The following is a 65,362-nucleotide window of genomic DNA, read 5'->3' as shown; positions in this document are numbered from 1 at the left end:
CTGACCTGCTCAGGCCTCTTGCTATCTGTTTCACTGTTGAAACCCCATCTTCCTTCCTGAAACCCTCATGCCGCCCCAAGGACAGGGCCTTCTGGAAACCCTGCCTGGTGGTCAGCACCTTCCTCTTGGAAGCCCCTTGGCCTCTGGCCCCAACCAGGTGCTGTCCCCCAAGCCAGTATGCTCAGTGTGCACCTGACCTCCAAGGACACTGTCCACGGATGGGGAGGACAGGATGGTGTCCCTCCCATCTCTCCCTTCTGTTCATAGGCACCAACGGGTAAACTGAGTCCTGTTGGGTGAGGCTGCCCTCCCCCGTGTGAGTTTATGAAGGGATGGTCACCCCATTTCCTTCCTCCCTGTCCCCGCCGCTGACAGATAACCCTCCCACCTGACCTATCCCTCACCTCGTCCGGTGACCTTGGCCCTGGAGGGCTGAAAGATGGCAGCCCCTTCACTGCCTTCTGGGTCACCTGGGAAGCCTTCCGGAGAAGGCGAACTTGGGCCGTGGTTTCTAGGGCTCCAGCACCCTGATCCAGGCCCCTGAGGCCTCCTACGCATCTGAGAATCTGTCCCTGCAGTCCCAGGACCAGGCAGGGTGCCCAGGGCCCTGGGGCAGCTCTGGGAGGGCCCCAGCCAGGGAGCCGCCACCACCCGCCTGGCAGCCGGGACAGGAGCAAGTCAGAAGGTGCTAATTGACGTTTAGCTCTAAGCCAGCACCTCAATCACATCTCCCTCTCACTCCCTTTTTTATTTGAGTCTCTGGAGCACACAGTAAACAGTCATTTGCCTCTCGGGGCCCTGCAAATTGGTGTTTATGGTGTGAGGACCAGGACTCGTCCACCCAAACACGCCGGCTGGGGGGAGGCCCTAGGAGGGCAGGGACAGGGCGGGCCCACTCTGGGGGTGACTTCCTCCCCCCTACTTTGAAGGAGGATGCTGCCCATCCAAGCGGGGGACTGGCACTGCGTCCTTCCAGCTGGATTCTTGGCTGCCTGGAGCTGGCTGATACATGGCACATTGCAGGTAACCTTGGGGGGCTTCTAGGAGTAGGTGAGACTTCCACAACAGAGAGGTACCTCCAAAGAGGAGCTCTGAAGTCTTGCCCTGACCCTCCAGCTTCCCAGAGCACCCCTGCTTCCAACCCCAGTTCCTGTCCTCTCCCAGGCCAGGCCTCTCCCAACCCTTCAGCCTCCTCCAAGTGCTGAAGACAAAGTCAGGACTGTGGACACTCAGACACACCACCCCCCTCAGCCCAGCAGCCATCTGCCCCATGGAAGACAGGAACGTGAGACGGCCCGAGCCTTCGTGCAAGAGGGTGAGTTTGGGAGGGATTCGAGGTTTGGGAGACAAGTGCACTTGCCCTCTTGCCTGACCCTCGGCGGAGAGCTGGACACAGAGAGGTAGGCAAGCCTATGCACAACCCCCAGCACATCTGAGCCCCCTCCCTCGCCCACGGTCCACGGGGTTCCTGCTAGACACACCCCTGCCAGCCCATGCCCTGCAGTGAGGCAAGGTAGGAAGCCGGACTGGTAACCCCATACCCCCCCCTGCCTGGGCGGGGGGGGGGGGGCTTGAAATTCCCAGGTCTGGACCAGAACCTCAGGAGCTAAGGACATGTGCCAGGCAGCCTTCCTGCTCACACAGCCCAGAGCCAGCACCTCCTCTGCTCTAGAACATTCCATAGCTCCCCAGTGCTGCAGTCTGATCTAGAACATTCCATAGCTCCTACAGCTGCTGCAGTCTGATCCCCACCCCACCCCGGAGCTGAAGTAGGTCCTCTGACCCACAGTGGAGAAACTGACGCCAGGCAGGGCTGACACCAGGGGCCCTCAGCAGAGTCCTAAGGAAAGCTGAGCCCTTAAATCGTGACCTTGGGTCCCACCTGCAGTGTCCCCTCCCACCCCCCCAACCTCCACCAAGCCTTTCTTCAGCCTTGCCTCCACCACTCCAGCACAGACACCCTTCCTGGCTCCAAGGGCCCAGTTCTCTGCTAACCTCAAGACCCAGCTCCCAACAGATGCCCCCTCCCCAGCCCCAGCCCCAGGCAGGCCAGGGCCCAAATGAACCACAGTACTGACCTCGGGACTTGCAGAGGGACACCCCCTTATCTGGGGACCGGCAGAGCATGGCCTCAGCGTGAGCTGGCCCTGCTGTGATGCTGGGGGTCTCCGGTGCATATACCCACCGGGGAACAGCCCTGTGGCTCCTCCATAAGCCTCCCTAGAAGGTGGCTTGAGGAAGGATGCCCGAGTCTCAGAAGGACAGCTGCGTTGCAAATAGAGAAACAGGCCTTGTCCCAGCCCCTCAGAGGTAACAGCAAAGTAAGGACAGGTCCGCGCACTGGGTCTCTCCTGCCCCAGGAGGCCACCAGGGAGGGGCCGTGTCCAGGGCTCCTGAGGTCCAAGGTCAGGGGTCGGTCTCAGGTAGGATGAAGGGTCAGACTACGTCCTCCAGTGTGGGGACGGGGAAGCCCACCCAGGCTCCCGGACACCCCTGCACAGGCTGCAACAGGTGCCTGACCAGCACCTGAGCCCCTCAGCTCCAAGTCCCCCACCTGGCAGAGTGCTGGGCACCTGCTGGGCCCACAGCCCCTCGTTCTGCCAGCACTTGCTTGGCAGCTGGCCCTGGAGGGGTGCGGGGGTTAGGAAACTGATGGGGCTTGGGCCCAGCAAGCAGCTTGGACTGGCGGGGCATGTGGCCTTCACTAGCACACAGCTCAGCCCTCCAGGGCCTTCACGTCCTCTCTGAGCCATGGGGGTGCAGTCCAGCAGCAGACAACTGGGAGGGTAACAGGTGTGGTGGGGAGCTGCAGGTGCCATGCCCACAGGAACGAGGCAGGTGGGGGCACTGTGAAGCAGAGCACCACAGGTGAGGCTGCACAGAGTGTAGGTGGGAGGCCTCAGGCTGGGACACAGGCTCAGGAGGCTCTGACCTGCTCTCTTTCTCTCCCTCTCCACGGCCTGTCACAGCTGGGTAGAAAGAGCTGAGATGTGTTCCTAAGTCTGGGGCAAGCGGCTCCCCTGGCCTGACCCTCAGCTGTGAGCCGAGCCCAGCCCAGGCCCACTGGTGAGGTGGAGATGGGACATGCTGACTTCCTGTGTCCCCTCCCATGGGGGTCTGGGGTCCCTGAGCAGACCCACGGGTTAAGGGGAGTGGGGCCGAGCCTGGGCTCGGGAAACCCAGCAGGACCTCCCCAGGGCTCCCTCGGCAGCTGTCTGGCTGCAGCTGTGCTTTCCGCCTCCAGGTCTGGTCCACGGTTAGTGCTTCCTTCTGGATTTTTCTCACCAGTCAAGGAGGGGCAATTTCTCTCCAACCATAAGCAATACCAGGCCTCCTAACAGAGCCCAGATGCCTGCTCGGGCTCCTCCAAGACCCAACCCAGCGCCACTGGGGCCTCCAGGCCTGGACCCGGCATGTTGCCTGGGGGCCCAGGCTCTGGGCATGCAGGCAGGCGGCCATCCTGCGGGCAGCAGCATGATACTCTGACCTTCTGTCCTCCTGTCAGTGGCCAAACAAGGCCAGGTTTGTCATGGACTGGACCTCCCTCAGCCCCCAGTACAGCCTCCCTCTCTGTAGCCAGGCCTTGGAAGTCTTGGTTCCCAGATGCCAATGTCACCGTCTGTCTTCTCACCTGGCAGGCCTCAGAGGCCCCCGGTATCCCTGCGCCTGGCACCCTTCGTGGACACCCAGTCCCCTGAACACACCTGGGGAGCAAGAGCCCTCAGACTCCCCCCACCTCCCCATGGAGACCCCATGTTCGGGGGCACAGCTGGGCCGGCAGGGGAGGGTTGGGGCTGCAGAGGATAGAGTCAGTCCTGGAGTCAGAAGCAGCATCTGACCCCGGGCTGGGGTCGGCCAGGGTCCCCACCAGCCCTACCCTCTTGCTGAGGCCGGAAACTCAGGGTCTCAGGGTTTCTTGGGGGGGGGTGAGCTGTAAGGAGGCAAACCCAGGGGCCCGGGTGGGGCAACAGGCTGCATGGGAGTGGGGAGGAGGGGTGGATGTGATGGCGGAGGTGGGGGGCGGGGGGCGGGGGTGCCTTTTAGGGGTCCAGGTCGGGTGTGCGCCCCGGCCCGCACTGCAGTTGATGCCAGGACACCACGATGCCTTCAGCTGGGGTGCCTTCAGCTGGGATGCCTTCAGCTGGGCTTTTTAATTAACCTCGGCCGCTCCGAAGGGGCCCAATTAAGTGGAGAATGTGGTGGCAGAGTGGGGTCAGGCAGAGGGGCGGGTTTTAATTAAAGTGTGGAGAGTTCCCAGGCGGAACAGGCGGCAGTGGTTGGGGCAAGAGCGCCCCCACCTGACCACCGCCGGGATGGGGCTGCGGGATCAGGCTGGAGGGGCCGGGGTCCTTCTGCAGCCACGCCCAGGGAGGCCTGCCTGCCTTCTGGCCAGCCACCCCGAGGGCCTGAGGCCCTGTCTACTGTGTGTGGCCCCTCTCGGAGCCTGCTGGCTGCCCCTGAAACCCGCCCGGCTCCTGGGTCCTCTGCCCTGGGGCAGCAAACAAGCACTCAGCAAGCATCTATAGCATGTCCACTGCAAAGGCCCTGCCTGTCAGTGGGGGACAAAAAGTAAAACAAATAAATGCATCCAGTGTGTCCTGTGCAAGGGAAGAGAGCAGAGCTGGGGGCAGACAGAGGCAGGAGGGGATGAGCACAGCCCCACGAGGGAGGGAGGGAGATCTCCTGAGGGTGGGCAGCCCGTGCAAAGGCCCTGGGGCAGGATCCTGGGCAGAGTCAAGGAGCTCTGGGGGCCGAAGTGTGGAGGCCTGTACACTGGAATGAGCTGGGGGGTGTCAGGTGACAAGAGAGTCACGGGCACAGGGAGGGAGAGGCTGTCAGCTTTACCTGGGGCTTCGGACAGGGCCCTGACCCCCGTGACCCCCCATTCTACTTGTGGTCTCTGCGCCCTGGCTTTGCAGGAGGGGCAGCACAAGAGACATGTGGGTCCCTGAGAGAGTTCATGCATCCCGACAGGTGCTCCTGAGGCTGCTGCCCCACCCCCCCGGATGGGGTCTGGGAGCCCATCTTTCCTGGCACAGTTTTGCAATACCCATGGCAAGAGGTCAGCCACCCTGCAGCTGCTGTGTCAGACCCCACGTGCACAGGCCCAGAGAAGAGAGATGGGCATCCCAAGGGCCCCCACCGTTTCAGCCCTGGGTCCCAGCTGAGCGAGGGAAGAAGCCTGTCCAAGGTCCCGGGGCTGGCAGTAGCCCAGTCACCACTAGTGTGGGGACTCAGGACAACAGGTTGTGTCCTCTCCTGGATCTGGAGACCAGGAGTCTGCCAGTAGGGTGTCGCAGGGCCCTGTTCCCCTGAGGGCATCAGGAGGGTGTCTCCTATCTCTCCCAGCTCCCGGGGGATGGGGCTAGGTGGTCTGGGCCCTTGGCCAGGGATTTCAGAATCCTGAGTGCATTCCGGGCCTCCCAGCAGGCAGGGCCCTCCCTCCCATTACCCTCTTTTGGGGACTTAAATGGGGGAGAAGGACCAGAGACACGGGGCCCAGGCACCAGCCCCCTCCAACCTGGGGAGTGGACCTCAAGAGAACAGCTTCCTCCTGCTTGAGTCTGGGGCTGTACCCTCCCATGCTCTGTCCCCCGGCCAGACCTGTGGGGTCTCGGCTCCTTCCTCCCTCCCCTCCCCACCACCTCACTGGGTGCCAGGCCCTTCCCAGCCACCCCTCAGGTCTCTCACCCCAGCCGACTGTGTCCAGACGAGACCCTCACCAAACAGGGTCTGCCCCCATTTCCTCCAAGGAAGGTCTTTCACTAAACAGCACACACCTCTCCCACCTCAGACCTCCTTCTACACACAAGATAATGGAATCTTAGCTCTAGCTCACTTGGAGCAAGCTTTACCTGATGCCAGCTCCCGTGTGCTGAAAACCCACAGCCTCCTCCTGCATGTCTCTGGATGGGAGCTTCCCCATGCCATCCCAAGCCATGCAGCTGCTCGATGCTGAGCAGGCCCCCTGCCCAGCCTGGCTGCACTCCCAGGCCCCCAGGCACCCCCGGAGAGCTTGGAAGTCTGAGCTCCCGTGCCAGCCCCACAGGGTGCAGCAGATCTGTGTCCCTGGTGGGACATGGCAAGGTTGGTTCCCAGAGCCCGGAGCTCTGACACGGGCCCTGCTGATTGCCCAGGGAGCACTCCCTGGTGTCCCAAACACACCCCAGCTGTGGCAAACAAGGGAGGGTTCTTTTGGAAATGGGAGAGGCCCCTCTCTCCTCCCGGGCCCCCAAGAAGAGAGGCAGGCTTGGGACTTTATTGAAGGTGGGAAGGCAGGGGTGCCAGGAGGTGCCCTGGGGAGGGCCAGAATCATCTGTCCCCCGACAAGGTAATTAAGGAGGTGAGAAGGGGAGCTGAGCTATGGACGGTGGGGCCCAGGAGGCCAGGGAAGACCAGTCAGAGGAGTAGGGCTCAACTCTGAGGTCCCCAGTAGGTGAGCCCTGCCTGGCCAGGCCAGTAGGTGTGCCCAGGGCGTCTCTGATTCCCAGCTGCCTCCTTTCTCTGGTGGGTCAATGTGGAGCCACAGAGGCAAAGACCCGTAGCTCCGCAGACGGAAACCTCAGTCTGGGGGTGGGGGGCAGCACAGGTGCGAGGGCAGCTCAGAGACACTGCTGCGGGGGAGGGGCTTGGACCTCTGCAGTGGGGCGGGCTGTCCTGGGGTAGGCACAGGCGTATGTCCCTGTCCCAGAGCTCACGTAATCAATGAGCTGCGAATTCAAAAGCTCAGGAGAGGGATGCTGGGGGGGGGGCAGCTCAGTTGATGGAGCGTCTGGGATCGAGTCCCGCTTGAGGGAACTCACTTCTTCCTCTTCCTCTGCCTGCCGCTTCCCCGGCTTGTGCACTATCTCTCTCTCTCTCTCTCTAAAGAAATACATGAAATCTGGGCGCCTGGGTGGTTCAGTGGGTTAAGCCTCTGCCTTCAGCTCAGGTCATGATCTCAGGGTCCTGGGATGGAGTCCCATATTGGGCTCTCTGCTCGGCAAGGAGCCTGCTTCTCCCTCTCTCTCTGCCTGCCTCTCTGTCTAGTTGTGATCTCTCTCTCTCTCTCTGTCAAATAAGTAAATAAAATCCTAAAAAAAAAAAAAAAAGAAGAAAAGAAAAGAAAGAAAGAAAAAGAAAAGAAATACATGAAATCTTAAAAAAAAAAAAAAAAAAAAAAAAAGCTCGGGAGAATGTCAGGACCTTGCTGTTCACTTGCCATGGCTGGTCCCAGAGAAGTCACTGGTCACTGGGGCGGCCTGTCCTGTCCTTGGACCTCAGCTTCCTCTCCCGTAGAGGAGGAGGGGTGGGCAAGTTCTCGGACCCTAGGATAGGCTGGCTGTCCCCAGCAGAATCGGAGCAAGGACTGGTCTCCCCTGGGACCTGGGCCCAGTGGCCAGTGGGGCTGGGGTACAGGGTGCCAAGCAGACAGGCGCCCTGGCCACTCTCCGTGGGCGAGGATGGACACTGGGGGTGGGACATGCTCCGGAATTGGGTGGAGGACCGCTCCCCCATCTCTAGGCTGGGTACCCCGGAGCCCCACCCAGGCAAGGATGCGGCTCTGCCCAGAGTCTCCCCAGCCCTGTTGCCATGGTAACTTTGTGTCATCCGGACGCCCATCGGAGGTGCCATGGCCTTCCTGGGTGGTCTTGCGAGGCTGTCCCAGAGAGATGAGCATCTGGCTCTGTAGACCGAGGGAGTCACAGCCCCCGGGCACGTGACTGGCAAGAACGGCAAAGGGAGAGTGAATTCTTCTGCTGTGCTCTGGGACACCCAGCCTTCCTGCGTCTGCAGCCTGTGGACAACAGATCCTGGGACTTCCCGGTCTCCGAAGCTGTATGAGTCAGTGCCCGGGACACCCTCATCCCATCTGTGCCTTTCCCTGTCCTCTGGGGAATGCAGACAGATACACCTGCAGAGGGAGCCACTCTAGGTGTGGGGCCCCATTGTCCCCACAGCCGGATGATGGAAACAACTCCCCTGCTGGTTCCCAGCATCCTGCATGCATTTATCTGGTGGATCTGAATCCTTCTAGCTGCAGACTTGGCCCCTTCCCACTAGCCGGGTGGAATTAGATGTTCAGTCCATCACACACGCCCATTGCTGACTGGGGTGGGAGCCAGCCTGGACCAGGCAGACCCCAGAGACCCCATCCTGACCACCCTGGGGAATGGGGGCAGGCCTCAGGGCTGACACGGGAGCAGGCAGACTAAGGGCATGGTTCCGAGGAAGGAGGGGGATCTGAGAGCAGCAGGTGTAGGGCCTGCCTTGGGTCTGGGTCTCCACCCCAACACACTGGCGGACTGGGCCCTGCCTCACAATGAGGCTGAATTAGTGCCTCCAATAAATGATGCATGGTCCCAAGAGGAACCCAGCCAGTTCTCCAAGGCTGAGACACTTCCTGGGCACGTGACGTCAGGGGTGACAGGTGTCTCATAGCTCCACAGGATGATAAGAGGTGCCCAGGGCCATCAGAACTCCCCAGACCGAGCACCTCCAAGTGCGTCCCTCCTGCTGACCGCATTCCACTCGCACCCCCAAAGGCTGGGTGCCACAGACAGGAAGCACTTTCCAGAAGAACCCATGAGCATGTCCGCTCCAGGGGGACGAGGCAATGGTGGGCTGATGCCCTCCCCAAGTGCACCCATGTGGGGAGCAGAAACTGTCCACCGGCTGCTGCAGCAGCTACAGTGGGGCATAGAAGGGAGGTTTCTGCTGTCCCCAGAATCATAGGTCCTGTACACACCACTCTTTGGGAATGAGGCCGAGTGCACACAGAATGCAGAAAATGCTATCTGTCGGGCAAAGACGCGCTTCTCGGCGGCCCCACGCCGTACCTGCTGACCCTGGGGCACCCTGTTGGCTGCTTCATCCTCAGACATGAGGCAAGGGTGAGAGCCAGGCGGGGAATGCTCTTGCCCTGTGGAGCAGGCCTGCCAGAGAGGACTGCAGTGCTCACATGGGGGAGGCAGGGGCCCCCGCCCCCGGACAGAGGGAGCAAAGCACCCGGCTGAGAACATTTCCAGCCCGTCAGCAATGAGAAGGAACCCCACAAGCTGAGCTGGAGTGAGGAGGACACAGTAGCGGTGCAGGGAGAGAAGCTGATATAAGATGGCGAAACTGAGGCAGGTGCCCATATGGGGAGAACGGGGATGTTCAAAGGACCGAGGTTAACACAGGCCTCTCCATGTGTGACACGGGGCTGTGGCCCACATTCTGCTTCTCAGCTACCTTGTGGACATGGGCCAGCCCTTCCCCTGCCAGCCGTGGGACACTGGCAGAGTCGAGGCCTGGCTGGCTCCTGCCCCCAGCCCAGAACAAGAGGCAGGGCAGCCCTTGGGTGGGGCAAGGAACCAGGTGTGAGCGTGGGGGCTGGGCCCCTGTCCTCAAACTGGCCATAATTCTCACCGCCTGGGTATGGTCCCTGGAGGGCCATACAGGATCAGGGGTCTCTGGGGGAGGGCATGCCAGATAAAGGAGTTGAGCAGAGGGAGATGTAGGGCCCCACCCATCTGGATAGAAATCTGTCTCGGGTCCCCTCTGGGAGCCACACTGTCCCAGGAAGGCTTAGAGGGGATGAAACTTCTGGCCAGGAGGTGCTGGCCATTGAGGGCCTTAGCTAAGTGGTAACCTGGAGGAACCCAAGACAGCAGCTGGAGGCCGCAAAGTACCAGCATCCTGGGGACAGGGTGGGGCTGGCCGAAGAGCGAAGGTCCGGCAAGTGGCTTGCTGGAGGCCAAGTTCCAAGGGCCGCCATCCCAGCCTCCAGGCCTCCCCAGAGCATGCCTAGCCACTGTGAACAATGCCAGGGGCCATGTGCAGAGCGGGATACCTGCAGGGAGGGAGCAGCTCCTCCCCCCACACCCCCTACACCTCCTCTCCTGCCTGTGCCCCTTTGCTCCAGCCGGCCCTTCAGTTCCTTCTTGTCCAGCATCCTTGTGTCTGATCTGGCCTTCAGCCTGGGAACTGCTGAAGGAGAGGAGCTTGACCCCAAGCCCCCAACCAGGCCACCAGGCCCCCTACTAGAGGTCAGGCTAGAGGTGAGAGTCTGGGCGGGAGGCAGCTAGACAGCTCACCTCGCCCTCTCCTGGCAGAAGCTGGACAGGCGCCGTCTTCATCTTTTATTCCCAGGGTGTCCCCTTCCCCAACCCCAGGGAAGAGGGGGAGGGAGCCCAGATGAGCACCTGGGCCTCAGTCCTTGCTCTGACGGATCCGTCCCCTGATGTGCCCTGTACCTGTCCGTCCTGGGCTGAGATGCCCCCTACCCCCAGGAAGGACAGGTTCAAGAGGAAGGTAAACTCCTTTAGCTAGGGACAGGTACACAGGAATTATTTTTTTCATACACTCCTTCCTGCCTCTATTTTCTCATACTTTTTTAAATTTCAAAGAAAGCTTCTGAAGACACAGTGACCACTTGCAGATTGGGCATTGACTCTCTGCGGGTGGGGAGCCAGCACCTCCGGAAGCTTCTGTGCCCCTCCCTGGATAAACAGACCCCAGAGGGCACTTTGCAGGAGCATGTGCTGTACACTTAGGGCAGGAGAGACCCAAGCAGGCCCACGGAGGTGGGCTGGGAGCTGGGAGGGAGGAGGCCTTGGGGGCAGATGCAGGGTGCAGGCCACCAGCTGGTTCGTTTCTAAGTGGTGAGATCTGAGGGAAGCTGGGACTGCAAGGTGGGTCCACAGGGCTGTGACCTTGGCTCACAGGGTCAAGCGACCACCAGCCTCTCCGAAGATGAGGCTGGAGGAGGGCCTGAGGAGGACTGGCAGCTGCTTGGATCCCAGCTGTCCCAGGAGAGGGAGGGGGCCCTGCCCACGGGGAGCAAGAGGGCACAGGAGGGGGCTGGGCAGGACTTCACTGCCAGGCAGGCCCCTGGGCTCAGGGCATGGCCTTCCTTTGTGCCCCCTACAACACACGGGTTTGGAGAGCCCCTCCAGCACAATCAGAGGACTTCTCGCGAGTGGGACCCCTCAAAGCAGCATGACAGTGGGGGCACGGAGACCAGGTGGCAGAAAGGAGGGGGGTCTGGGTTGGCAGGAGCCAGAGTAAGGTCCTACGTGGGGTCCTCAGCCAAGCCCTGAGCCTGGAAACCGTGGAGAGGTGACGCGACTGTCCGTGTCTCCCTTCCGATCAGCCCAGGGAGGCTTCCAGGAGTAGGGGGCTCCTCCTTCCAGTTCGCCAGATTTGGGGCTCACGGCGACCCCGGGGGCAGCGCTGTCCCCCGCCCAGCAGAGCTCCTGCTTGGCCTGTGCTACTGGATGGCAACGTGCTCCCGGGCGGGCGGGGGCGGGGGGAGGCTCCTCGGGCGGGCCAGGGGCGGCGTGGTGGTCACAATTTGCACACCTGGGGCCCGGGGAGACCGACCGCGGCCCGCTGATCAGGGAGAGGGCCCGCCTGCTCAGGGAGAGGACAAGCACCGTCTCCCCGGCCGCCGCGCCCACACCCGCCTCAGTACCCCGATCTGCAACACGTGCAGGCCGGGTCCACCACCGCGCAGACCAGGAGAAGCGCGGCGCAGGCGCACTCCGTTCCGGGAGGGGCACGCGGGTGCGCACGCGCGCAGCGGCGGGAGGGCGTGGCCCGGGGCGTGGCGGAGTCCTGGTCCCGCGTGCCCGCCCCCAGCCCGGAGTCTGCGCGTGCGCCCTGCGGAGGGGAGTAGGTGGGGCCGCAGGCGCGCCCGCCCCGTTTCCCCAGCGTCCCCCGCGGCAGCAGGCACTGACGTGGCCGCCGTCAGAGCCGCCATCTTGTGGGAGCAAAACCAACGCCTGGCTCTGAGCAGTAGCCTCGCCGCGGCTGCCGAGGGTGAGGCGGCGGGCCGGGAGCCATGGGCCGGGAGCCATGGGTCGGGGTCGGGGCGGCGGGGACAGGGACAGGGACAGGTCCGGGCCGCCGAGGCTCTGCCCACCGCGGCGGCGTTGCGTCGGTGAGGCCGGGCCGGGTGGGAGCCGACGTGAGGCCGGGGCGAGGAGGCCCGGGGCCGGGCCGGGGAACTAGGCGGGGCGGGCGAGACGAGGTCTGGGCGGGGTGGAGGGTCGAGGCGCGGAGGGCGCTAGGGTTGGGCCGGGGGTCGAGGATTGGCTGGGGGTCAAGGGGAGTCCCGGCCGAGGCGGGGGAGGGGACTGGCCGGGCCTGGGGCTAGGCGGGGGCCGGGGGGTGGGTTGCGTGGAGTCAGGGCCCGGGGCTGGGGCGCCGCCGGCCCCTGAATCTCTCCCGCGGCCTCGCGCCCCCAGCGCCGACGGGGTGGACGCGCGGAAGTCCGGGCCGGGCCATGGGATCCCGTCTCGGGGTCTCCGGCACTCGCGGCCCGGGACGCCGCCAAGGTCACGCGATGGCCGGGGTGGGATCCCCGTTCCGTGGGCCGGGGTCCCGGGTTCGGAGTGGGAGCAGCCGTGGGCGCGGGAGGTGGCGGCGCGGGGCTCGGAGGAAAGCCGCTGAGGTCCGGCTCGCTTCCTGAGCGCCGTCAGCACGGAGCGCACCCTTCCTTCCTCGTTGGGGGGTCTGGTTCCTGGAGGACTGTCTGCGCGGGTTCGCGGACTTGTCGGGCGGGCAAGCGGGCGGGGTGGGTGAGACGGGAACTGGACGAGTGCGGCGTGCGGGTTCCGGGTCGTGCCGGGCTCGGCGGTGCCCGGGCTTGGCGCAGTTCACGCCGCGCTCTGCGCTGGGAGCGCCTCCCATTTCCTCAGCGCCCGGCAGCCGCCTTCCGTGCCGCCGCGGACTCGCAAGGGAAGGGGGTTCTGCACGGGAGGGGTGCGGAGCCGGGCGGTCCCGGAAGTCACCGCGGCCCGGCGGCTGCTGGTGTCCCTGCGGTCGGTTGTAGTTCCCGTTTCATAGCCAGCAGTGAGCGCTCAGCGCCTCTATGTGCCCGCTGTCTGAGCCTGGGCCTAAGCGTGCCCGTGCGGCGCCCCGAGGCTGCGCGACCCGCCGTTCTCCCTACCGGTCCCCGCCTGTGCCCCGTGCGGAGCCCGTGCCGCGTTAGCGGTGTCCGGGTGAGGGTCATCATACGACTGGCCGTGAGTTAGCGCGCCCCGCCCTCCTGCAAAGGCTTGGTCTTGTCCGCGGGCCTCCTGGGTTGTCTTCAGGACGCCTGGGAAATTCCACACGATCGTCTGTCTCCAGGTGCCGCAGTCCTCACCGGCAGGTGTCCACACCTACCTCGTCCAGGGACTTGGGTCATGCTGGTTCCCCTGCTGTCTCTTCTCCAAGGTGAGGAGCACCCCCGGTGTGCTGAGCTGAAGCTCCCGGGCTGGGACAGGCTTGCACTTCCAGTCTGCTCCTTCTGGCTTCAGGGACACTGGGTGCGGTCTCTGCAGCCGGGACTCTCTCCTGCGCCCGGCAGCTGCATCTGGGACCTGGCACCGTCTCGAGCAGTGTAGGAAGTGTTGGAGAAAGTTGAGTCCATTTTCCACAGATTCTTCCAAAAGAGGGGAATTTCAGTGTGCTTTTGGGATCTGCTCTGCTGTTCTTGTCTGCATAGAATGAGGTGCTCGGTGGGCACCTTATGGGTGTGGAGGATGTTCAGTCTTTGAGAAACGTTTTGGACCTGGCCATGGATCTGTTGTAACTGCCTTGTGGGAAGGAGAGGATGGCTTTGGGAATGGGGGTGAGAGGGTGCCGTATGGAGTATATGAGTGTGCGTGGCGGCGTCGAGTCCAGAGTGTGAGTGTGCAGGGATGGGGGGGCGAGTCCAGGGTGTGAGTGTGGGGGAGGCGAGTCCAAGGTGTGAGTGTGGGGGGGCGGGGGGAGCGAGTCCAGAGTCCAGGGTGTGAGATTATGTGGAGGGGGCGAGTTCATGGTGTGGATGTCCCGGGGTGGGGGGGTGAGTCCAGAGTGTGCGTGGGGGGAGGGTGGGGCGAGTTCACTGTGTGGTTGTCCCGGGTGGGGGGGTGAGTCCAGAGTGTGCGTGGGGGGAGGGGGCGAGTCCAGAGTGTGCGTGTGTGTGTTGGGGGGGCAAGTCCGGGGCGTGAGTGTGTGTATGTGGAGGGGGCGAGTTCATGGTGTGGGTATGTGTGTGGGGGGTGTGCAAGTCCAGAGTGTGCGTGCATGGGGGGTTGAGTCCAGGGTGTGAATGTGTTGGAGGGGCGAGTCCAGACTATGAGTGTGCGTGTGGGGAGGAGGCAAGTCCAGGGTGTGTGTGTGTGTGTGTGTGTGTGTGTGGAGCAAGTTCATGGTTGGGGGCGGAGGCACGTCCAGAGTGTGAGTGCATGGGGGGTTGAGTCCAGGCTGTGAATATGAGTGTTGGAGTTGTGAGTCCAGACTATGAGTGTGCATGTGGGGAGGAGGCAAGTCCAGAGTGTGGGTATGTGTGAGTGGGGAAGGGGCGAGTCCAGGGTGTGAGTGAACATGGGGGGGGGTGGAGCGAATCCTGAGTGTGGGTGTGCGTGTGGAGGGGGCTCAAGTCCCAAGTGTGAGTGTGCATGGGGGAGGTGAGTCCAGGGTGTGAGTGAATGTGGTGGGGGAGGTGAGTCCCTGGTGGGGATGATGATGGGTTGGGAGGGTTAACTATAGAGTAGCCACAGGCAGGTGGAGTGCAGAGTTGGGGACTGGGTCTCCACTCCCCCCGCCCCCAACAGGTGCTGCCCTCTGCTGAGCACAGTGTCCCTCGGTGCCTGTTGTGATCACTGGGAAGTCTGTGCTGCGTAGGTGGACCCTATCTGCTAGAGCGTGCCACCTCTGTGACTGTTCTTAAGGTGGGCGAGGACGCCTCTGCTGGCTGAGGAAGGGTCACACAAATGCTTCAGAGCTTCTCTCTGGGCGTCGGTCAGACCATTCCCTGCCGTCCTGCCTCCCCAGCCTCCTTGAGTGAGCTGGCTGGCTGGCGGATGCAGGGATGCATGTCCCTCTTCCGAGTGCCTCCAGGCCCTGCTGTCCCGGTCCCCGCCTGCCCTGGCCATGGGAGCTTGGCAGCCTGTCAGCAGCCAACAGCCCTGACCAGAGGAGAAGCCAGAAGAGCATGGAAGGCGGGGAGACTTTACCAGCAAGGGGATTGTGTGTAGGAGGCCATCGTTTCTGTATGTCCCCAAAGCCCCACAGGTGACCACAAGTGTACGGCCTGAACTCGTGGGAGCCCGGGTGCCCCCCACCCCCCATGTCTTGAGGAATTGGGAGTGGAAACACTGATGATTGTCAAGTTGGGATGTAGGAAGGTTTGGTCTTCAGGTACATGAGCAAGCTAGAAGGGACTCCAGAAGGCACGTCGGGTGGAGAACGCATCGGGTCTTGGATTTGGTCTCACATGTGGAGTCATCTGTGTGGTGCCGGTGTGGGAGCCAGATAGGAATCCGGGCGGTTAGAGCTCGCCGTCACCTCCTCGTGTGCAGTCGTTGAGTGCCCTCAGGTCGGCCTCAGCGCACACAGCAAGGAAATGGTTTTGAGATTGCGTACAGTCTCACTTGGGAGGTGTGTGACTGAAGACAGCTCACCAGGCAAGTGTTCAGATCGCGGGGTTCACGATGAAGGCCGTCCTAAAAATTGCTGCCAACTGTTCTCTATGAATTTTCCTGTCGTTTGGTGAGCATGGGGCTGCTTATGAACTGAATCTGTCGATTTATGTTTAAAATGCTCTGTATTCTGGTGAGTTGGGTGGTGAGACTTTGTTGAAGATGATGAGCACATTGAGCTTGTCTCTGTCAAAGCTACGGAAGATGTGCTAATTCTGGGGAGAGGGGAGAGAATGTATTTCGTTCCTGGTGCCTGCACGTGGGAGCGCGTCCTTAACCGAGGGATGTCGCTGAGAGCTGCAAGCTTGCTGGAGTCACTGGCCGGGTGTCCGCAGCCCTGGCCACCTCCTTGGACTGTCGGGCCAGTCAGACTGGCCCAGCATGGACGTCCTTGTTAGCTTGGTGGCTTGTCCCTGACCGACACACTCTTAGGAAAAGCCCATTTGTCAACGTGTGTGTGTCATCCCTCTGGGCCTTGGTAGATGGGCTCTTCGGGTTTTCCTCCGCTCCCTGACAGGTGGTCTCGTGGGTGCCCAGGGAAATGAGCCACAGGGTATGCCCATGGGCACAGTGCAAGGCTGGGTGGCTGTGTGGTGCCCTGGCTGTGGGCAGAGCAGGCATGTGGCTGGGGAGAGACTTGGGCACAGTGCTTCCAGACAGTTGCTATCCCAGCGGAGGTGGAAAGGAGCAGGGTCCTGTGGGTCTGATCCTGGGTGGGGTAGCCGTAGGCAAAGAGGCCCCGGGCACGAGCGCTTCTGGTGGTGGGGAGGCCGCCTGCAAGCCAGTGGGCCTAGCCCCAGAAGGGGTATTTCAGGAATCTCTGTGACTGGGAAGAGCAGGTTCTTGGGACCTCGTGGTATGGACAGATGTCGACTTCCTGAGTGTCCCTGTGTTCTGTGTACGGAAGCAGCCCTTGTTATTGCCGTGGTGGTTTTCATAGATCATGTTTCTCAGGAATGCCGCTACCTTGTAGGCAAGGGAGGCAGTGTTTTGTTCTGCGGAGAACCATAGCGGGAGTTGTTCTCTGTCCGTGGGAGAGACGGAGCAGCCCCAAGGCCCCAGCTAGCTCGGTTCCTGTGCCCCTGCCATGGCCTGCTCTTGCAGCAGCGCCTGGTGTCTGTGGTGTAGTTGCACCCGTGTGATGATGACTCACTGTCCCGTGGTCCCCAGGACACGACAGACGAAGCAGCAGGGTGGGATTTCAGCATCCAAGGCATATGCGGCTTGTGCCGGCTGCCATCTCGAGATGGTGGCATGGTGCGCTGCAGCTACGGGGTGCCGGCACTGACTTCTCTGAGGACCCCAGCTTGACATCTGCCTTGCTCAGCAGGCCACAGGCCCCTTGCTGGTGGATGGAAGCCAGAGGGGTGATGAGGTGCCCGGGGCCAGGGCCCAGGGGTGTCCGCAGGGGTGTGCCTTTCAGAGGGAGAAGTGAAGGCAGTTGTTGGAAGCAGGTGAATTAGGAGCTGAGTGGGGACACAGAGTTGGTGGGTGTTTGTGGGGTTTGGGCCTAAGGCAGTAGGAGGAGGACAGTAGGAGAAGAGTCTGTGGAGCGGGTGTCTTGTGGAGGGGGTAGTGCCAGAGTGGGAGTATGGAGTATGCAGGCAGTTGACCTGCAGGGGGCCTCCAAACAGAGGATGGCACGGGCAGGCATGTCAGCAGGGGTCCTCAGCACCAGGGCTGTCCTGGGTCCCACGTGTGGCCAGAGGCAGGAAGAGGTGGTGGATAGGTGGGCAGACATGAGAAGTCCCCATAAAGACAGTGAGCTTTGGGACAGGACCAGTGTGGGAAGGGTCCTGAGCCCTTGTGCTTGTGAGTGCTCTGGGCTGGGCTGGCAGACGTGGCTGCCCAGAGGGCCACGGAGGGGTCCAAACTGCTGGGGGTTGCAGCAGAGGTGCTGAACCTCCGCTGACTGTGATTTTCTGTGTCCTCAGGAAGGCCACTGCTTACAGAAAGAGGTGGGGCTGCAAGTTCTGAATTCTGTTTTCAGTAATGGTCCCTTGAAGTCCCTTGAAGACAGACACCAAGGTTGAGGATTGGCCTGACTACCCCTCCCCCTGCCATCATTCCCTGTGCTGAGAGAGCCTCAGGGGTCTCCTGGCCGCTCCAGGTGGATTTGCAGGGGAGTACTCGGGGGGTCTCTTGGTCACTCCGGGTGGATGTGCAGGGGGAACTTGGGTGGGGGGTCTCCCGGCCACTCCAGGTGGATGTGCAGGAGAGACTAGCACTCCCAGAGCTTGCGGCTGCAGTTCCCTCTCTTCTGGAGGTTGTGGAGGGACCTCTCAGGGCTCTGGCCCACCCCATGCCTGCGTGCTGGGCTCAGTGGCTGCTCTGAGAAGGTGCAGGAGCAGGGACAGCAGCCTCAGGACGTTGGTGGGGACCTGGCTGTGAAAGACACCCTTGAGAGTCTGCTGACCGTTGAGGTGGAGTCAGAGGGCATGTGTGGCACTCTCTCACTCCCGTTCCGTTGTGGAGACTCTGTGTCCAGCCCTGTTCTTGTGCACCTGCTCCTTCTGTGAGCGTAGTGACCTTCAGCCTGGTCTGCGGTCAGTGCAGCTGGGTACCGTGCATCTCACGCGTCCCTGTTTTCCAGGTGGAGGCCACGTGACCTGTGTTCCGTGGCCGCCTGTGTGTGTTGTGTACGCTGCGCTGCAGGCCGGCTGGTCATTGGCACACGGTTGGCTGAGGTGTTTTGAGGGTAGTTGGGTTGGAAAGTGTTAAGCAGAACCTGAAAATTCTGTTTTGGTCTTTGTGGCTGGTGGTGAGGAGCATTACGTGTGGTGGGGCTGTTCCCACCTGTGCCTTGTGAGGCAGTGGCTAGAGACTCTGTGGTGTGCTTGTTCCTGTGACAGCTGCACGGACAGTGAGAGCTACTTGTGGCTGTGCAGAGCGTGACACTCACTGGTTGTGCCTTGAGTCAGACCTGCCAGGTGATGCCCTGCTCCTCCAGCTCTCAAGAGACAGGGTGCGGAGTGAGGGGCTGGCCTCCTGGGCCTGGGGTACCTCCCCCATCCTCGTGTTGGTGTTGGGGTTGGCCCTCGTGCCTTGCTGGAAAAGCCCGGTGGGCCACCTGCAGCAGGCCCTCCTTGAACTTGGCTTGAGGGTGCAGAGCAGGACAGTCTGGGCCACCATGTGTAGTGGCAGAGGGGGAAGTGGGTGATGGTGCTTAGAGGCTGTCCTGGGACCTGGGGTGCAGCGTGACGACTGGCAGACAGGCCTGGAGGGTGTTTGAGGTGCCTGGTAGAGGAGACTGCCCACATCCTCCACACGGGAAGATCAGCTGCAGATGTGGGACGTGAGGGATGTAGTGGTCGTTTTGCACAATGCCCCGACCCGAGGACCCCTGTGCTGAGTACTTGGAAGTCTAGTGCGTGTCCGTCAGGCGCATGGCGCTGGGTGGGAAACGGCCAGTCCGTCAAGTGTGCCAGGCTGAATGTTCTCCCCGTGAGTGTGTCAACACAGCTGTGCCAGGCTGGGCAGTGCCTATGCCTAGCACAGAGACGACATGGAGGAGGAGCCCAAGCCATAGACGGGTGCGCTGGGCTTGCCGGTGGGGACGGCTCGAGGCTGTGTCTGCTGGGGTGTGGACAGCTGTGTGCGGCAGATTCTGGGTGGTCCATGGTGACATTCTGCATGTCGGGGTGTGTTGGGCTTCTGAGTGACGGACAGCCTGTGCCCAGGGTTCACTGCTGGAACGCAGTTGCTGTTGATGAACCCCGTAAAAAACAGTCCCTGTGCCTAGCAGCTCTGTGTGGAAGTCTGTGCCCTGTCCTGTTTCTCCCCTGAGGCACTAGAACCGACTGTGTGGTGGCAGAGCTGCGCCTTTACCTCCCCGTACTTGACTCTGACAGAGCTGGGAAGGGGAAACGCCCCCATGTCCCCCAGGTTGCCATTCAAGTGGGGGTTCGTCCCTCTGAACTCACCCTGCACAGCACAGGGTGGAACTGGACCCTCGCACCTTTGCCCCTGGGTCACGTGTTCCTCTCTGCTGCACTCCAGGTGGGGTGTTGTCATGCTAGTAATGGTGAGTCGTGCAGGTGCTGTTGGCAGCCCTGCTGGAGACTGTCCAGGCAGCCACCTCCTGCGGCTTGGCTCATCCTGACCCCTCCCAGGCCTTTCGGGGGGGGGGGCGCCACGGGTACAGGTGCAGGCCTGGGCCTCTGGCCAGTAGACCTTTGCATTCGAGCACGTAGGTCGCCTGTTTCCTGCTTTACCTTGTTCCTGGTCCTTCCCACAGAGCTGTGGGACTGGCGCCAGCTCCTGGGCAGGAGGGAGCCCTTGGGAGCAAGGCCACGTTTTCATGGCGCAGGGGTGCAGAGGATCGTCGCAGGAAACAGGAAAGAAGGTTTGCACATGAATTGAAGGGACTCTGGTGGCAGCAGGTGTGGCCTGGCACCTTGGCTGAGTGTCATGCACAGTAGACCTTGTTCCGAGAGGATCATCATGGGATCATCCTGGCCATTGATGCAGACCTTTTGCAAAACGGTAGATGGTGCTGGGGACGGGCCAGGAGCTACCAGGGTCCCTGGACCAGGTGTGTGGCAGGTACAGAAGTGTCTAGAGGCGTTGTGGAGACCCAACTGCTGTGTGCAGTGGCATCTTCAACCCAAGACTTCATACTCATCCCCAGCTCCTGGGGGCTCTCGGATTTGGTAATGAAGGTGCAGCACAGCCCAGCCAGCCAGGGGTTGTGTCTGGGCAGGTTTGCCCTGAGGTGGTCCTTCTGCCCACATGAGGGCTGGGGAGGGTCACCCCCGAATCCTTTGGGTTTTGTGTTGACTTGTAAGAACAGGATGCGATGGCGCTAAAGCAGGTAGAAGTCGTAGTCCCCCTCCTACCTCCCAGACATGGCCCCCGTCCTGGCTCTGTCATGGCTGTATTTTGTGGTGAGTGTGCTACCGTTCCTCAGTGTGTCTGCTCTGGGGCATAGGGGTCACCCCTTGACGCCCAGATCTCCCTAGCTGCAATACCAGTGGTAGCAGGACTGAGCCAGCTGGTGACTGGCTGATGGTTCCCCACAGAAAAAATGACAGTGTTCTCTTTTCATTGGTTGGTACCTGTCAACCGGTTTTTCCCAGCTGCCCTCGGATGGCCCAGCCCCCCGTTCTAGCCATGCACGTGGCATGTACCTGTTCTCTGGAAGTCTGCCTCTGTGCCTCCTCTCCTCCAGGGTTGGGGGAGGCAGTCTCCCCTCCCCTGTGGCCACCTTGTCGGGAAGGTGTGCATTTCTGGCCTTCCATCCTTCTGCCCCTCCCCTGAACTGCTGTTTAGGCTGGGAGTAGAACTACAGGTTGGAAGCATTGCTGTGTCACTGGAATAAAGCACTCAGACCCTTGGTGTCGTCCGTCCCCCGAGTACGTCTGTTTCCATGCTTGTATGCCAGGCTCTTTCCATCTGGAGGTTTCTGCTCTCCTGGAGCTGCAACATTGAAGGGTTTCTTCCCCAGAATTCTCTGTGTGCTTTGGTTTTGGAGCAGTTTCTCGCTGCCCTAGAATGAAGGGGAAGGAACAGGGAGCTCCACCCTCCGGTCCCCATTGCCCCCCACCTGTTGGATCCACACTGACACTCCATCAGCCGGAGGCCCTCCTTTCCACGGGGGTTAACTGTCCGTGGTGTGCGTGTTGTGGGCATGGACAAGTGTGGAAGGACGTGTGCCCATGCCTGCAGGGTCACCCAGACTGATGGTCTTACAGTCCCGAGCCCTCCTGGGCTCCCTCATGTCCTCCGGTGCCCATCAAGGGGTGTGTCTCCCATCTCCACAGTCCCACCTTCTCCAGAACACTGCCTGCACTCGGAATCATAGGGTGAGTGGCGTGCTTGGAAGGGCTTCTTTCCCCCAGGGGCCACACGACTCCGCTCCCACCCTCGTCTTCTGGTGGTGGGGAGCTTGTTTCTTTGCAGCGCCGGCAGCGGGATGGTACGAGTGGAGCACAGTCTGTGCAGGCAGGCATTGTCCTTCTGAGAACAGCCTGGGGCTTCTGACTGGGGCATTTTGGGTAAAGCTACTGTAAATGCCCAGGTATAGGACGCGGTGTGGACGCAGCCGCAGCTCCTTTTTATGTGAGGAAAGTGTCTGGTTTTGTAGGACACTGCCACCTGCGAGGTATCCTCAGCAGCTGGTGGTGTCAGTGTTGTGGGTTTGGGCCTTGGTAGTAGGTGTGTCGTGGGCAGCTCGTTCTGATTTGGATTTCTTGGAGGAGATTTTTTCATGTGCTCATTTGCCATCTGTAGATCTTCCTCAGGGAAATGTCTGGTCTTTGGCTCATCTTACAGTACTTTTCTCTTTCTTCTTGGCCTTTTTTTTTTTTTTTTAAAGAGGAGAGGGAGGAAGGGAGAGAGAATCTTAAGCAGGCTCCATGCCCAGCTCAGAGCCCATCCCATCCCACAACTGTGAGACCAAGACCTGAGCTGAAACCAAGAGTCAGAGGCTTAACCTCCAGAGCCACCTGGGACCGCTTCCCCCCAACGGCCATTTTGCAGTTCTAAAATACAATTGAAACTTGTTTGTTCCTGAGTTGTCATTGGTCTTCTGGGTATTTCTTTGATGACAGCCTTTAATCTTGCACTAATTTTCTTGCAGTCCGGTTTATCTGCTCGTTGTCTTGACAGTGTTGTGACCAGAGTCGAAGTTTGTAGCTATGTGTTTCATGGGTCACGCCTCTGGTGGTGTATTTAAAAAGACGTCACCATGCGCAGGTACATGGGGGCCTTCAAAATTGCTCCCCATCCTTATTTATTGTTGTGTGTGTTTGTCTTACTCTGGCTCTCAGGTGGCCATGGACCTGTCCTTGTGTTGTGGCACCAGATCCCCCACCTTGGTGCCTGGGGCCGTGTGTGGATGCGGGGGCGGGGGGTTGTTTGTTTTTTCCCTTTTAAGTAGTCTTCTGTCTTGCTTCCCCGCTTCTCCCCCGCTGGCGGCGTCTTAAAGGGAGCTAAGGTACAACAGTGGTGGGTACTGCAGATACAGGCAGCATAGGTTCTGGCCTGGAGGCTGCAGGTATCTGTGCCTGTCCATGGGTTAGTGTGCCTGCCTGTCCAGCATGCTCTGTCCTTCTGTCCAGCATGGTACACGCCCACACCTGCCCACCTGGATGCAGGCAGCAGAGCCCAGGTTCCATTGCTCCAGGAAGGTCCCTTCCCTGCAGAGCTGAGGAAGAACACAAGGTTAGACCCCCAAGCACACTTGGCCTTGGCTTCCAGAACTTATCACCCCCTTTTTCTTTTTGTCTTTGGGGGTTGGGCATCTCTTCATTAGTGATTTTGGAAGAACTGACATTGAAAGTGTGTTTCTCAGAGAATTTTTCATTCTCTGCATTTATGAGGAAAATGGGCTGTCTGCAGAAAAAAGAAATGTTGCAGTAAAGAATATTTTAGGTTTTAATGTTTTGAATAGGTAGTATTGCTCACCCCCAAAAGCATAAAAACATGTCAGAGATGCACTGAAGTGGGGGGCCCAGCTGGCTCAGTCGGTGGAGCATGCTGCTCTTGACCTCGGGATTGTGAGTTCGGGCCCCATATTGGGTGTAGATGTGACTTAAAATCTTCAGCAACACCTGGAAAAGGGGGCACAGAAGCCATTATGAAGGCCTCTGCCGGGCATCAAAGCCACCAAGGAAAACAGGAATGTCCCGCCTTGTCAATTCTCGGGACGGTGCTGATGGGCGGCTGTGGTCAGGGTGTGTTGGCTGCCGTCGCGGCGGGAGTGGGAATGTGCGTGTGCTCACCCTGTGCTCACTGGTGACCACACCCCCTGAGCCTGTCCTCGAGGGGCAGTGGGCTGGGCCTGCATCCTATCTGTTCTCCAAGGCCTGGGGAGCTCCTGACTGCTCCTGGGGACAGGTGTGACTGGCAGGCCTCCCTCTCGGCCTCAGGAGCACTTGGCCAGTGCCTGCTGTGGACCAGCTGGTTTTCTGTCTACACAGACCCTCCTCTCTGTCTGAAGGCTGCTCCACACCCTGCTGCTTGACTTCCGCCAGGTGTCAAAAACCTGGATACCTGGGCAGTCTGCCTTTGAGTGAGTGAGCATCTCTCCCAAGTCCATGTGTGGAAAGGACAGTGCTGAAGAGTGAAAGGACCGTCCTGTGCCCTGGGGGTGGGAATGGGGAGCTGTGGGTGCCACACCGCTCCCTCTGTGGCCATGACCGCCAGTGCCTTCCCGCCGACCTGATTCGGGCCCAGGTTTCTGCTCTGAATTGAGGGGACCCTGCTGCGGCCTAGGGGCTGCCTCCTCACTGGGCTGGAAGGGCCTCGGACAGGCTTCCCCTCAGACTTCATGGCTGGTGTGCTGCCCGAGAGCCCAGGTGGGGTCTGGTTTCAAGTCCTGTGTGGCGGTGAGTGCTAAGCTCTCAGCACGTCAGGGATGGTTGGCCAAGGCCTGTGTCCCTGCTGGGATGGGTGTTGCGGAGGATCTTGCTTTCATGTCGGCGCTCTGTATCCCCTTGCCACGTGGCCCGTGTCGTCGAGCCCAAATGGGTGTCGCAGCCTCCAGTGCTGGTCACCCTGTCCTGAGATCCCCAGATTCTCCCTTCCAGGAGCCTGGTTTCCTCTGCCTGGGCCCTGTGAGCTTTGAGGGATTAGGCCTGTGCATCGGTGGGAGCTGAAGGAAGGGCCCCATGCTGCTCCTGCACACAGCAGGCAGGAATCCGGGGACTGCTCTCTCTACAGGTTTCTCTGGCCAGTGTTCCTCCCGCACGTCTACAGCATGGGAAATATCTTTGCCAACCTCTTCAAGGGCCTTTTTGGCAAAAAAGAGATGCGCATTCTCATGGTGGGGCTGGACGCCGCAGGGAAGACCACCATCCTCTACAAGCTGAAGCTGGGCGAGATCGTGACTACCATCCCCACCATAGGTGAGGGGAGCATGCTGAGGGGCCAGGGCGGGGCTGGTGCGGGGTGGAGGGGCCTGGGGAAGGCTCATTTGGGTCCCACTCACACAGGCTTCAATGTCGAAACCGTGGAGTACAAGAACATCAGCTTCACCGTGTGGGACGTGGGCGGCCAGGACAAGATCCGGCCGCTGTGGCGCCACTACTTCCAGAACACGCAGGGTGAGTGGGCGTGCTGCAGCCGGTGGAGGGGTTTGGGGTGCCCTAGCTGCCTGTCCTGACGCCCACGGCTCCGCAGGTCTTATCTTTGTGGTGGACAGCAATGACAGAGAGCGCGTCAACGAGGCCCGGGAGGAGCTCATGAGGATGCTGGCAGAGGACGAGCTCAGGGACGCGGTCCTGCTAGTGTTCGCAAACAAGCAGGTGCGTGCATACGTGCATGATCGGCAGGCAAATGCGGGTGGGTGTGGGGCTCGAGGGCGCACAGGGGTCCTTGCTGAGTGCTGACCTATGTCCCCCGGGCCTCTCCCACCAGGACCTCCCCAACGCCATGAATGCGGCGGAGATCACAGACAAGCTGGGGCTGCACTCCCTGCGCCACAGGAACTGGTACATTCAGGCCACCTGTGCCACCAGCGGGGATGGGCTCTATGAGGGACTGGACTGGCTGTCCAATCAGCTCCGGAACCAGAAGTGAGCCACGCCCCCCACCCCACTCCCTCCTCCACCCTGCTTTACTCTCATGTGGTGTGAGTGCCAGAAGCTGTCTCCATGGTCGGTCACAGTGTGCTTCCCCATGCTGTAAATGTGCAGACGCAGCCTGCAGCCGGGTTCTTATTTAATGTAAATAGTTGTTGTTCCCAACGAGGCAGTTTCTGGTACTCCTATGCAATAGTACTCAGCTTTTTTTATTGTAAACAGAGAATCAACCCACTGTTAATACTGAGAAGGGGTTTTAGGCACACGGGGCCTCCAGGAGTCGCTGTGTCCAACCAGCCTGGCTCACCTCCTCGGGCGTTTGATCTGTGTTGAGATCCATTTGGGTGGTGGGTTTTTAACCCGAACTCAGTGCATTTTTTAAATAGTTAAAAAGACAGGATAAGGAGAACACTCGAACCTACAGAAGGGAGAACCATGCCCAGTGTTGGTTCTGCAGCGGTGGCCGGAGTCCAGTCCACCAGCAGTCTGTTTCCCGCTGGGAACGTGCGACGGGGCAGAACCAGCCACGGTCCATTCTGCATGGTCACCATAGGGTCCCTGTGATTCGCTCTGTCTTGGGTCATCCCGCATCCCCTAGCGTTTCTGCTTGCTCGTGCTTCCCAGCTGCCCAGGAGACAGGCTGGCGGCTGCGGCCAGCGCTCACAGACCCCTCGGGGGAGACCCCGGCTTTCCCTTGGGTCTGCGTGGCACTCTGGCTTGCTCTGGGCGGCCTGGGGTCTCACCAGCAGGAGTGCAAGTGGGCGGGCCGGTCACCCTAGAGCCTCAGCCCCCGGAGCCCCCGTCTACATGTGCTTTCACTCCCTCAGCCTGCAAGGGTCAGATTTGCCATCGAAACGACGACCTCTACTGTTTTCTTTTGTATTTTGATAAACACTGAAGAAGCTGGAGCTGTTAAACTTTATCTTGGGGAAATCCTCAGAACTGGTTTATTTGGTGTCGTGGAACCTCTTACTGCTTTCAATACACGATTAGTAATCAACTGTTTTGTATACCTGTTTTCAGTTTTCATTTCGACAAACAAGCACTGTAATTATAGCGACTAGAATAAAACGTCTTAACTATTTCATGGCTTTCCAGTGCTTGGGTGCCAGCGGCCCATGGCGCGGGTCCTTAGCCAGGGACCAGGGCCGTGCAGCTGACTGGAAGTTGCCACTGGCTGAGTCCTGGCAGTGCCAGGCTGTGGGCTGTGCTCGAGGCCAGCTGGAGGGGTTCTGCGTGCAGGCTGCCTTCTCTTTCCCATGCCCATCCTCCGTGGTGCACACCTGCTTGCAAACAGGCATACACCCTAGTCAGCCTGTTCCTGAGCCCCTTGTTGCTGCCACATGCCTTTTACTCTTTGAAGGTCCTCCCTCCGCTCTGCAGTCCTTGCTTCTCAGCCTGGTAAGGCTGTTGGCCCAGTCTGGCCTGCACCGTGGATCATTCACCTCTACCAACAGCTTGAAGACCAGGGTCAGGGTTGTGAGGACAGTTATCTTTGGAATTACGAACCCAGCCTGGGTTTTGTCCTCATTCCAGTTGGTTGTAAGGGTTAGTTTGGTTCTGTGTGCACCCCCCTCCAGAGGTGGCAGAAGGCCCAGTCTTACCCAGGAGAAGCAGAGAGGGCTTAGCAGGCAGGTCCCCAGGGGGAGAGTTGGGGGGGGTGGCAGGAAACACTCCAGAGACAAGTCTATGCCCCTTGCAATCTAAGCATCAGGGCCAGGCCCAGGCCCATGTGGGACTGCAGGACACCAACACAGGGAAGTCCCCCTCCCAACGGTTTCAGGCTGGTTGTACCAGAACATGGGGCCAACACCTTGCCTGGAGAGTGAGATGTTTTCCTTAAAATAAGTTTATTTCAGTACAAAGAGTGAGTGAAAGAAAAATAGAAGCGGCTGTATGGGCTCTTTCCACGCCCAGTGCATCCTCCTTGGGTGGCACTCTCTCTGGAAGCTGCTGGCCTTGAGGCTGGGGGGTGGGGGGTGGGGGTGGGCAGGCCTCAGTCACTGTGGTCCCGGCGCTGCCTCTTGGAACAGGGCGAGGAGTCCACGTCTGAGTCAGAGCCATGCCTGCGGCGACCAGATCTGAGGAGACCAGAGATGCCCTGAATGTGGGAATCTGCCCTGCCCCACCCACCAGGCCACCCCAAGGCAGAGGCCCACCTACCCTGCAGAGGTGGGGGGCAGCGGCAAGGCTACCCTGCTCCGATGTGTCTTGTCTTTCTTTTTCTCTTTCTTGTGCTTCTTCTTCTTCTTCTTCTTTTTTTCTTTCCTGCTTTTCTTGTGGCTCTCTGGGCTGTGAGCACACGGCCTCATCACCAGGTCTTGACCGCAGGTGCCCATAGCCAGCCCATCCAGCATGCAATACCCGCCCTCCCCCTGCCCGGGTCCCATCGGAGCACCGCCCTCTGGGGACCCAGCGGGCAGCCAAGGCACCCAGAGACCCCTGGGACAGGCGGGGGTGCAGCCCTTACCCGGGCTCTGCCTTGTCCTCCTCTGACCGAGGCTTCTTCCTAGCTGAGGCTGGTGAGGAGCCTGGCCGGCTGCTGTCCACACGCTGGTGCTGCGGAGGAAGGTCACTCACTCTGGGCGTCGGGGGAGGAGGTGCTCTGCGGGAAGTGGGGGTCCCCGCGGGACACGGGCACTTACCGTGAACACCGACAGCCCCAACTTGGCGGCCTCCTTGTCTTCACGAGACAACGCCACTCGGCCTGCCGAGCCGCTGTGGGAAGGCGGGGGAGAACCCCCCCACGATCAGACGACCGGCCCGGCCTCCGCCTCCTCCAGGTGCTGCCTCCGCAAGCCCAACACGCCCTGTCCACCTCTCGCCACGCACCTGGAGCTCCCCAGGCCCAGCAGCCGGTCCACTCCCTTCTCCTCGAGGTCCCCTCCTTCCCGCTTACACACCTCCACAAAGTCCTGTGCGGGGGCACGCGGGCGCTCGCAGCAGTTGCACCCCCCAACCCCGCGCCCCCTGCCCCCCCCGCCCCCCGAAAGGTCCCCCTCACCTCCTTGCTCAGGCCCGTGGGCTGCTTCCTCACGTTCTTGTAGCCTCTGCGGGGGCCGCGGGCGAACTTCAGGGGCTGCAGGCTGCACCCGGGCCCCGCCCCTCCGTGCCCGCCGCCCCCCAAGGGCGTCCCCGATCCCGCGGGGCGCACTCACAGCGCCGCCATGAGTGCCTCCTGCTCCGCCTGCCGCACGGCCGCCAGCTCCTCCTCCCGGCTCAGTCCTGCGCCGTCCGCCCGGCCCTTGGCGTACCAGGTGAGGTCGCGGCCCTTCTGCCAGCGGCCCACCGGAGCCATCAGCGAGTTCCCTGCGGGGAAGCAGTGCCCAGGGCTCGGCCGGCGGGTCGGCGCGCCTCCAGCGTCCCCCGGGGGTGCAACCCTGCGCTACCCAGCACCCGCGGCTCCGCGCACCCGCGGCCCCTCGTTCCCCCCAACCAGGCACCCCCACCGCCCCGTTCCTTACACCCGCGGACCCTCGCTCCCCGCCTCGCGGCTCCCCGTGCACCTGCTCCCCGCTTCCGCGGCCTCTCGTTCCCCACACTCGCGGCTTCCCGCGCACCTCGAGCCCCCCTCCCCCCCCCGTCCCCGGGCCCGGCGCCGCGCTGACCCAGGTAGTTCTCTCTCTGTTTGTCGGTCTTCACGTCCTCCCAGCTGAACTGGTCCTGCCCGCCGCGCACGCCGCCCCGGCTGGAGCCAAACATGATGCGAAGCCGCCCGCCGGCCCCCGGCGTTTCGAAGTCCTGGCCTCGCCGCCCCGGGCGGCGCCGCCGCCGGCACCCGCTCCCGGCACCCGCTCCCGCGTCGCGCACCGTGACGTCACCCCTCGCAGGTCCGGCATTCTCCGCGCCCCGCCGCGGCGCGCCTGCGCAAGGCTTCCGGTCCCGCCCCCGCGGCCACGGTCGCCGAGCACTGTCAGTGCAACCACGCAGGGTTCACAGATTGCGTTCCGCGGGTGCGGCGGGTGCGGCGGGTGCGGCGGGTGCCCCGTGTGCCGGGGCCGTGCCCTCGCAGAGAGCGCGGCTGCACCGAGGTCCCGGCCCGCGGCGCCCGGGCTCCACGGGAAGCGCCCTCGTCGTGCACCAAGTCGCCTCGGAGCCTCGACTCGCCCCCGTGTCTGGGCTGTCCCGCGGGGGCGCCAGCATAGGAGGGCAGGTGGAGCCCCAGGTGCGCCCCTCCACGGGGAGCGGCTGTGCTGGGCAAAGCTGGGTCAGCTCGGAACCTGCTGCCCCTCCTGCCATCGTCCCCGCTATGGGTGGAGGCCAGGGATTGGGGTCCGTGGACAGGAAGTTTCGGGAGACTTGGAAGGACTCCCAGAGCTCTGCAGACAGGCCCTCTGATCCCCGTCCACTTCACCCGGTATGGCGAGAACCCGTGCTCATACCCCCAACCCTCAGGAGGGCTACAGGTTCCTACACAGAACTGGGCATTGTGGGCGCTGTCAGGCCTGCTTGGGCCACAGCCCCGTGGCGTGGCTTCTGCCAGAATCCCTCTGTGTGAGCCATCTTAGCAAATGCCTATCCCCAACACCCTGCCTGTGACTGCCAGTGTCCACGTGCCCGTTCTGTGCCCAATCTATCTAGATTGTGCCAGTTCCCCACAAGTGTGGTGTGTAATTTGTTCTGCGCATCAAGCAATCACCAGGTCGAGGGGCATTTCCCAGAACCGGCGGTGGCAGCGTGCTGGGTGAACCAGCTCAACATCTGTCCCTGGGAGTCAGGGACACAGCCACCTCCCTCCCTTCCTTCCTCTTCTGTCAGGCCCACACGTCCTTCCCAGCTGCAATACAGGACCCAGGTCTCAGAGATGCAGCCTGGATCCACAGCCTGAAACAGGACACAGGTCAGCCCTGGGCCTGGGCCATGCTGGCTACACTTGCAAAGGTTAGAACTTGCTCCTTTGGTCACACAGAAGCCTGGCTAGGGGAAACCCACCCCAGAGCAGATAAATGGCAAGTGCCCACAGAAAGCCTAGTTTGTCATTGCTGCCAGTGAACACCCCTACTCCTATGGGCCGGGAGCAGCTGGGAGCCCCAGTGAGGGGCAGGGTCCACCCGTGCTGTCTTCCCAGATACCCCGCTCCTCCACCCCGTCCCTGTAGCTGCTGTGCTCCGCCAGGAGAGCCCCTCGTGTCCTGAGGCTGAAGGGGGATAGCCCCCTGAGGGGGCTCCAGGGCCTGTGGGGACTGGCTCTGGTTCCCCTTCCTCCTACACTGGTGGCCCGCATACCCCTCAGGCCTCGTGCAAACACCACAGCCCGACCCAATTCTAGCCAACCTGGTTGGCTTGGTTGGCCCAGAAGGAAAGGCAACGTGGAGACAGCTTTGCGAACACACCATGTAAAGACACACCATCCCCGAAATCGCATCCCCCACACAGGCAGCTTCCAGGCCCATCACTTTTTTGTCCAAAACCGCTTGTACTGCTCCATGTCAAAGTCATCACTGAGCTCTGGCTCCTCCTTCTCTTTCTTTCGGAGCTGGGCCTCGCGTTTCCGGAACCGTGCCCTCCTCTCCTCTGGGGACAGGGTGTCCAGGTCCACGGGCATCTGGGGAGGGACATGTATACGGCTCACTCAGAGGGCTTGGTGCCCTGCCCATGTCTCCTGCACCTCATTCTCCATGGTGTGGGTGAGAGTTTCTATCTTCTGCTGGGTTCTGTCTCCCCTCAAGGCTCTCAATCTTTAAGCAAACACTTCTGTTTGCTTCCCCAACACTGCTACCCAGCAGACACACAGCTGCTGTCTGGCCCTGACCCGTGCAGGGATCTCCACTCTTCCTTGTCCCTCTCCTCATTCAGCAGTTCCAGTTCATGGCTGCCATGGCTCCTGAGCCCACAAGCCCTGGGAGGGGAGGCTGCTACAGGCCAGCTTGCCAGGACTGCGCCCCAGGGGAGTGTGGGCAGGGCGACGGGCACACCTCAAGCATTCGTCGTGGCTCCCGGTAGCGGATGTGGATGGTGGAGCCGTCCTGCTTGACCAGGAGCACGGGGTAGAGGCGTGCATAGGCTTGTCGGTGCACACGTGTGAGCGAGGCCCTGTTGCTGTCGGCCTGCCAGGAGGATGTATGTAGGCGGGCATGCACCAGAGCATACCCTGTCAACATGGGCTGCCGCAGCAGGCTGCAAACACACACACACACACACACACACACACACACACACTGGTCAGGGGCTGCCGCTGGGACCAAAGCGCCCACGCCACCCAGCCCTCATGGGGACACACAGTGACACATACTGCGGTGGGGCCTGGTCAGAACAGCTTCTGCCCCATGGAAGAGACCGCTGGGGCAAGTGCAGGAGACTTTCAGACGAGTGAGGTCAGAAGTCAGCAGCTGGGACCCCAGTGGGCTTAGGGTGCCAAGCATCAGGCAGGAGACGACTTCCTGTCCTGTGGCTTGGACTTCTGCATTCCCCCAGCCTTGCACATCGAGGCCCTAACCTCCACGGGATGACATCAGGATTATGTGAGGTCCTGAAGGCCCCCATGCTGGGACGGGGATCCTTACCAGAGCCAGAGAGCAGAGCTCCCCGGGGAGGACTCTGAGCCTGGAAGGCAGAACCCAGCCTGCTGGCATCCTGCACTCAAGACTTCTAGGCATTCTGTGAGGGCAGCCTGAGCAGACCAAGACACCTGCAGTCCCCCCCACCAACCACCCCCCAGCATGGCAGACACCTGCCCTTCCTGCACACAGCAGGTGCCCTGTGGGGAGGGGGCCTGCCAGGAGGTGACAGGAGGGGAGGAAGCCCTGTATGTGCCATCTGCCTTGCAGAGCGACCCCACAGCAATCCCGTCCCTTCCAGCCTGGCTTTCCCACAAATGGATTCAGACCCCAGGCTGTCACAAGGCACAATTCCAGAGCTCCCCGGGGCGGTGGGCTACTCCAGGGGCAGATACCCACCACATGCCTTTGCTAAGGCATAGCAAGAGCCAAGATGTCCCACCCAAACCATTCCCACTGGCTCTACTTGCATCCGCATGCTCTGGGGCCTCTCTGCTCACAGGAAAGCCTGGCTGAGTGCCCTGCGGCCGTGGAGCTCCAGCCCAGCAGCACGTACCTTGGGAGCGTTCCCTCCACACCCTGCACTTCCCAGCAACCCCTATGGCTGAGTGAGGGTGTGTGTGGGATACCAGACTCTGCTGTCCTACCAGGAAGAACACACCCTGTTTGCTGGAAGTCCCGGAGCTGTCACTGGTGCCTGAGTCAATTCTGACAAAAGACCCCAGACAGAGTCATGGAGATGCAGACAGGAGACTGGTGGTAATCTCCAGCACCAAGGAAGTCTGCAGCAGGCAGGCTGGGTGGGGGGCGGTGCCCAGGAGCTCGAGACACGGCCACCCCTGAGAAGCCCAGCTGGCTTGATCTGGGCATGATCTGTCTTGGGACGAGAGCGCTGCAGCCAGAGTCCCTTGCCTAGCTCCACGTGGACCCACAGCTTCATGTGCCCCACCCCTTTCTTCATATCTCCCAGATTCCACAGGACCCACTAGAAATCCCCCCCCCTTGGCTCCTCCACAACGCTGTGGCCACACCATACTTCTCATCTTGGGGAGGCCAGGGGTGAGGGGAAGGGCAGGACGGGGGCATTTCTGGGGGGAAGAGCTGGAAGGCATGGTCCTCTGCGAGGACCCAGAGCCAGGCTGGGCTGCAGGATCCCACGGGAACATCACCAGCACCATGTGTCTGGTGCCAAGGACTCACAGACCGCTTCATTCCACCCTCCAAGCCTGCTGTGGCTTCCATCTGCTCCACATTAACACACTGGCTGGGAGGGCTCCCCTGAGATGGCCCCATGACGGCAGTCCCCAGGGGCCCAGAAACCCCTGCTTACCCAAGCAGCCTGCCCACGGCGGCCATTCCTCCTCAGGGCCCTTGTGGCACGTGGAGGCTCAGGTTCAGCCACTGGTCTGGTGGGCAACCTGCTGGGCAAGGAAAGAAGACATCTTTTTAAAAGACAAGGATTCCCACCAAACTGAACTCCAGGAAACCCCAGCCCGTTAGGAGCCATAGACCTAAGTGCGTCTCCCTCGTCGTCGGGTCTCTGCCAGTCCCACTCGCACCTGCAGTCTAGAGGTGCCGGACACCCAAACCTCTGCGTCAGGAACCCCATGGCCCGGTACAGATCCTTTCCAGCGGGTCACGGAGTGGGGGAGGCCGCTCAAGGACAGAGTGGAACATACACTGTGGGGGCTTCTCAAGACTACTTACTTCCCCAGCATACAGCGGGGTCGGGACAGCGGGACGGACTCGGGCACCGTGGCCGAGCTCCAGGTCGACACGGCGGGAGACTCGGGCTACCGGGGGCCGGACGGCGGGGGAGACTCGGAGCGCCGAGATCCGGATGGCGGGGGAGCCGGGACGCCGACGGCCCGCGACCCCCGGCGTCCGACCGCCCACGAAGACAGGCCTCCCGGTCCGCGAGCCTCCCTCCGCCTCCGGAAGCGACCCGGAGGGAAAGGAGAGGCTGGGAGACGAGACGCCGGCGGCGGGGCCCGGTCCACCCGTCGGGAAAAGCCCGTATCGCACCCACCTGCCCCCTTGCCTGAGCTCCGCAGCAACGCCAAACCCCAGCGTCCCGGCCGACCCGGCGCCCAGCCCGCCCACGGCCCCGCCTCAACGTCATCCGCTAGCGCTGCGTAGCGCGGAGTTGCGGACAACCCTGAGGGCGGTGCAAGGTCGGCGCCGCGCGACTACGCGCAGCCCTGGGACGCAGGCGGCCGGCGCGGCTCCATGACGTACCCCTCCGCGGAGGCCGGTCGCGGCGCTGTGACGTCGCCCCGCGGGCGGCGGCGGCGGCGGTGGAGCTCATGCTGCGACGCCCGCTGGCCGGGCTGGCGGCGGCCGCCTTAGGCCGGGTCCCCACGGATGGTGAGTGGCGGGGCCTTCCGGGGCAGGCTCGGGGCCCTGCTACGGGTGTGCGGTGGAGCTCGTGCCTCTCGCGGGGCAGGTTACGAGCCGCCCCGCTGTGCCTGTCCTCGGGGTGTTGGGGACGCGGCCAGAGGGTCCGCGCTGGAAGCCGGGGCGGCGTCTGCGGGGCGCGGGGGGCAGACGCGGGCCGCAGCCGGGCAGCGCTCCCGAGGTGGGTCGCACGCCCGCCGGAGCCCCGGGACAGGCGGGTGCGGACGGCCCTGGACACGCGCTGACCTCCCGGAGCTCACGTAGGGAAGCCGTCCTGCTGCTGCAGCTCTCGGGTGGACTTCCGTCCGCACCGGGAGGGCAGGCCCCCGAGGTCCTCGGAGCTGTCCCCGCACCGAGGGGCCCCCTCTGGTCGCCGGCATGGCCGCGGGGTCCTGCCCAGGCCGAGCTGGTCCTCCGAGCTGTCCCTGCCCTCAGGTGCCCCTCCTGTCCCTTGGATGGCCGTGGGGTCCTGCCCAGGCCAAGCTGGACATCTGAGCTGTCCCCACCCTAAGGGGCTCCCTCCTGTCCCAGCGATTGCTGTGAGGTCCTGGCCCACCCAGCTGTCTGGCAATGCCAGGCGGTGCAGACGCAAAATCTCGCCCAGCAGTAGAGTGTTGGCGGCCTTTGTTTCTGACTCCTGGGTGTTCTAGGTAGACATCTTCTCTGAGGACCAGAGACGTCAGTCTGGGCTGCTGGACACTGGCCATCTGATGTAACTGGAGCTGTTTACAGTGAGAGGGAGCGCCCTTCATTCATCCAGGTGCTGGGGCCCCCTCGCTGGCTGTCATTGGTCCTTCTCGTTGGGGACGAAGGGGAGGGTGGAAGCTGAGGTGTTCCTGGCCAGCGTGGGGCCCATGGGTGCAGGAGAGAGGCTGTGATGGGCTTCTGTGGCTGTCCTGCAGGTGCCCTGTGAAGGCTTCTGGGCAGCACGCCTCCCCAGCATAGACTTCCTGGAGACTTCTGTCACACACAGACCTTTTGGACCCCACAGGGCTCTGGGACGCCTGTGGTTTCCTCTGCCCGCCCCCCACGGCCAGACAGGCCCTCTCACAATCCAGGTCGTGGCCGGGTCTGGCACAGGTGCCTTGCACTTACATTTCCATCCTGGGAGAGCCTGGGGACCAAGCTCCCCCTTTTTGGCTGGAATGAGGGGCATTGGCAGTTCCTGGACACTGGCTTCTAGAGGTTCCGAGGGTGAATGGACGCCGTTGGTTTCTTTCCGACCACAGCCAGACTCTGCTTCTTTGGTCTCGGAGTGTAAACCATTTCTGGTTTTTGCCCTGCATCGGGTGTAGCCAGGAGGAGCGTGCAGATGGCTTGAAGAGGATCGTGAAGCCAGTGGCATTGTGGTGTGATTGGGGGTGGAAGGGGTTGACCTCCGTGTCCAAGAGGAAGGGTGCAGTCATGAGGGTGAGGTGCTGCAAGCCTCTAGACTCTGGCTCCAGGTCCCTCCCTGGCCCTGCCGGTGCTGGCCTCAGTTTCCCCTGTGTGAGCCAGACTGGCCCCCTCAGAGGGCCTGGGCTTCTTCCTGCTCCACGCTTTTGATGCCCTGGCCTGCACACCCCTGCTGGAGTCGTTCACAGTTTCAGAGGCCCCGGCTTCCTTTCCAGGAAGGATGCCTCCCCTCCCCCCACCCCGGGAGAGGAAGTAAGAAGATGCTACTGCACTGTTGTGATCCACTTCCAGCCAGGCTTCCAGAAGCTCGAGTAGCCAGGACCTGTCCCCCTCCACAACCCGGCCCCTCTGGGGGCCAGACACCACCAGCCTCTTTGGCCCGGGTCCCAGCTGGGTGTCACGTTTTAGGAGAGGGCGCATGCCCTTTCTGGGTGTGCTCCTGTTGGAAGTGGGTTTGGGTGGGACTGTGCCACCGTGGCCACTGGACACAAGACCAGGGTTCCTGGTGTGGTCTGTGTGATCTTGTGTCCAGTTGAGTTGGTGCTCGGGCGAGGAAGGACTCTGTGCCCTTGTGGGGCCCAAGATAGCCAAACCCCACCCCTGCAAGATGTCAGTGCGAGGGGGATGTTCTTACCAGCTGTTATCAGTGTGGTAGACCTTGAGGGAGGGCGGAGAGACGCCCAGCGCTGGGCAGGTCTGGAGCCTGGGCTTGAAGGCCAGTGGGGCTGGGAGCACAGCCTGTGGGAGAAGGCGGGCAGGGGGAGGTGTTGGCTCAGAGCCAGGCGGAGAGTGAGCTAACTCTCGGTGGACCCTGAATGAGCACCGCTGCTCACAGCAGTGCCCTGGTGGGTGACAGGCCTGGGACTCCCAGAACAGGATGGACGGAAGGTTGCGGGTCGGACCTGTGGGACCTGCCCCGTGGGTGGCAGGCGCTGGGACTTAATGTGTGCGCCTTGCAGCCGTGTCCCAAAGACACATGGGAGACATGTCTTTGCTGGTGGATGTGTCATCTGCACACATTGGAGCTGATGGAGATATGGCCCTGCCCGTAGGCATGGGACTTTATAGTGGGGAGCTGCAGGGCTCCAGGGCAAATGGGGGGGCCTGTGGGGACATCCTTGGCCAGAGGTGCCTCTTCACATGGTCCTGGATGGGGAATCCCTTGAGTTCCTCTGTGCCTGGAGGTAGGCGCTCCAGGCCAGGTCCCGAGGTTCCTGCCCTATCTGCTGGATTTGGAGTTGGTGCTGTGAACAACAGCTAGACAGGCCTTCTGGTCCTCTCCGGGACCGTTGCTCCGAGGAACCCCAGATCCCACGGCATCAACACCCTGCAGGTCCCGGGGAGACATGTGGGGTCAGAACTTCGCCTGCCGGGGGCCAGGTGCATGGTGAACAGGCTTCAGCCCCTTCTTTCCACCATCCTGCACCCTTCCTTCCACCCCTGCTCCATTCTCCCCATCCCTGTCCCAGCACCTACGAAGCCAGACAGACCCAGGGTGATCTTGGGTGTCCCAGAATGATCAGGACCCTGTGCCCAGCCAGGGTCTAGGGCTGTGGGTGTGAAAGCCAGGATGCCATGTGGAGCTGGGAGTCCAGCAGGGCCGTCCTTGAGCTGGACACCGGGCAGAGGGGCCAGTGGAGGTGACTCTCTGTGTGTGGTGACCAGCTCCTGTCGCGTGTCCTCAGCAGGGGAGGCCTCCTGCTTCCTGTCCTTCCAGGGCCTGTGCAGAATAGCCAAGCTTGAGCCAGATTACTGTGTTGGCCTACATCGAGGATTAGGAGAGCAAGCGGCCCAGGCCGGGGACACAGGGCAGCCCCAGGGCGGGTGCGGGCTCCTCCAGGCAGAACCCCGCAGGGCCCAGCCAGATGGAGTGGGTCCAAGGCCCCACAGCACACCCCCACCCTGTGGCTCCCTGCCCCTCCACACGTGGCTCACCACGGGGCCTGGTGGGCACAGGGCCGGTAGCAGCCTTTGCTTTGTCTTGGGTGGAGGGGCTGGCCGCCTAGGGAGGGATTTAGCGCTCAGAGGGCGGGAGCCTGCCCGCCTGGGATTACCACCCCTTCCCAGCTCTTCAGAGCTGCCCAGCAGCTCAGAGGCCGCATCCCAACGGGAAGTGGGTCGGAGGTGGGTCCAGTGGGGTGTGCTGGGGGTGGTGGGTGGATGCGGAGCTGGGGGCTGGGTCCTCTGCAGACCCCGCTGCTCCTGGGGCCAGTGCCTGAGCCCTGTGCTGCAGGCTGTCCTCCTAGTCGGGGATGCGGAGCTGGGGGCTGGATTCTCTGTGGACCCTGCTGCTCCTGGGGGCCAGTGTCCCAGCCCTGCACTACAGGCTGTTCTCCTGGTCAGGGATGTGGAGCTGGGGGCTGGGTCATCTGTGGACCCTGCTGCTTCTGGGGGCCAGTGTCCCAGCCATGTACTGCAGGCTATCCTCCTGGTCTGCAGACCCCACTGCTCCTAGGGGCTTCCCAGAGCCCACAGACCAGAGGGTTGAGGACACTGGGGTCCTGTGGGGTCTGCCCTTATGACCCGACGGTCATTGTGAGAACAGGCCTTGGGCTCTTCTGACTTGGACGGAGCCTGTATTGTGCGTAGGGCCAGGAGCTGAGGTCCAGCAGTGGACCACCAGGAACCACACATTGGTGCCGTCGTGTGTAACAGCTAGCTGTTCCTGGGGGAAGCTCTGTCCTCATCCACTATGCCCCACGCAGGTGGAGGTGTTCCTCAGGCCGCACTGATGTCTGTCTCCCTCTCCACAGGGATGTCAGGACCACGGCCTGTCGTGCTGAGTGGACCCTCAGGGGCCGGGAAGAGCACCCTGCTCAAGAGACTCCTGCAGGAGCATGGCAGTGTCTTCGGGTTCAGCGTGTCCCGTGAGGCTCTGGCATGGGGCAGGGAGGCTGAGGGGGATGTCAGCCCTGCAGACCCACCCCAGGGGGTCCACACGCACATCCACATGGGAAGGGGGTGCCCTACACGCTGACCCGCCCCAGGGGGTACATACACACACACACACACACACATACACACACGGGTAGAGGGTGCCCTACTTGCTGATCCACCCTGGGGGGCCACATGCACCCACACACAGGGAGGGGGACGTCCTACATGCTAACTCATCCTGGAGGACCCACACATACACACACACACGAGGGAATGGTCCCCACACCGCTGACCCTGACCGGCAGCCCCCGCACTCACACAGTGGATGGTCCCCACACTGACCCTGACTGGCACCACCCCCAACACACACACGCGGAGGATGGTCCCCACACCGGTGACCCTGACCGGCAGCCCCCCCACAGATACACACAGTACAGTCCCCACAGTGCTGACCTTGATACTTGTTCACGCGCGCGCACACCACACACACACACGGGGACGGTCCCCACACCACTGACCCTGACTGACAGCCCCTGACATACACACACAGGGGACAGTCCTCACACTATTGACCCTGACTGACAGCTCCCCCGACACGTGGGCTGAGCCAGGCCCTGTGGGAGGCTGTGGGTAGGCTGTGGGGGCTCCGGGTGTCCCAGAGTGATCAGGGCTTGTGTTCTAGATACCACGCGGGACCCGCGGCCTGGAGAAGAGAATGGCAAAGGTGAGCTGGGCCCTTGGCGTCCCTGTCTGCAGGGTGGGCACGTTCAGGGGCCTCCAGTAGGCTGGCTCGGTGGGGCCAGGCTGAGGTTGCCACGAGGTGGTTCATGCTGAGAGGTGTGCTGCTCTCTGTGCCCCCATGTGTAGTCGACCTTGACGTCAGTTGTGCCACAGGCATCTCCTGTAGTCTCCACAGGACTAGAAACATCCGTTCCCCATCCCACCCCCACCCTGCCCCTGAGGCTGGCCATCTCCAGGCCCCCTGGAGCCTCTCCCCGGAAAGCCCGTGGTTTCCGGCTCACCATGGCAGGGATGGTGCCTGTGTTCCCTGCTCGGCAGAGCACAAAGGTCTGCAGGGAAGCCGGCTCTGGTCTCACTTGGTCCCCGAGCACCCTGGGGCTTTGCAGAGGTCAAGGCTCAGCTGGCCCTCCTTGCAGATTACTACTTCGTGACCAGAGAAGTGATGCAGCGGGACATCGCCGCGGGCGACTTCATTGAGCACGCCGAGTTCTCGGGGAACCTGTATGGGACTAGGTGGGCCACTCTGGGGGCCTCCCCTCCTTCCCGGGGGCTCTCCCTGTGGCTTGACCTATGCAGGGGATCCTGGGTGGGTTCTCCGGGCCCATTGGAGTAAGGTGCCCACCATGCCAGGGTCTGAGACGGGGCAGCAGTTGGGGCTCTCCAGGCTGCCTTAGCACCGCTGTGTCCACCTGGCTGGCCACCAGGGAAACCAAAGGCCCCTCAGACAGGTGCATGGCAGGAATCCTGGTCTCCAAGGTGCATAGGCCATACTGTGGCCTGCCTTCCGACCAGCCAGTGGCTGGCGTTGGAGTGCTCTGCCCTCCCCTCCCCTCTTTTCCACTGCCCTGCTCTATTCTCTTCCCTCTTCCATCCTTCCATCCACTCTTCTCCTTGGCTGTACTTCCCTCCCCTCTTCTGCCCTCTGCTCCCTTCTGCTCTACTCCCCTCTCCTCCCTGCATCCTGGCCCTGCTCTCTGCTCCTCTCTTCTGCCTTGTCCTCTCCTCCCCTCCCCTCCACTGTCCTCTCCTGCTCTCCTCTCCCCTCCCCGTCCCTTCTGATCTGCCCCCCTCCCTTCCCCTCTTCTCTGCTCTTCCCTCCTCTCTGCTCCCCTCCCTGCCCTGCCCAATCCTGTCCAGTCCGGAGTCTTCGCCAGCTCCTACTGGGCTGACAGGCCCAGAGCAGTGTCCTGGGCAGTCGGGCCCAGCCATGCCTCTGTGTGCAGCCTGTCCCTGAGCCCTCTGATGAGGGCGAAGCAGAGACCCCACGAGACCTATCTTGTTCCATCCTAGGACCTAGGTACAGCTGGGCTGTGACCCAGAGCGGGGGTCACTGGGGCTGTTGGGCAGTGACAGCTAGGGCCCTCGTACCACAAGCCACAGCCACCCTCAGCCCAGCACACATGCTTCCAGAAAGGTAGAGGAGACGCTGGGGTGTGGGGAGGTTCCTGCCTTCACTTCTGGCCATGCCCACGCCCAGTGCAGGCTTGTGGAGAAGGCAGGAGCCCAGAGCATGGGCCGTGATGGTCCTGTAGAGGCCGCTTGAGGCCTTGGGGGGTTACTGGGACCAGGCAGCCCCACTGAGCAGTCCCTGCCCCCTGTCCTCCAGCAAAGCAGCTGTGCGGGCCGTGCAGGCCATGAACCGTATCTGTGTGCTGGACGTGGACCTGCAGGGCGTGCGTAACATCAAGAAGACGGACCTACGGCCCATCTACATCTTCGTGCAGCCGCCCTCACTGGACGTCCTGGTGGGGGTGGGGCGAGGCTGGGGAGGGCAGGGGTGGAGCGGCCTTGCTGAAGCCCTGGGGGGGCCTGGGGGGTGGAGCAGGAGATGCCCTGCCACCTCAGAGGCACTGACCACCCCCTCCCCCCATCCCCCGCGTGTCTCAGGAGCAGCGGCTGCGGCAGCGCAACACGGAAACAGAGGAGAGCTTGGCCAAGCGTCTGGCTGCTGCTCGGGTCGACATGGAGAGCAGTGAGTGTGGGCTCTGGCCACGGGGTGTGTCCCCATCTCCTCTGCCAACAGGGGTCACCCCGCAGCAGGGTCCCTGTGGAGGACCGCGAGGGCCTGCCCTGACCCTGTCCTCCCACCCCAGGCAAGGAGCAGGGCCTCTTCGACCTGGTCATCATCAACGACAACCTGGACACGGCCTACCAGACCTTGGAGGAGGCGCTCTCCGAGGTGGGCTCTGCAGGGGGACAGTGGGCAGGGTCAGGCCGCGTGGCCCGCCACCCTGGACTCTGGGGGAGACCCTCCTTCTCTCTCCATGGCAGGAAATGAAGAACGTTCAGAGGACCAGCTGCTCCTGAAGAGGACGCCCGTTGTGGACTCCCCTCAGCTTCCACCCAGTTGGCCGAGGCTGGAGGACCCTGGCCTCCCCTTGCCCTTCTGCCGCAGATCTGGGCCAGTGTCCTAATAAAGAACTGCTGGGTAACAGTGTCTATGAGCCCATGACTTCCCATCTGTGGCCAAGGGTTTGGGGCCAGGGACCAGGCACGCCTGCACGGTGGACCCCCAGTCCTGGCGACCAGGCATCTTGTGGTCTGGGCACCCCCAGACTCCCTGTGCCCACTTCTCTGGGGTTTCCTTTGCCCCATCTTCATGTCAGGGAGCTCGGGGGCTGCTGGCTGGGCAGGGGGGATCCCCATAGCTGGACTGGGGCCCTGGCAGGCATGGACCGACCCGCTAGATGGCAGCTGCCTCTCTCACTGCCTCGTGGAGCTGCCATGAGGCTCTGGGTGGGGACAGGGGTCCGGGGGTCCTCCTCCTGTGGGGGTCCCTCCACTGGGCTTTGGTGCGGGCCAGGTGCCATGCTCTGCCTTGTGTGAGGTCCCCGTGTTCCAGGGAGGTCACTGGAGCCAGGGCGGCCTTGGGGGGTAGGAGAGGGGCTGGCCTGGTCCATGCCCAGGCCATGCTGCTGTGGTGGGACCCAGGCAGACCCCCTCAAGCACAGATGCACATTGAACGGCAGGTGGGAGTCTGGCAGGGAGGCAGGTGAAGTGGGGCCAGAGTGATATGCAGAGGGAGGGGCACAATCAGGGGAGGCCCCTGCCCTCTCTGGGCCCTGTCCAGCCCTGGGGACAATCGGGAATTCAGACCCCAGGCCTTGGGGGGAACAATGGAGCCCTTGAAGGCCCTCCCCCTACATTGTGCTTGGTGGTGAGAGGTGGCCCTGGGTCAGGCCCAGGACTCGGCCAGGCACTCATCCTGGGAGGATCTCTGTCCAGCCAGCTGGTAGGTGGAAGACCTCAGGGACTCCCATTTCCTGGCCTGGAAAAGGTAGGGCACTGCCCAGGGGGCCAAGTGTGGGCAGTCGTAGGGGGATGAACAACATGCACCTTCTCCATGGGCCCGGGGTGTCAGGCTCAAGAGAGGCGGGCAGGACTGCTCTCCTGTTCTTGGGACCAAACGGGATGGTGGGGGAGGTAGGGGCTCCCAGGGCTGCTCAGGCTAGCTGGTGAGCGGGAAGGGAAAGGAAGGGAGTGCACCGGGGACCTTCCCCAGCAGCTGGGGCTCCTCAGGCTATGCTGGTGTGGCCAGCCCACCAGCTGTGGTGTGTCCAGAGGCTGGCCTCAGACGGTTCGGGCCTGGTGGGAGGCTGGGGAGGCCTACCCTGCACACATGGGCAGACGCACTGGGGTAGGTACACCTGCCGCTGAGCGCCCCACTCCTGACCCAGCCTGGGGTTCCTTCCCATAAGCCCTCACGGGGCCCTGCTAGACCCCAGGTCCTCAGCTCTGGGCCCCAGGGGTCACCGGGAGCAGACCAGAGCCCTGTTGTCCAGGAGCGCCCTCCCCCCGTGTGCCACAGATGTTGTGAGTGAGTTGTCTGGGCAGCCCAAGCAGGAGTGGGGTGCGGGCGGGTGGTCCTGGGCAGGGTGCCAGGCTGGGCGGTAACAGTTTGGGAAGGGGTAGAGGCCCCCTGCACAGCAATGGTAGACCCGGGCTGGCCTGCAGCGTCACAGAGCCCCCACGGAGCCCCATGGGGTGCTCTCGCGGGTTCCAGCCCTCCCCCCACACCCAGGGCTCCCCGCAGACCTCCCTGCTGTGTCTGCTCTGGGAAACCCCCACGAGTCCCTCTGCAGACCCGGCCCCCCTGTGGGAGGAGGACCCTCATTGAAAGCAGGGACTGCGGAGAGCGCTTGCTGGCCCCACCAGCCTCCCCAGTTCATCCCGCCTCTGCCTCTGCCAGCCCGCCCTGGGCCTGAGGGGCGCTCTTGTGTGTAAGCGGGGGTGAGGTAGGCGAGTGCGCAGATCCTTGCGAGGTCAGGGTCTGAACATGGACGGTGCTGGTGCTGGCCGGCTGAGCACCCTGTGAGGGTGGAGCTCCCTGGGGCACACCCTGCAGGTTGAGTGCAGAACAGGAGGGGGCCTGAAGGGGGCCCTGCTAGGGGACCCAGGGACAGCCATTGTCCACCCTCAGTGCGAGACTGACTGGTGTGCCCAGCAGCTGCACAGGGTGGAAGGGTGGGGGCAGGGGAGATTGTGGGGTGGCCTGTGGCCCGGCCAAAATTCAGGGCCAAGCTGACATTGGGGTGCTTGTCAGCACTCTAGGTTCTGGTGCCCCCAGGATCCCACGGGGGGATCCCTTGCAGATCAGGTGAGCTGAGTATGTTTGTGGGGGGGGCCTGCCTGGCAGCCCCTCCTTGGGGAGGAAGCTCAGCCTGCCCTGGAGCGGTTCCTGGGAGGAAGCAGGGCCAGGAATGGGAAGGAAATGGCTGGGCAGGCCCTGGCCCTTCCCCCTGCACACCCGTCCATTCCCAGGACCTTTGTTCAGACCCAGGGGTGAGGGGAGCTCATGGATGCCCGCCATCCTGCTGCCTGCTAGAGCCTACCACCCTCCTCCCGGCAGTCCAGCAGTCTCCCCTGAAGGCCTGGCTTCTCCTTCCAGATCCTGGCCTGCAGCCTGGGACCCTCCTTGCCCATCACTGAGTATGATCCCACCCACACTTGCTCTGACCGAGCTCTGGGTGAGCTGCTGTCTGAACGGAGCCAAGGTTCCTGCAAACCAGGACCCCTACCCGCCCCCACCTCACCCCTGCCAGAGGCCCAGCCCCACTGGCCACCTACTGGCAGCACTGGACAGCCTTGAGTGAGCCCCTCAGCCTTCCTGGGGGTTAGGGTCCTCCCTGGGGCCTGCAGCTCAGAGGGAGTCAGCAGAGGGAGGGGGAGCTACGTGGAGGGGGCTGCACACTGTTTCGGATCCCCTTTCCTTCCCCTTTTATTCACGTAACCTTGCCTATCAGTGCGTACTTGGGTCGGACCCTGTAACCCAGTCTGTAGTACTGCGTTGCTCTGCTGTAACTCCAGCAGGCATGGCTTCAGACACGGGGAGCTTCTGCAAGGTGCTGCCATGTCCCTCACTGTGTGCACGCGTGCGAGCAGGTGTGTGTGTGTGTTTGCATACTCCTGCCTATGTGGGTGTGTGTGCGCACATGCCTGTCTGTGCAGGTGCATGTGTTGTGGGCACGTGAGCAGAGTGCGTGGGCACGCGTGTTGATGAAAGGATGTGTGGGCACCCTGAGTGTGTGTGCATGAGTGTGCACGTGCGTGCTTAGGTGCCTTGCTGCTCGTGGGTGGGTGCGCATGCGCTTGCACATCCTTCCTCACTCTCTAGCCCAAGCATGTGTTCTGACACATTTCCTGCCCCATCATGACCCCAGCAGCTTCTCCACAAGCTCAGGGGCCTTGACTGAGAGTGTGTGTGCTCATTGGCTACAGAAGGGGCCTTGACCACGGTGCATGTGCTCATGGCTATGGATGTTCTCACATTTCCACCCTTCCAAATACGCATGTGCACAAACCTGTGTACACACACATGACCCTGACATTCCCTGGGTAGTTGTCCGTGTCCTGTTCAGCCCCAGTTCTCCAGTGCTAACCCCTGACATTCCAGCCCCTCCCCTCCCTGGCAGGTCTATGGCCCCCAGGTAGTGAGGAACCCCCAGACAATGGTAAATAAAGCTGATGGGGGACTGTACTGCAGTCCCAGCCTAGGAGGCAGATTGGAGGAGGGGCGGGGCATGGGGTGTGGGCGGGCACAGATGCATGTGGGGGCGTGTATTGGGCAGGCCTGGCATGTGGGGCCATGTTTGGGGTAGGGTGTGGAGGGGGTGAACTTGGGGGGGGCATGGAGTAGTGTCCAGGGGTATGCAGGGTGGGTCAGGGCATGGAGGGTAGGATATGGTCCTGGTGTGGACATGTGCGGGCACATAAGTGTGTGCAGGGTAGGGTGTGTGCAAGGTGTGAGCGGAGCAAGGACGTGGGTAGGGGTGTGGTGGAGCGTGGACGTGTGCAAGTGTGCATGGGTGTGTGAGGGGCAGGTATGCCAGGGGTGAGGCCCTGCAGCTGTGGGCTTGGCCTGGGGTGGAGGTTACCTGGCGCGCGGCCATGTGTGCTTGGCTGTTATTGCAAAGTTTAGGGAGTTCCAGAGGCGTGGTCAACAGGCCCCCTAGGGTGACTGGTGGGTTAGGCTCTCAGAGAGCAAGGCAGAGCCTGGCAGAGTTGCATGCAGGGTTTGCTGATGGTGTGCAGGGGTGCAGGACAGAGAGCCGTGTAGGGTAAGGACCAGAGTTTGCCATCTGCCCATGTCAGCAGGCATCTTGGGCCAGAGGGCTGGATTTGGAGGTTCCAGCAGGGACTGAGGCCAGAGCTGGTCAGTGCAGCCTCCTGACCGCAGAATGACCCTGGTGTCCCCAAGTGTGTGACACAGACCCTGCACATACATACATGTGGCACTAGGCTTTGGCCCTCGCTTCAAGAGCCAGAGGGTGGTGCCATCTCTGAGTCTTTGCCCTCCACCCAAGCTCGCTGACTCCCCCACTGCACTGGGACAAGGAGGAGGGGAGCCTTGCTGCCTCCGACTCCTGCTGCCCAGATTGTACCCCGCTTGCCACTGAAGTCCTGCAGAACCAGCTCTGATTACCCCCTCTCCTGACACCTCTCATCATTTGGCCTCTGCCACTCGGGGCTGCCCCGCGGGGTGCGGGTGGGGTGTGTGTCCCAGCCTGAGAGGGAGGGCTGGACGTGTGTCTGTGTAGGTGGGATGGTGTGTGCTTTAGTGCGTAAGTGTGCACATGTGTCTGAGTGTTTGCACATGTGCAAGTGTGGTTATGCTGTGTGAGTGCACCAGCACATTTGTTTATAAATGTGTGCATATGTGAGTGTGTGTGTCTTGGTGTGTGGACATCTGTGCATTTGATTATTAGTGTGTGCATGCACAAGTGTGCATCTGGGTCTGTGGGTTCATGTGTGCAGCTGCAGGCACATGTGCGTCTCAGTGCATGGGTGGGAGTGCATTTGAGGAGGGCTTGTGTGTGTGTGGCTCGGAGAGGGGCAAGGCACACAGATGTGAGGAAGAAGGGTCACTTCCCCAGGAACCCCAGCAACCCCCTCTTCCTGCCCCCACCCAAGGGGAGAGGCCCCAGCTGCATAAAGACGAGCTTCCCCAGAGCCACCCCCCCCAAGCCTCGGCTGCTCCATCCCACACCTGCCCACGCTGCCTCCTGGGCCCGGAGGGAGGGGATCAGAAGCAGGAGGCACTCAGGGGTCTCCTATCCCCAAACCATCCTAAAGCAGGTACTGGCCTTAGTCACGACAGAGGGAGGGTGGGCCTTGGGGGGCTGCAGCCCCTCTCCCCTTCCTGGAGGCTCAGGATGATGAATATTAGTGCCATTCTCTCCTGGGCGCAGGACTACCGGGGGATCAGCACTGATCTGGGATGTGGTGAGTGGCCCCATGGTGGTCTCCAGGTGTCATGGATGCCCTGATGTGCCTTGCTGGACCAGTCCCCATTCTGAACAGATGCTTGGCCTCACTTGGCTTCCCAGCGGGCCTGTCCTTGCTACATTTCTGCGGAGAACAGGGTGGTGGTGTTTGGATAAGACAGGGAAGCAGCCCAGAGGGCTGGCCGGTGGCCTGTAGGCCAGCAGGGTCTCTTGAGGAGTGTCGGAAGGAGTCTGGGGGTCCTCTGTGGAGAGGGAGGAAGCAAAGGCTCAGTGGAGGGTGTGGACAGGGATGTGGGGTGGATTGTGCAGCTGGAGGAGACTGGAATCAAAAGGGCTCCAGGGGCTGGGGGCCTGGAGGGCTCCGTGGGATGCTGCAAACAGGACCCCAGGAGACCCTCTTCAGTGGCCTGAATTCTGCCTGAGTGGGGTGGGAGGGCCATGGGTCTGAGCTGAGGCCCCACAGCCCCCAGAACCTGACTGGGGCTGGCCTTGGTCTCCCTATGCACTCTCAGGGCCTGGGGTGGGGTCTCTGGATCTGGGGGAAGGCTGCAGTTTGCTAGGGGCTGGGCTGTCCCCGGTGTGGGGAGGGTGTGGGGGGCTGGCGCTGCCACAGGCGGCGGGGACCAGAGGAGGGGGCATGGGGTGAGCCAGGGCTGCCTCTCCACATATCCATCCAGAAGGCAGAGTCAGGACCGAGGGTGCTGCCCCTTTCACTGAAGGTGGTAAGCCCCCCAGACCTTACTAGGCAGGGTCCCTGGCTCCCCCTCTGCCGCCCCGCCCTGCTCCCCGAGACTCCCTCCGGGGGGCGCTCCTCCTAGTCTGTTCTCGCCCAGCCCTGCCCCGAGTTGAACTCCCCTCGCTCCGGCCCCCGCAGGTCCCGTCCCCCGCCCCTATGACCAACATGAGCTGGAGCTTCCTGACGCGGCTGCTGGAGGAGATCCACAACCACTCCACGTTCGTGGGCAAGGTGTGGCTCACCGTGCTGGTGGTCTTCCGCATCGTGCTCACGGCCGTGGGCGGGGAGTCCATCTACTCAGACGAGCAGACCAAATTCACGTGCAACACGCGGCAGCCGGGCTGCGACAACGTGTGCTACGACGCCTTCGCGCCCCTGTCGCACGTGCGCTTCTGGGTCTTCCAGATCGTGGTCATCTCCACGCCGTCCGTCATGTACCTGGGCTACGCCGTGCACCGCCTGGCGCGCGCCTCGGAGGACGAGCGCCGCCGCGCGCCTCGCCGCCGCCCCGGCCATGGACGCCGCCCAGCCCGCGCGCCTCTGCCGCTGCCCCCGCCGCCGCACCCCGGCTGGCCCGAGACCGCCGGCCTGGGCGAGGAGGAGCCCATGCTGGGCCTGGGCGAGGAGGACGAGGACGCGGGGGTGGCCGACGGCCTAGGCGAGGAGGCCCAGGCGGAGGACGCGGGCATGGCCAAGGGCGCGGGCGCTGACGGCAAGGCGGCGGGGGCCCCGGGTCCAGCCGGGCAGCACGACGGGCGGCGGCGCATCCAGCGCGAGGGCCTGATGCGCGTGTACGTGGCCCAGCTGGTGGTGCGGGCTGCCTTCGAGGTGGCCTTCCTGGTGGGCCAGTACCTGCTGTACGGCTTCGAGGTGCGGCCCTTCTTCGCGTGCAGTCGCCAGCCCTGCCCGCACGTGGTCGACTGCTTCGTGTCGCGGCCCACGGAGAAGACCATCTTCCTGCTGGTCATGTACGTGGTCAGCTGCCTCTGCCTGCTGCTCAACCTGTGCGAGATGGCGCACCTGGGCCTGGGCAGCGCGCAGGACGCGGTGCGCGGCCGCCGGCCGCCGGCTGGCACCCCGGGCCCCGCGCCGCGTGCGCCGCCCGGCACGCTGCCCGCCTCACCCGCCGGCCTCGCCTGCCCCCCAGACTACAGCCTGGTGGTGCGCGCAGCTGAGCGCGCGCGCTCGCATGACCAGGACCTGGCCAGCCTGGCGCTGCAGGCGCTGCGGGAGGGGCACGCGATGGGTGACCGCGACAGCCCGCCCTGCCCCGGCCTCCCTGCGGCTGCTCGGGGGCCCCCACGGGCTGGCGCCCCCGCCTCCGGCTCAGGCAGTGCCACGTCGGGGGGCACGGGCCCAGGCGGGGGCCAGGCCAGGCCGGGCTCCAAGCCCAGGGCGGGCTCAGAGAAGGGCAGTGCCAGCAGCAGGGAAGGCAAGACCACCGTGTGGATCTGACGGCCCCGCCGCTGACGTGGCCTGTCCTCCCTCCAGGCAGAGGCTGGGGTGGGGGGCTGTGGGGGAAGGCCCAGGGCTGGGCGCTCAGGGCTCTCTTCTTCCTCCTCCTCGGTCTCCGCATCTCCCCTCCCCCTCCTCCCCCTCTCTCCCCTTCCTCCTCCTCAGCTGCCCACACTCTCAGGAGGGGAGGGGGGGCGGGGAAGGCATTGCCCGCTGGACACCGGCCCCTCCCTGCATGAGTCCTGGCTCTGTCCAGGGTAGGAGCTCCAAGAGCCCCTAGCTCGGATCCCTGAAAGTGGAAGATGTGGATAGAAACTCCCACCCCCAGGGCCTGGCCTAGCGCACCAGGTGTGGGGGCAGTGCTCGGCCCTCTCCCCGGAGACCCTCTGGGCTCTCCGGCTGGCTTCGCTGGGTCAGGACAATAGATCTCCTCCCCTGCTCCCCTGTAGCAGCTCACAGAGGTCACCCAGAGTAGAGTGCCTGGCTTGAGGAACTGGGGGCACTGTGCTGGGTCCCTACTCCCTGAGGCAGCAAATGGGGCTCACTCCCCACACCCCCACCGCAACCACATTTCGTGTTTTGTGCACAGCTGGAAGCAATCCTAGGTCATTCTTGTACAGAAGGGAAGCTGGGGTTGGATGGGCCTGGCCCCTACTGGGCCCCATGCTCTCCATTCCCCACCTAGACAGCTGGACAGAGGCCCTGGGGTGGACAGACCACACCCTCTGGAGCTTGGGACATCATGGAAGTCCCGCAAAGATGTTGGTTCACCTTCTGCCAGGTCATGCTCCGAGCTTTGGCACTGGCCATTCTGGGGGAAGGGGTTCTGGGGCTCCTACCTACCCCTTCTCTGGCCTCCAGCCCCCTCCCTAATTCATACACAGTGTCCAAAACCAAGGAAGCCAAATAAAACTAACTTTTGTTTACAACTGCGTATGTGGGTGCATGTGGGGCATGCACATACGTGTAGAGTGTGCACACATGTGTGAGTGTGAGTGCATGCATGTGTGTGTCCACCGTTGCCCTCCAGGGACATGTTGCTCAGCTCTAGGCTGGCTGGGAGAAGCAAGGCTCAGGCCACATGGGTGCCTCTTTGTGCCACGCAGCAGGGGCAAGGGTTGGGGGCACCACTGGACATGCAGATGGTGAGAACAAAGAAAGAGGGCAGGCCCACATGCTCTGAGCCCAAGGTCGGCCTGCAGTCAGAGGACAGCGGACAGCATTGTCTGCACACTGGCCACAGCCTGCAGCATGAGTGGCAGAGGGGACACTCAGGTGGCGGTGGGGGAGTCAGTTGCTGCCAGCAAAGAGCCCCTCTGACTTGACTTCAGTGACCCCAGCCCCCCTCAGGCCAAGAGCAGGCTGTGACAAGCCCTCCTGGGCTGCAAACCCTCTTTAGTGTCCCCAGGCCACACCCAGACCGGGGTCAGCCTGCTTCTGATGCTCGGGACATGCTGCGTCCCCCAGGGGAGCCCCATCTCAGGAAGTCCTAGAGAGCCCAGCCAGTTCAGAATCAGAGCAAAGACACATGTCCCCTCTGTGGGAGAGGAGGTCTCATGGGGGCCGAATGCCCCTGATCTGTGTGCTGCTGGCATGGTCAAGCCTGGGGGAAGCTGGTCTCTGCAGTGGAGCTGCTGTGTGGCCTGGGCCTCCTCCCAGCATGGGGTCTCCAGAGGACGTGGCAAAGGCCAATGGCTCTTGTCACCAGCCCAGGACTGACACCATTTCCACTGCACCTACAGGCTTGCGAGATCCAGGAGCAAACAGGACCCTTCTGGTTGGGTCAACCTGTTAACAAGCACACATGGGATGGGAAATTGGATTGTGGCCATTGGAGAATGCCATCAGCCGCATGGTTCCTGCAAGCCTTGGTCATCAGCCTTGCCCAGGATGGGGACTGCTCTTGGGGACTTGGTGGTTGCTTGAGGGCCCTTCCTAAACCTTCTGTGACATCTCTCTGTAAATCACCTCTAGGGTGTGTCCTGTCCTGTGACTGTATCTCTATTGCCCTCCCCCAACCCCATTCTTAATTGTTGTAGATGCACTTTGAGGCAGTTTGCGTAACAGGAAGAGGACCTGCCAGGGGGCTGCTGGGGAAACAGGTTTGCTGTGTGTGCCTGAATACAGAAGTCAGATATGGGGGGAGGCTGAGTGTCAATGCCCAGTGATTTGTACCAACACTGGCCTAACTGCCACAGTGAGGGTGTGTTTGTAGATGAGATTAACACTGACGGTCAGCACCCTTTGGTAAAGCAGACTGCTGTTCCCAATGTGGGTGGGCCTCATCCAATCAGGTGATGGTCTGATGAGCAAGGCCACGGTTCCTGGTCAGTCTGAGAGTTATATTTGTGTCAGCCTTACCGGCTGGGTGGCCAGAATGAGCATGGTTCTGGGAGTGTCTTTGAGGTGATGTGGCATGAAATTCACACTAACTTGCAGACTGAGTAGAGTAGATGCTCTCCCCAGTGTGGGTGGGCCTGACCCAATCAGGTGAAGGCAGAGTAGAACAAAAAAGGGGAGTCAGTGGGAACTCACTTTGCTGGAGTGTTTGAGCTGGGACATCAGTCTCCCACCTTCAGATACAGAATCAGGATGGAACTACACCCCATCTCTCCTGGGATCCTGCCTGCCCTGCAGATTTCAGACTCCTTAGCCCCATAATCACACGAGCCAATTTCTTAAGCTAAGCCTCTCTCTATATATACATATCCTACTGGTTCTGTTTCTCTGGACAGCCCCAGCTACTACACATCCCATCCCATCCTATCCCATCCCAGGGACCCATCAGTTTTGCGACCTCACCACAATGATGACCTTGGTTCTGTTTCCACACACTCACTCCCCATGGATGTCACAGGCTGCCCTGGGCCTGCAGGGTCCCTCATGAGGTGGACACAGCCCCGATCTGACGCTTGAACCACTGCCCTACGGGACGAGGCACCGAGGCTCTCCAGGATGTGAATTCCCAGAGGTGAAAACCGACCTCAGCAGCCTGCCTGGCACTTGAAAAAACACCTCCCCATGAGTGCCTTGGTTTCCCCACGCACCTGGGATGGCCATGAGGATGGAGGACTGGACTTGGGGTGCAGAACGGCCCCTTATGGACCCTCCATCTTCTGGAGCATGCCGCAGGCCAGAGGAAGAGCCCAGGCCTTCAGGCCCTCCTCATGGCCATATGGGAGAGTGGGTCCCCAGGCCAGGCTGGTGGGGAAGGGCGTGGCCAGGGCAGGATCAGACGGGATGGCCTTCTTGTCTGACTGTCATCTATTTCCATGGCCAGAGCCAACTCACCAGCTGCTTGGGGAGACTGTGGAGGGAGGTGGGGAGGGGCTGCTTGGACGCTCCTAGAGTGGGGGCTGCTTCCTCCCCGCCTTTGGGAAGGGAGGAGACCATGAGGAGAGAATAACAGGAAACCACCCCTGGTCCAGCAGTGGCTGGGAAGTAGGGTCCAAAACCCCCATGCCTGCCCATTTCCCGGCTCCTGACCCCTCCCGGGCTCATGGCCTCAGAGGGGGGCGATGGCCCACGGATCCAGCTGCTGGACCCAGGCTGATGAGTGGGGTTCCCTGGGGGCCTCCATGGCCCAACAGGCCCCAGCCCCTGACCTTCCACCTCCAACGAGGCCGGGGGGGCAACCCATGTGCAGGGAGCCCTGCTGGTGGGGTGGCCTGAAGACCAGAGAGGGCTGTCTGGAGTGGGAGACCTGGACTCGCGGGCAGGCGGACGCAGCCACTGGCCATGTGTAGCTCCAGGCCCCTCAGTGGCTTGGGGGAGACCCGAAGGTTTCATCAGACTTCATCTGAGCAACGTGCACGTCCCCAGTCTTGCTGGAGGCAGCTGCAGTGCTGAACAGTGCCAAGCAGGATCGGCTTACTGCCCAGTGGGAAGGTCAGGGACGGTTCCGGGTGGCGCCTGGGCGGCTGCTGGCCAGCCCTGCAGCAGGGCTGGTGGGAAGCACATTCCTCTGCTGGCTGCGGGCCAGGCTGAGGTGAGGCTGGAGGAACGTGACCCCCAGTCTGTGTCGTCCTGGCTGCTTCCTCCCTGGTCCTCCTGGGCTGGTAGGGGGGTGCCGGGTCACCTGTGGAATGCCAGGCCGGCAGAGGAAGACCTTCTCCACCAAGGGCAAGCAGCCAGGGGAGTCGCATACCAGGACTGGCAGATCACAGCCAGGATGCCAGCCAGGAGGGACACCAAGAGCCTGGGAGCCCCTGAGGGGGCTTCTTTGTGCCCCTAGCACGCCCACCAGCCCAGAAGGACCAGGCACCTCTCAGGTTTGGGGCAGCATGGCCTCAAGGAGGGTTGGGAAGTGCCGGGGTAGCTGGATATGCCGAGGGATCGGCGGGTGCAGGGCCCCGGGTAAGGCTGTCCTGAGGTGTGGGGACTGTGTGCCAACAAGCCCTTCCTGTGGAGATGGCCTGGATGGCGGCTGGTGTGAGGCACCCGTGTTGTCTCGGCCCTGGGGATGAGTGTCCAGACATAGGAAACCAGACCAATCAGCGGGTTCTCCAGCGCCTCAGAAGCAGGCTGGGGCGGGGGTCAGCCTGGCGTCTGTAGCCAGTGTTTAGACCACAGGTGGAAGGCCACAGCCCCTTCATGGGGGTGGGGGGGCTCAGGGTGCACGTGGCTGCACCAGCCAGAGTTTTCCCCAAGAGGTGCCCTCAGCATTCAGTCCTGAGGACACCTCCCAGCTAACCCCAGGGGACACGCTGCAGGGGGGCCTCGTGACACATGGCAGCTCCACCTGCTTGATGCAGGTGTGGGGAGGGGAGGCCATGTGATGACATGGAATGGCGGGGCCCTGGGGAGCTGTGGGCGGAGGTGTTTGGCAGGCTGTGGGTCTGGAGTGCACACATGGGTTTGCAGTGACCCATGAGTGGTATGGCAGGTCAGGTGAGGTCAGATGGCACCGCACAGAAGGGCCAGGCCATACATGCCCACAGCGCTGCTACAGGGGCTCAGACAGGTGGACCAGGAGTGGAGGGGCAGGGGGCAGGGAGCACAGGCTGCCTGAAGGGTAGGGAGGGCCTGTGGGAATTTGTGGCTACCCTGGCTGTGGTTCTGGGGAGCGCAGGTGGGACTCAGAGACAGGGCTGTGTCTCAGAGCACCCCACAAAGGGGAGCATGGTCCAGAGACAGCGGCTGATGGGGGAAATGGAGTTCCAAAGCTCTGCCTGGGTACAGATATGCGCTGCCAGCATCCTCGTGTAGAATCTCTAACCTTCCCGTGTGACTGTCCGGAGATGGGCCCTGGGGAGGGAGTCAGGGTTCCCTGAGGTTAGAGAGGTGGTGGAGGTCGGGGAGGGGGAACATAGGAGAAGGGACACCAAAGACAAGAATGCACTGCCTGCATGCCACGGAGAGGGACCTCACCAGAAACCTACCCTGTTCTGGGACGCTGGAGACACACAAGTCTGTGTCTGGAGACGGGAGTTGTTTAGGCCCCAGTCTGAGGCACCTGTTATACAGATAACTGATAACTGGCACACGGAGGGAATGGTGTGGCGAGTCCTTGAAAAGTTAGACACGGGATCACCATACAATCTGGCAATGCCACTTGGGCTCTATACACCAGTGACAGTGGGATTACTAACAAGAAGCATGGCCCAGGTTCCCGGCACAGAGGCCCTAAAATCCTTGGAGTTCTCAGTGCTGAAAGCCATGAAGGCAGCTTCTGTTGCATAATGAGGTGACTTTGGAAAGCCCCTCAGGGTGGGGGCTGGTGGCCAGGGGACCAAACCCTGACCCCAGGGTGTGAAGTGTCAGTCCCACCCCCTAACCTAGGGAGGGGGGAGAGAGCCAGAGGTGGGATCCATCACGCCCCACCAACGGCCTAGAACTGAATCCATCGGGCCCATGGACAAAGCCCCCATAAACCCCACAAGGCCAGGCTTGGAGAACTTCTGGAGACCAGGTCAGATGTAGGGAGAGGGATGCCGGTAAGGACCAAAGGACGGGGAAGCCCCAGGCCCCTGCCCCAGGGCCTTGCCCCCATTGTGTCCTCCATTGGCTACTTCTGAGTCGAGTCTTACCACAATAAAGGGGTTAATGCAGGAAGGAGAATGTTTCCCTGAACCCCGTGAGCCGCTCAGCACGTGCATGGAACCCGCTGAGGGACCGTGGGGACCTCGGTTCTGTCGCGAGGGCCAGAGTGCGTGGGGGCCCAAGACTTGTGATTGGGGTCTGCAGTGCGGTGGTGTGTGGGCCTGAAGTGTGACTGCGTGGGGGATGAAGCGGTCTCCCTCTGCGTGGGCGTGACGGAGACTCCGCGTCGGGTGGGGGGTGACGGGGACTCCGCTGGGGGGGAATGGGGGCTCCACGGGGGGCGGGACGCGGACTCCGCGTGGGTATGATGCTGACTCCACGAGGTGGGGCGTGACGGGGACTCCGTGGGGGTCGTGATGCTGACTCCGCGGGGTCATGACGCAGACCTGCGCGGGTCCGACCCTGACTGCGTGTGGACCGGGTCAGAGCTGAGGGCCCCCCAGCTGGTGCGTGGCGCCCTCCCCCCAAGCACACATAATGACCCTAAAAGAGAGAGGGGAAGGACAGAGCAAGACCAGAGGACCCCAGCAGCGTGGTTCCAGCACACCACACCCCAGGGGCTGCGACCAGGGTCTCCAAGAGACGCGCACACACGTGGGAGCAACATTCACCACGGCCAAGGAGTGGAGCGACAAAATGTCCACCATGAGGAAATGGCTGCAAAAACGGCGCTATGTCCACACAACAGAACCCTTCCAGCGCCAGGCAGTCACAGAAGCGCGCACACGGCATGATTCCGTTCGCGGGTCCGGTTCCCCGACGGAGGAGGGATGGGGGTTTCCAGGGCTGGCCGCGGGCAGGAAGGTCACCAGTTTTGGCTACCCACGACGTGAATGCGCTCCACGGGGCTGACGGTGTCTGGATGAAAGGATGGGGATGGCTCCCCACGGTAACGCCAGCGGGAACTCTGCTCCCACAGCAGGGGTAGTGCGGGAATCGGCGCAGGTGCCCGGACCAGGAGCAGCCAGGGGGTGGGGCGGAATGCTGACGGACAGCCCGAGGCCCTGCCCCACCCGCTCCGCCCCGCGGCCAGACGCAAGCCCCGCCCCCCGCAGCAAGTCCCGCCTCACGCGCTCCGTTCCCGCCCCTCCCTGGCAGAAACCCTGCCCGCAGACACAAGTCCCACGGCACACGCTCCGCCCTGCCCCCAGACCCAAGTACCGCCCCCACGCCCCATCCAGGCCCCGCAACCAGACACAAGCCCCGCCCCGTCCGTGCTACTCTCCGGCACGGACGCACACATGCACGCCCCATCCCAGACACAGGTCCCGCCCCACGCGCCCCGCCCCAGATACATGTACCGCCCCACAAGCCCCACCACGCCCCACACAGGTCCCGCCCCACACAGGAGTCCCGCCCCGAAGCCCCGCCCCAGACACAGGTCCCGCCCCGCACGCTCCGCCCCGCCCTCAGACGCAAGTCTCGCTCCACACGCTTTGTCTCCGCTTCTCCCGGGCACAAGCCCCGCCCCGCACAACCCCTTCCCCCGCGTCCACCCGCCCGCCGCCAGGGGCCGCTGTGGCGCCCACCCACCCGGCCACCCCGGCCGCCCCGTCACGCCGCCTCACTCCTTCCCAAGATGGCGGCCGCGGCCCTGCTTCGGGGCGCGGTCCCGGGACGCAACGGCCCGGCCTGGCAATGGCGGCTGCGCGCGACCCCGAGGCGTCGCCTGGTCCAGGGCTTGGGCCGTCACGGCGACGACCCCACGGACGGCGCGGCTTGGGCCTGCTTCCCGCTAGGCCAGCGCTCCTTGCTGCGCGTGCGCGGGCCCGACTCCGCGCCTTTCCTCCTGGGGCTGCTGACCAATGAACTGCCGCTTCCGGGTCCTGCGGACGGCGCGACCCCGCCCCCAGCGCGGGCGGGCTACGCCCACTTCCTCAACGTCCAGGGCCGCACGCTCTACGACGTCCTCGTCTACCGGTGAGCGCAGCAGCGGAGCGGGGGTGGGGCGTCCCACAGAGGGACGGGCCGCTCCGGGGGGCTGCAGGTCTAGGAGTCTCCCTAAGCCGGGCATCTAGGCGGGGGCTCCCGGAGGCCGGGGAAAGCCGCCCAGAGCGGGGCACGGGGGACGTGGAGGGCATCCAGGGGCAGACACCTGCGGTGGGAGGGATGCCGGAGGGGAGGCTACCTGAGGGGCGTTGTGGGGAGTACACCTGCGGGTGGGAGGGTAGTCCGGGGGGGGGGCCAGTACCCCTGAGGGTGGGAGGGGCACCTGAGGGTGGGAAGGGTCCCCGGGGGAGCACACCTGCGGGTGGGAGGGGTCCCTAGGGGGAGGCCACCTGAGGGTGGGGCTGCGTCCTGAGGGTGAGAGAGGCATTTGAGAGTGGGAGAGGCATCTGAGGGTAGGAGGGGCTCCCGCGGGGTGGGGAGGGCCCCTGAGGCTGGGAGGGGGCACCCGGGGGAAGCACACCTGGGGCGGGAGGCCCTCCTCCCGCGGGGGAGGCCTAACTGAGGGCTGGAGGGGCTTCGGTGGGAGGCTGTCAGAACTGGCACCCCGGGGCGGGCCAGCTGCTCGCACTTGGGTCTCCAGGAGCGCACCTTCAGAGTGACTACTTGGGCTTGGCCCTGCTTGGGAAAGCAGTGGTGGGAGGTTTGCCGTGCTGTGCTGCCGGGGGATGGCCCCAGAGTTGGTGGCCTTTTCCCAAGGGAGGAGGTGAGGAGCCAGGTGCATTTGTCCCCGCTGGCCCTCTTGTTCGGTCCCCTGCTACCTACTTGCGTCTCTCTCAAGGGTGTGTCCCGGGGAGAGGGCCACTTCCCTGGGAGCCCAGCGCCCCTCTGCTTGGTGCTCTCTGGAGTTTTTGGTGTCAGTGGCCTTGTTCCTTCCGCAGGGCTCCTTGTTCTGGCTTCCTGGAGACAGCACCTTGTCTCAGCCGTGGCTCTGGTGTTTTCCATTTGAAGTGGACTTTACTTTTTGGAGCAGTTTTTGGCTCCCCTAGGTTGGAGGGGAGGGGTGGCTCCTGTAGGCATGTAGCCGTCCTTGGGTCCGCGTTGCCCCCCAGCTGATGGACCCGCATTGACGCTCCATCAGCTGGAGACCTCCTTTCCGCGGGGGTTCACTCTCCATGGTGTGCTGTGCTATGGGCTCGGCCGAGTGTGGAAGGATGTGTGCCCATGACCCCAGTACCCTTCCCCCAGTTCCACACACATTGTCTTGCCTCCTGTGATCTGGGGTGACGATCGGGTGGGACATGGGTCACTGCGGAGTGCATGCAGGTTCGTCCAGGCTCCATGTGCTTGCGTGTGCGTCTGCGTGTATGCAGATGTCTGTGACTTGGTAATACGTGTGGGCCCGTGTTATCTTCTGTCACCACGGGGTCCCCTCCTCCCCCTGTGCAGCACACCTGCCCTTCTCAGCCCCAGGAACTTGGCCAGCTGCTCCTCCCCACCTCTCTGAGGGGTGGTCATCTCAGCAGAGTCAAACAAAGGAAGTGGTGTGGAATTGGGCTCGCACACCTTGATTCCCTTTGGCTCAGTCCACCCGTATCACTGTGGACCCGTGGCTCCTGCTTATGGGGATGAGGGTAGACAAGGTGTACCTTGTAGGCTGAGTCCCCAGAGGTGGGGCAGCAAGCCAGCCCCTGCAGCTCCTTCCTCTGAGGGTGACTGGTTTCTCCAGGGCAGCACTTAATGCTGTCCTGTCTGGGGTCTGGGGGGGGACCTGTCCAGCTGGTGAGGTCTGGGGGAGGGGTCTAGGACATCACCTGGTGGGGTCTGGGAGAGGGGTCTGGGACATTAGCTGGTGGGGTCTAGGGGAGGAGTCTGGGACATTAGCTGGTGGGGTCTCGGGGAGGGGCCAGGACATCAGCTAGTGGGGTCTGTACTAGTCGATGGCCTCTCTCACACACACTCCTGGATGGTCTTACCCACTCCCTGTCTTAGTTTCCACGGGGCTGTATGTCCTTGTTTCATCATTCTCTACAACCAGGATCCCAGCTAGGTTCTTGGGTCAAGGCCATCTGCCCTAAGGTCCCCTGCGGTAGGCTCTCCTCTGGGCTCATCTGTCCATAAGCACCCCAACTGTCCCACCTGGTTCCCACACTGGTCATGGGGTTCCAGGGTCCCTTCCGGGGGGATGGCTGCCCAGAGTGGGGGTTAGGGTATTCCTGGGCCCTCCAGAGTTCACCTGGGGGAAGCGGGGGTGGAGGGGGCGGCAGGGGGTGAGCACGGGGAGAGAGTGGCCTTACCACACACCCCCTTGTCCCTGATGTGTGTGCTGTCCTACCAGCTCCACAAGCTTCTGACCCTCTTGAAGTCTGAGTGCCAGCACCTGAGACCTGTGGCCTCTGTGGAGCTAGAGAAGGCAGGTCCTGGCTGTCAGGCTGCTGGTGGCTTTCCATCTCACTGTGAGGGCGCACAGTACCATGTCCCTCATTCCCGGGACTTGCTCACCACCCCACCCCTGGCCGACCCATGCCGTTTCACCCCTTACGTTGTCTGCCCCTTGGGCACGCACCAGCTCTGCCAGTACCCTGGGTTGGGAGGGACCGCGCAGCCGTCCCGGGCAGTCAGCGGAGGTCTGTGGCCATGCACCCGGCCCACCTTCAGGAGCCCCTGTCTTTGCCGGCAGACTCCCAGAATGCGATTGTAGCGAGGTGCCCGCCTTCCTCCTGGAGTGCGACCGCGCGGTGCTGGGCGCCCTGCAGACGCATCTGGGGCTGTACAAGATCCGGCGGAAGGTCATTGTGGAGCCATGCCCGGAGTTATGCGTGTGGTCGGTGCTGCCCTGCACCCCAGTGGAGGCCTACGGGGCTGCGCCACTGCGGGAGCCAGCCAAGAGGACCACCATCCTCGCTCGCGACCCCCGGACCGGCTGCATGGGCTGGCGTCTTCTCACCCAGGATAAGGGCCTGGCCCTGGTGTCCAGCGGCCAGCTGGGAGACCTCCGGGACTATCACCGGCACCGGTACCAGCACGGTATGAGCGCAGGACTGGGACGCGGTGGGCGCGGGGAGCGGCGGGGCTCATGGTGTGGTGGGCTCCTGCCCTGGGAGGTCCGTGGTGAGGGCTCCTCTCCTCCAGCGCTAGCTGGTCACTCCTCCCAAGCCCCCGACCCGTGCCAGACGATAGGGTGCAGAGAGTGGGTCCTGTGGGCAGCGGGGCTCAGGAGGGCCACCCCCAGCCCCCAGGTCTCAGGGAGCTGCTTCCCTCCCACCCCACAGGCGTTCCCGAAGGCGTCCATGACCTGCCTCCAGGAGTGGCCCTGCCCCTGGAGTCCAACCTGGCTTTCATGAACGGTGTCAGCTTTAGCAAGGGCTGCTACATCGGCCAGGAGCTGACAGCGCGCACCCACCACATGGGTGTCATCCGCAAGCGGCTTTTCCCGGTGCGGCTGTCGGGCCCTCTCCCAGCAGGTGGCATCACCCCTGGGTCCTTGGTGCTCACTGAGTCGGGACAGGCAGCCGGCAAGTACAGGGCCGGCCAGGGAGACGTGGGCCTGGCCCTGCTGCGGTCGGAGAAAATCAAGGGCCCTCTCCACATCAGGACCTCTGAGAGTGGCCGGGTGGCCTTAACTGCATCCGTGCCAGACTGGTGGCCCACAGCCAAGTAGCACTGGAAGACCCCTGGCTTCTGTGGGTTCCGGAGCTGCCAGGGGTCATGGAGGGCCCCACCTTTGGTTGGCCCCCACTGCCCATGGTGGTCCCTTTAATGCACCCCCCTCTGGAGGCCCCCCAGAGTAGTGGGCCCCCATGGCTGTGGGCATCGGGGTCGTGCTCCTTGCCCTCTGTGCTTCCCAGAGGGTCTGATGCCCAGCTTGGGCTGTCCTCTCTGGTGGCTCAGTGGCTGGGCCGGGGTGGGGGGTGGGGGGTGGGGGGAGGCGCTGAGAGGGGAGGGCAGGAGCTATCCCATGGCCTGAGGCTGAGGAGAGCAGGCCTCTACCTGCTTCAAGGCTGAGCTGAGTTGCAGCTTCTGCCAGACGAGGGTGGACAAGACCCCAGTTCTGTGGGTTTGTGGGGCATTCCGCCATCAGCCTGGGACAAGGATGGTCCAGAGCCTTGCCCCTGGGCTGCCTGCACCCCTCCATCAGGTGTTGGTTGAAAGGACAGGTGGGCTGTGGGACGTGCCGTGCTGTGTGCAGGCTGTGGGGCGCTCCACCTGTGCACCATGGTCTCAGCAGCATACCCCTCGTACCCTGAGCTGCTCAGGGTGTGGAAAGGAGCTTCTGTCTGCTTAATTTATATGCTGCTGTTTTGGGATGTGGCCGTGTCTGCACAAGAAGAGCTAACTTTCTTCCCTTTTTAAACTACTGATTTCCATGGTCCCGTGCAATGTGAATCTCACGGTCACAGGGTGTCCCACTTAACACCCTGGTGTGGCTATTAAAGTGTGACCCAGAAGCAGCCCATGTGCAACTCTGGCTTCATTTTGGGCGGAAGGTCATGGCACATGGTTCTGGGTGGAGCATGGCAGATGGAAGCTAACAGCAGAGCCCTAGGAAGAGACCTCAGAGGCTGGGATGGCTGGGAGGCACTGGGTCTGGAGCAGATGGCAAGTGGCAGGTTGTGGGAGGCCTGGCCGCCCTGGGCCCCTCAACTCTGCTGCCCCTTTGTATCAGCTATGTGGTTTGCAAATATTTTTTTTCATTCTGGGCTGTCCTTTCCCCTTATCAGTGGTTTCGCCTCCTAGTCAGAAGTTTGTCATTCCATGGGGACCCCCTCCTGACAGGATTTGTCCTTTGTGCTTGGGTGTCATGTCCAGTTGTGGCCGGAACCACTGCCTGGGGAAATGTTCCCTGTGTTTTCTTTTGGGGACCTTACATTTGCTCCTTTGATCTCTTTTGGGTTAATCTTTGTGGACGGCGTGAGAAAGCTTCCAGTCCACTCTGCACGTGTGGATATCCAGCACGGTTTCTTGAGGACACTGTCCCTGACCCACTGAGCATTCTCAAGAGAGATGGAGGCTTTCTGCGTGTCATGAGGATGCTGGGAAGGTGCTCACACTAGCTGAGTCTTTCCACGATGACAGTTGTATTTGATCATAAAAGGAGAGTTAATAACAGTTACAAAGCAGGCTCACTGACCGTTCAATGGGTGACATGGCACGCAGAGCGGGACAGAAGACAGACCACACGACGAACAGAATAACAGAGGGGACAGTTTGGTTGCAAAGCAAACGTGAAGTCAGTCTGGGCGCAGTGAAGACAAGGCCTTGGTCTTGTCCGGGTCAGCTCTTGGCACTTCCTGCTGCTGCTGTTCAAGCAGGGAAGGATGTGGGTTCTACTGGGGGATCGAAGGTGCAGAGCCCTTGGGGGCAGCTGCTTTCTATGTGGTCAGACATAGAGGGGTCATGAGTCTGAAGAGTCCAGTGGTTCTCTGCCAAAACCCTCCCTTTTAAAAGGAGTTACTTAGTCCTGGGCCCCCGCAGCCCTCCTCTGGCTCTACTCTTTATCATTTGGGTTGGGGGCACAGATGACTCTGGTCCCAGAGATATCTGGAAGCTGCAGTCCCCTCAACTGCTGTGTCATTACTGGATCCAGACTCCTGCTTTGACATGAGAACCTCATGGAGCTCTCCACACTTCTTTGCTCTGAGCTGCTGGGCGGGATCCTGTCTTGGGGAGAGATCTGGTTCTTTCTGTTCTGTGCTCTGAGCTGGTGGGTGGGATCCCTGTCTCTGGGGAGAGATCTGGTACTTTCTGCTCCTGTGCTCTGAGCTGTTAGGTGGGATCCTGTCTCTGAGGAGAGATCTGGTCCTTTCTGTTCTGCTCTGAGCTGCTGGGTGAGATCCTGTCCTGGGGAGAGATCTGGTCCTTTCTGCTCCTCTGCTCTGGACTGCTGGGTGGGATTGTGTCTCTGGAGAGATCTGGTCCTTTCTCTCCTGTGCCCTGAACTGCTGGGTGGGATCCTTCTCTGGGGAGAGATCAGGTGCTTTCTGCTCCTCTGCTCTGAACTGCTGGGTGGGATCCTGTCTGTGGGGAGAGATCTGGTCCTTTCTGCTCCTCTGCTCCAGACTGCTGGGTGGGATCCTGTCTGTGGGGAGAGATCTTCTCCTTTCTGCTCCTCTGCTCCAGACTGCTGGGTGGGATCCTGTCTCTGCGGAGAGATTTTGTCTTTTCTGCTCTGTGCTCTGAACTGCTGGGTGGATTCTGTCTCTGGGGAGAGATCTGGTCCTTTCTGCTTCTCTGCTCTGAGCTGGTTGGTGGGATCATGTCTCTGGGGTGAGATCAGGATTGAGTGTTTTAGCCAGCATATGTGTGTATGTGGGTGCATTGGAAAGCACACATATGTGGAGGTGCCTGGGTGGCTCTATCAGTTAAGAGTCTGACTTTGGTTTAGGGCATGATCTCGGGGTCCTGGGATCGAGTCCCACATTGGGCTCCTCCTTAGAGAGGACCTGCTCTCCCTCCTCCTTGCCACTCTCCCTGCTTGTGTGCACTTACTTACCATTAAGTAAAATCATAAGATAAAATAAAATAAACACCCATGTACGTGGGTGACTCTGGGGATATTTCTTCCACACACTGGCTGCTGGCTGGTGAACCGCGAGTCTTCAGGGCTGTTGCTCATGTGTTTTTCCCGGAAACCTGTGTTCTCCAAAACCAACAACACACATGATGCCGGGAAGGGAGTGGCATTTGGTCCAGGGTGCAAACCTCTGTAACCCCCAGCATCCCACAACACAGCTGTTCTCAGCACGAAGCAACAGAAGTGAGGCACGTGTAACATGCAGATGGGCTCTGATTGCTGGGTCTCTCAAAGGGCCTTCGGGGCCCATGGAGTATGGCGGCCCCATGGTGAGAGCCACGGTGCTGAAACACCTGCTCTGACCAGCTTCTTATGCCTGAGCTCCAATTGGGATTTCTCGGAAAGAAACAGCTCTGAAGGCAGGTGGGAGAGTGCCTGAGCACAGGCCTGGCTCACAGCTGCTGTGAGGCCACTCCTGCCCTTGCCCAGCTTGCCCTGCCTCATGGCCTTCACTGTCGTCCTCACCTTGACTCTCTCTCTGGCTTTCACCATGTTTCTCCCCTCGGCCCACCCCCTGTCCTCCCCTTCATCCTCACCATTACTCTCACCATGGCCCTCACTGTGGCCCTCCCCCTGATGCTGCCCAGCTCCAGCCTCCTGCAGTGTGCAGGGGGCAGTGGGGGGAGCTTTTCTGTTGTCACTGGTTTCCTTTGCCCTATGAGCCAAGCTCCCTGCTCCTCAGAGTTGGAACATGAAACACCAGTTTGGGTGCCCCTGTCTCCTCCTGGCTTTGGCCTTCCTGGCATAGCAACGCGGCTGAGTTCCTCAGATTTCTGCCTGCATACCTGCCCATTCAGGTCCTTTACTTGTTAACACTCAATGACCCATGCTGGGAGCTGCCTTGCCAGGGAGGTCCCCTCATGGGGTCCTGCATCGAGGCCAAGCACACTGGCTTGTCTTTCCTCCCCAAGTTGTATCACTGTTATTTTTTTTTGTTGCCGTTGGGATGAGTGCCTATTAAATTCAGTTTAACAGCACAGAAACCCAGTGTAAAGCCCATGTCCTTTCCCGCCTCCTGGAAGTCCCCTCGTTCGGCCAATGTGCCTTTATGGGTGCAGATACTACATTCCTACATCTGTACCCACACATCCCGTGTTGTGCTGCTCTTCTCCAGTCTGGCAGGAGACTGCCTTCTGTATTCTGTGACTCACATTTCCACCCTGGACACAGGTGTTGTGATGGCTACTTTTATGTGTCAGTTTGCCTGGACCGTGGGGAGGCCAGACATTTGGTGCAACACTGGGGGTGTCTCTGAGGGCATTTCTGGATCAGGTTAACGATGGACTGGGGGACTGCATGAAGCAAATGGCCCTCCCGATGTGGCTGGGCCTCACTGAATCAGGTGAAGGCCTGCGTAAACAGACAGGTGGAGGAAGAGGGACCTTGTACTGTCCTACTGACTGACCTGGGACGTCAGTTTTCTCCTGTCCTTGGACTTGCTGAACTAGGTGTATGTGTACGGGCATCATGGTGGTTCCTTCTCTGTAGAGAACCCTAGTACCGCTGTCTTCCCACGGGAAGGACTGAGGACAGGACCTGCCCATTGTTCCTGTGACCGTGTCCTGATGTATTTGATTCTTCCCTGGCTGCTGAGCATGTTGACCATTTTTTGCTACCGCGTGGTGCCTCGAATGTCCTTGTGTTGACGAGTACACGTGTAAGACTTCCTCAACGGCATGAGTGGGGCGGGCGTCATTTCCACAGTGCTCTTTTGGTATCTTTTCTTGGGTAGCCACTACAAATTTCAGTGTGGTGAGGTTAGTTTCCTTCTCTTTCAGGTTTGCTGTTCTGGGTTTTACGTAAGATGTCTGTGTCCATATGGTCTTGATTTTTCTTCTGAAAGTTTTTGTTTTGATTTTTTAAAGATTACTGTATTTGTTTTAGACAGAGAGAGAATGCAGAGGGAGTGGGAATCTGAAGCCAGCTCCCTGCTGAGTGTGGAGCCCAAGGCGGGGATCCATCTCACAACCCTGAGATCATGACCTGGGCCTAAATCGAGAGTGGGATGCTTAACCACCCAGATGCCCCTGTTTTCATTTTTTTTTTTTTAGATTTTATTTATTTATTTGACAGAGACAGAGAGATTATAAGCAGG

The 65,362-nt window shown here is 61.9% G+C and overlaps 6 protein-coding genes across 16 annotated transcripts; 4 read left to right on the top strand and 2 right to left on the bottom strand.

Annotated features, from left to right (window-relative positions):
* Nucleotides 1-11,678: 11,678 nt before the first annotated feature.
* On the top strand, nucleotides 11,679-26,027 carry ARF1 (ADP ribosylation factor 1). Of its 2 annotated transcripts, XM_044261790.1 has the most exons (6): nucleotides 11,699-11,784; nucleotides 23,342-23,433; nucleotides 24,084-24,268; nucleotides 24,356-24,466; nucleotides 24,543-24,667; nucleotides 24,780-26,027. In XM_044261790.1, the coding sequence occupies exons 3-6, from the start codon at nucleotides 24,121-24,123 to the stop codon at nucleotides 24,939-24,941; spliced, it is 546 nt and encodes a 181-aa protein (XP_044117725.1). In that variant the 5' UTR covers nucleotides 11,699-11,784; nucleotides 23,342-23,433; nucleotides 24,084-24,120; the 3' UTR covers nucleotides 24,942-26,027. The 2 variants fall into 2 exon arrangements, with proteins under 2 accessions (XP_044117715.1, XP_044117725.1); XM_044261780.1 differs by lacking the exon at nucleotides 23,342-23,433 and having other exon boundaries at nucleotides 11,679-11,784.
* Nucleotides 26,028-26,774: 747 nt separating this feature from the next.
* On the bottom strand, nucleotides 26,775-28,717 carry C1H1orf35 (chromosome 1 C1orf35 homolog). The gene is made up of 8 exons (XM_044261766.1): nucleotides 28,552-28,717; nucleotides 28,102-28,252; nucleotides 27,948-27,993; nucleotides 27,776-27,858; nucleotides 27,589-27,661; nucleotides 27,414-27,502; nucleotides 27,107-27,235; nucleotides 26,775-27,024 (listed from the first exon to the last, which is right to left on the bottom strand). The coding sequence occupies exons 1-8, from the start codon at nucleotides 28,643-28,645 to the stop codon at nucleotides 26,940-26,942; spliced, it is 750 nt and encodes a 249-aa protein (XP_044117701.1). The 5' UTR covers nucleotides 28,646-28,717; the 3' UTR covers nucleotides 26,775-26,939.
* Nucleotides 28,718-30,262: 1,545 nt separating this feature from the next.
* On the bottom strand, nucleotides 30,263-33,606 carry MRPL55 (mitochondrial ribosomal protein L55). 7 transcript variants are annotated; one of them, XM_044261728.1, is made up of 4 exons: nucleotides 33,469-33,606; nucleotides 32,770-32,860; nucleotides 30,858-31,059; nucleotides 30,263-30,487 (listed from the first exon to the last, which is right to left on the bottom strand). In XM_044261728.1, exons 2-4 carry the CDS (start codon nucleotides 32,793-32,795, stop codon nucleotides 30,335-30,337), a joined length of 381 nt encoding a protein of 126 aa, XP_044117663.1. In that variant the 5' UTR covers nucleotides 32,796-32,860; nucleotides 33,469-33,606; the 3' UTR covers nucleotides 30,263-30,334. The 7 variants fall into 7 exon arrangements, with proteins under 7 accessions (XP_044117663.1, XP_044117679.1, XP_044117654.1 ...); XM_044261744.1 differs by having other exon boundaries at nucleotides 32,770-32,857; nucleotides 33,481-33,606; XM_044261719.1 differs by having other exon boundaries at nucleotides 32,770-32,857; nucleotides 33,469-33,605.
* Nucleotides 33,607-33,714: 108 nt separating this feature from the next.
* GUK1 (guanylate kinase 1) lies at nucleotides 33,715-41,288 on the top strand. 4 transcript variants are annotated; one of them, XM_044261691.1, is made up of 9 exons: nucleotides 33,733-33,806; nucleotides 34,491-34,596; nucleotides 37,985-38,098; nucleotides 38,791-38,832; nucleotides 39,266-39,362; nucleotides 40,456-40,600; nucleotides 40,737-40,821; nucleotides 40,943-41,028; nucleotides 41,121-41,288. In XM_044261691.1, the coding sequence occupies exons 3-9, from the start codon at nucleotides 37,987-37,989 to the stop codon at nucleotides 41,154-41,156; spliced, it is 603 nt and encodes a 200-aa protein (XP_044117626.1). In that variant the 5' UTR covers nucleotides 33,733-33,806; nucleotides 34,491-34,596; nucleotides 37,985-37,986; the 3' UTR covers nucleotides 41,157-41,288. The 4 variants fall into 4 exon arrangements, with proteins under 4 accessions (XP_044117608.1, XP_044117600.1, XP_044117626.1 ...); XM_044261683.1 differs by having other exon boundaries at nucleotides 33,735-33,806; nucleotides 34,487-34,596; XM_044261673.1 differs by lacking the exon at nucleotides 34,491-34,596 and having other exon boundaries at nucleotides 33,715-33,806; nucleotides 40,456-40,594.
* A 760-nt stretch (nucleotides 41,289-42,048) lies between these two features.
* GJC2 (gap junction protein gamma 2) lies at nucleotides 42,049-48,884 on the top strand. The gene is made up of 2 exons (XM_044239402.1): nucleotides 42,049-42,126; nucleotides 47,448-48,884. Exon 2 carries the CDS (start codon nucleotides 47,466-47,468, stop codon nucleotides 48,762-48,764), a length of 1,299 nt encoding a protein of 432 aa, XP_044095337.1. The 5' UTR covers nucleotides 42,049-42,126; nucleotides 47,448-47,465; the 3' UTR covers nucleotides 48,765-48,884.
* A 7,501-nt stretch (nucleotides 48,885-56,385) lies between these two features.
* Nucleotides 56,386-60,586, top strand: IBA57 (iron-sulfur cluster assembly factor IBA57). The gene is made up of 3 exons (XM_044261654.1): nucleotides 56,386-56,726; nucleotides 59,374-59,720; nucleotides 59,966-60,586. Exons 1-3 carry the CDS (start codon nucleotides 56,386-56,388, stop codon nucleotides 60,352-60,354), a joined length of 1,077 nt encoding a protein of 358 aa, XP_044117589.1. The 3' UTR covers nucleotides 60,355-60,586.
* Nucleotides 60,587-65,362: the final 4,776 nt, after the last annotated feature.

This window comes from Neovison vison, chromosome 1, assembly GCF_020171115.1.
Source record: "Neovison vison isolate M4711 chromosome 1, ASM_NN_V1, whole genome shotgun sequence".
Classification (NCBI taxonomy): Eukaryota; Metazoa; Chordata; class Mammalia; order Carnivora; family Mustelidae; genus Neogale; species Neogale vison.
Note: the sequence above shows the minus strand (reverse complement) of the source record. Positions and strands in the feature narration are given on the sequence as shown.

Bases quoted from the DNA above. Each gene is read 5' to 3' on its own strand.
- ARF1 (XM_044261780.1), top strand. From the start codon at position 24,121: ATGGGAAATATCTTTGCCAACCTCTTCAAGGGCCTTTTTGGCAAAAAA. The intron at 24,467-24,542 runs GTGAGTGGGCGT...ACGGCTCCGCAG, and splicing joins CTACTTCCAGAACACGCAGG to GTCTTATCTTTGTGGTGGAC. The intron at 24,668-24,779 runs GTGCGTGCATAC...CTCTCCCACCAG, and splicing joins TAGTGTTCGCAAACAAGCAG to GACCTCCCCAACGCCATGAA.
- C1H1orf35 (XM_044261766.1), bottom strand. From the start codon at position 28,645: ATGTTTGGCTCCAGCCGGGGCGGCGTGCGCGGCGGGCAGGACCAGTTC. The intron at 28,253-28,551 runs GTCAGCGCGGCG...GCTTCCCCGCAG, and splicing joins ACAGAGAGAGAACTACCTGG to GGAACTCGCTGATGGCTCCG. The intron at 27,662-27,775 runs GTGCGTGGCGAG...GCCTTCCCACAG, and splicing joins CTGGGCCTGGGGAGCTCCAG to CGGCTCGGCAGGCCGAGTGG.
- MRPL55 (XM_044261703.1), bottom strand. The intron at 30,990-32,769 runs GTAAGCAGGGGT...TCCTCCTGGCAG, and splicing joins GCCGTGGGCAGGCTGCTTGG to GCCGACAGCAACAGGGCCTC. The intron at 30,488-30,857 runs GTGTGCCCGTCG...GTCCCTCCCCAG, and splicing joins AGCCACGACGAATGCTTGAG to ATGCCCGTGGACCTGGACAC.
- GUK1 (XM_044261665.1), top strand. From the start codon at position 33,746: ATGCTGCGACGCCCGCTGGCCGGGCTGGCGGCGGCCGCCTTAGGCCGG. The intron at 38,099-38,790 runs GTGAGGCTCTGG...CTTGTGTTCTAG, and splicing joins CTTCGGGTTCAGCGTGTCCC to ATACCACGCGGGACCCGCGG. The intron at 40,601-40,736 runs GTGGGGCGAGGC...CGCGTGTCTCAG, and splicing joins CACTGGACGTCCTGGTGGGG to GAGCAGCGGCTGCGGCAGCG.
- GJC2 (XM_044239402.1), top strand. From the start codon at position 47,466: ATGACCAACATGAGCTGGAGCTTCCTGACGCGGCTGCTGGAGGAGATC.
- IBA57 (XM_044261654.1), top strand. From the start codon at position 56,386: ATGGCGGCCGCGGCCCTGCTTCGGGGCGCGGTCCCGGGACGCAACGGC. The intron at 56,727-59,373 runs GTGAGCGCAGCA...CTTTGCCGGCAG, and splicing joins TACGACGTCCTCGTCTACCG to ACTCCCAGAATGCGATTGTA. The intron at 59,721-59,965 runs GTATGAGCGCAG...CCCACCCCACAG, and splicing joins CCGGCACCGGTACCAGCACG to GCGTTCCCGAAGGCGTCCAT.